This window comes from Sarcophilus harrisii, chromosome 3, assembly GCF_902635505.1.
Source record: "Sarcophilus harrisii chromosome 3, mSarHar1.11, whole genome shotgun sequence".
NCBI classification, from domain to species: Eukaryota; Metazoa; Chordata; class Mammalia; order Dasyuromorphia; family Dasyuridae; genus Sarcophilus; species Sarcophilus harrisii.
Genome location: NC_045428.1, coordinates 14,422,420 through 14,489,416, shown reverse-complemented (window position 1 = coordinate 14,489,416; position 66,997 = coordinate 14,422,420). Strand labels below are relative to the sequence as shown.

Here is a 66,997-nt window from a genome sequence, read left to right as displayed (position 1 = left end):
TGAAGTACTCAAGAATGGTGTTACCTTCAACACTAACAAGGAAGGCAGGAGGGGAAGGAGAATTTAGAAGGGAAGATAACAAATGTGAGAAGAAAAAAAGACTGAGGCTGTGATAGGATCTAGTGAAGGTTTGTTTTGGGAGGTGGGTGGTTAAGAATGGTATCATGGAAATTTTTCATTTTCTTTGTTTAATTTTTAAACTTTTATGACATTGAAGGAAGTATGGGAATATATATCGATCTTCTCTTTAGTTTGTATGGCCTTATTTAGGAATGTACAAGATTGTAATACATAAAATAATTATTTTTCTGTCATTTGACATAATTTGGCTATAAGATACTTTATCAGAATCTTCATGATTGTTCAGATTTTCTTTGAGACTTCAAACTTATACTGAATGGATGTCCATCAGTTGGAGAATGGCTGAATAAATTGTGGTATATGAAAATTATGGAATATTACTGTTCTGTAAGAAATGACCAACAGGATGATTTCAGAAAGGCCTGGAGAGACTTACACGAACTGATGCTAAGTGAAATGAGCAGGACCAGGAGATCATTATATACTTCAACAACAATACTAGATGATGACCAGTCCTGATAGATCAGGCCATCCTCAGCAACGAGATCAACCAAATCATTTCTAATGGAGCAGTAATGAACTGAACTAGCTATACCCAGAAAAAGAACTCTGGGAGATGACTAAAAACCATTACATTGAATTCCCAGTCCCTATATTTATGCACACCTGCATCTTTGATTTCCTTCACAAGCTAATTGTACAATAATTCAGAGTCTGATTCTTTTTGTACAGCAAAATAATGTTTTGGTCATGTATACTTATTGTGTATCTAAGTTATATTTTAATATATTTAACATCTACTGGTCATCCTGCCATTTAGGGGGGGGGTAAGAGGCGAAAAATTGGAACAAGAGGTTTGGCAATTGTTAATGCTGTAAAGTTACCCGTGTATATATCCTGTAAATTAAAGGCTATTAAATAAAAATAAAATAAAAAAAAAAAAGACCTCTGAAAAAAAGAAGAAAAAAAGAAAAAAAAAAAAAGAGACTTCAAACTTATTATTAGATTTGTTATTAAGCATAATAATAAAATCTAGGTTTTACTTCTATAATTTCTTCATTGTGATCACTATATATTTGACAACAGTCATCTACCACATGGAAATAAAACATTTTTCTCTTAACAATGGGGAGACTTGGGCATGTTTGAAAGGAGTATGAAATGAACTGTAGCAAGGAAGAGGCTGAAGATTAAAGAAAGAAAAGGTTATAACTAAGGAGGCAATCTATTAGAGAAGACATGATAAGATGGGGTCAGAGGCACATGTAGAGGAGTTCTTCTTGGCTAGGAGAGGGCTACCTCATCAGAGACGGGAAGAAAGGGGGAGAGAGTGACAAGATATTATAGATAGAAATAATAGTACACCATGTACCTTTTGGGTCCTTGGATTATCTAGTCAAGCCTATAGATCTATTCCCAGAAAGATTTTAAATGCATAAAATGAAATACTAGGATTACAAAAGAAACCAAATAGTTGCCAAACTACTTTTTAAAAAGTTACCAAACTACTTAAAAAAAAGTTTATAGATTCTAGATTAAGAACCCCTATTAAAGTTCTTTTTGTGGTGGCTAAGAACTGAAATCAAAGAGATGCTCATTAATTGGGGAATGACTAAAGTTGTGTCATAAGATTATAATGAAATATTGTGCTATAAGAAATGACAAGCAGGATGATTTCAGAAAAACCTGGAAAGACTTACATGAACTGATGCATAATGACATGAACAGAACTAGGAGAATGTTGTACACAGAAACAGCAACATTGTTTAATGAAGAATTGTGAAGTGACTTAGCTATTTTCAAGCAATACAATGATCCAAGATGATCCCAAAGGACTAAAGATAAAACATGCTACCTGGCTTCGAAGAAAGAACTGATATCGTTTTAATGTATACTGAATTCTGCTATTTTTCACCATGTTTTTTCATTTTATTCAAATTTTCTTGTGCGAAATGACTAATTTGGCAATGTTTTTATATAATTGCACATATATATATAACCTATATCTAACTATTTGCTGTCTCAGGGAGAAGGGAAGGCAAGGGAGGGAGGAAAGCGTAGGATTTGGAACTCAAATAAATAAATTTAAATAAAAATCCTTAAAAGGAAAAAAAAAATACCTGCAAAAACCAGAACCCAGCAGCAGAACTGACAGAACTTGTTACCTGTCACTCAGCACCCTGTTTGCCTTTGAGGTCCCTTGTTTCTATCTTTATCATCTTGTCACGTGAGGACTTGTCATAGTTTCCTAATCATATCATTCTGCCTCCTTTATCAGTCTAACAATCATTTCACAGTCTTTTCCAACTCCTACATTCATAAGAGGGAATCGGAATATACCCATTAATCATAACTTGCTACCTTTGTACTTCTGCCTCTAGCTCACTTCTGTACTAAGAACTTTTTATTCCCTGTCCAACTCACCACTGCTCTGGCCTCCTTTGTTCTATGTCCAGTTGACTAGACAGTTCACCTTTTTATTCTTTGCCCTTGAAACTACTATTCCCTTGTCCTCATCGCCTAATAACTAAGGGCCAGCTAGGCTCATTCCACATTTATCTAATCCATTTATCTAACTCTCATTGCTGTATAGCAGATCTCAAACTTTTTCACAATTGATGCTCCCCACAAGAGCTATTCAAAATTTCTTCTCCAGCCCCCATATCCCTTTTACTCTCCTCCACAAAGGAACTCTTCCCTTTAATGGAGAAAAGGAGGGGGGAGAACAATCAAAGTGAGGTTCCTCTCCTCCTTTATTCCAAACCTCAAAACTCCTCTACATCAATCTCTAGCCTTTGCTTCCTTGGTCCAATCTCTAAAAATGCCTCCTTGCCAAAGCTAAATTTTTTACTTCCTCTTCACCTCAATAACACCCACTTGGAGCCCCTGATGTCCTAAAGAGATACTGCACACTACATCTATGTCTGGCTGTAGCCATATTACATTTCATTGCAAAGCCAACTCCTCCTGGCCCTTTCTAATTATGGAACTATAATACAATCAATTATCATTTATTCTGGACAGGGTAAATCAATCTACTTCCCTTGTGGTTCCTTAACAGTAATTTTTCAAATCAAAATCTTGCCCCCACTGCCCAGGAGATATCATTTTCCATGAAAAAATAAATTCCTTGATTGCTGGGATTATATTTACTTTTGTTATTTGTCTCTTTAGCTGAGTGCTTGACATGGGCTAGCAGTTTGAGAAATGTTTTTATAATGGAAGTCTGCAGCATATGCTGGCACAACCAGTTTGCCAAGATGGGATCATCCATAGGGAAGATGCTAGGGAAGTGCCTGGAGGATTAGAGCGTGAACTTTCTGCTCTGGTCTAGCACATGTTTGGGAAAAACCTTTTTCCACTGACTGAAGAAGGGGAACTGTCAACATCTTTAAGGCAGCCAGACTACAAGCTCCAGCTGGAACTTTTTGAGTCTGAGGGGGAAAGTGAATCCATGACTTATACCAAGTGGAAAGGAGGAAGGGCAGCTAGGTGGCACAGAAGCACATTGCCTAGAGACAAAAAGACCCAAGTTCAAATCCGATCTCAGATACTTGCTTAGCTGTGTGACCCTGGGCAAATCATTTAATCCTGCTTGCCTCAGTTTCCTCATCTGTAAAATTAATCAAGGAAGGAAATAACAACCACTCTCATCTCTTTGCTAAGGAAACATCAAATGGAATCATAAAGAATTGGACATGAGTGAAAAGAATGAACAGCAATAACAAGAGACAATCAATAAGCCAGGTAAAATGAAATCAGTATTGAGAAAACTCAGGCAAAGAATAATCAACAATAGTATTTATGATAAAATTATTGAAATTAGAATTATTATAATAAATGCTTTAATAATTTGTTCAATAAATCATAAGGAAAAATACTATCAGACAATTATGAATGATACACTATTCAAACTTTCATGTAATTCTAATTTCTTCCACTAGGGGTGGCTAATCATCTTTATGGAGTTTTTCTTAATAAAATGCAATGGTAATGGAAAATAAAAGTTTCTATAGGAAGCAATATGATGCTAAAAATAGTGATACTTGAATTTTCAGTCATTATTACTAACAATTTTGTTACTGGTGTACTTTATAGTGATAAGTACAGCATCAGAAAAAATGTGGACAAAGATAATATATACTATTTATAAAGATATTCTAATTGAGTTTTCACAAATTGAATCTTTTCAAATTCAATAAGGAATGACTATAGGAATAGGAATCATAAATCATGTTGTTAAGCAACATTTTTCCCTCAATAGTGTTTTATTTTTCCAAATAGATGTAAAAATGAGTTTTACCATTCACTTTTGTAAGATTTTTGTATTCCAAAATGTTTCTCCTTTCCTCCCTTAGCACCACCTTCCCCAAGAAGCAAGCAATTTGATATAGGTTACGCATATACAATACTTTTAAAAATATTTTTCATGTCTTTCAAGAAAAAATAGACGAAAAGGATTTTTAAAAAAACTCTACAAGAAAGAAAAAAACAAAACAAAAAAGGTGAAAATACTGTTTTGATCCACATTTAATTTAGTAAATGCCTCCAGGTCTTCTCCACTCCCTGCCTCCATCATCTATGGACTCTTTTCAGAGTTACCAACGTGCTCATTCATTGCCAGCTCTGACAGCCTTTTCTCCATGTCTATTGGAATTGTCTTGGATCACTGCATTGCTGAGAAGAGCTACGTCAATCATAGTTGGTAATTACATAATCTTGCTATTACTGTGGATAATGTTCTCCTGGTTTTGCTCACTTCACTCAGCATCAGTTCATATAAATCTTTGCAGTCTTTCTGACATCGGCCTGCTCATCATTTCTTATAAAACAGTATTATACCATTATAATCATATACAATAACTTATTCAATCATTCCCCAATTGGTGGGTATCCACTCAAATTTCTAATTCTTTGCCCTGAGAAACAAATTACTACAAATATTTTTGTATATATAGGTCTTTTTCCTTTTTAAAAAACCTCTGCTGGGATGCATGCCTAGTGGTGGTATTGTTAGGGCATAGTTTCAAATTGTTCTCCAGAATGGTTAGATCACTTCACAACTCCACCAACAATTTAAGCAATATTTTATAATGCAAAACTACCAGTATGTAATGTCCAATATTACAAGTTACAATTTCTGAATATCAGGTTTACTTAGTGCATATTGTACCTGTATATCATAGCTATCAAGACAATGATGCCATTTGCTTCTACATGAAGATATTTCACAGATGATTTCTGGGGTCTACTCTCTAGTATCTCTTTCCCCACTGCTTTGGCAAGTGATGATAGATGTGACATCCAAGTGGTACGTCCAGTTTTCCAAATAAGATTGAAAAACAGAAATGGGAACCTTATCACTCAACTTTTGAAAAGTCAATAGCATCTAGTGAAATGTAAAATATGCCTACCTAACCTAAAAAGCTTACATATAAATGTAATGCAACTTGAATTTTAGAAATTAAACACACAAAAATAATGCTCAATGCACAGAGGGCCTGGAAATCGGGGATGTTACAGAATACATTTAATTTGGTCACCAACTTTGGCAGGATACAACTTAGTTGCTTCAACACAGAGTTGAATAATGAGGAAAGGCCAAGGAAAACTACACAATGTTACTCTCAATGATATATGTCCAAATATTGGTTCACAATGAAGAGCTGAAGCTAGTAAGTCAATTTTTCATGAATTATGCATAAAATCTATATGTATGCTTGCATAATAAAAAAATCTATATAAGATATGGGGTAATAGGTGACTGAATTAATAAGAGGTTTTAGATACTGGGTATTTAATGTTATATTGAAATAGTAATATACACAGGTGGAAGAGGACTTGCCAATCCCCCGCCAGCCTTGGACATCACACAGGGTGCAGCTCTGGTAAACTGAGGGTAGCCTTGTAAGGGTAAACAAGATGGCATTGGGAGGAAGGGGTCCCACCCGAAGAAGCAACATGGCATTTCCCAGGAGAGGTGTGCCGGACCTTGGAGGGGAGTACTTTGACCATATCCTTATTAGGAAAGGAATGCTCACATTATAGCTACGTGTATAGCTTCCTATAGAAAATTATGTATTTACTATAGGTTAGGATGTGCATACATATGATATAGGAACTAGAAGCAGACACTGAGGAGATAAAAGGACTTGCAGTCTTTGTAATAAATAAATCAGTCTCACACCACCCTGGCTCTCACCCTTCATTACTCACAGTCTTCACTATTCAAGTGGACAGGCAGTGTTGGTCACATAAGGCCTATTCCACTCGGGATTTGGGGCCGAGACCCCCAACATACAAGATGCAATAATCAATAACAGCACCCCCCAACTTATAGATTAGATTTCATTGGACTACAATTAGTTGGATAGGAGGCCAAGAACTTTGAATGAATCAATAGTATCACTGTATGTACAAAATTGGTAACATAAGGAACAAAATAACTGATAATATTCAATAAATCTATGTTCTCAATGAATATTAATGGATCTAAAGATATCTGAGAGAATTATCCAAAACTCTTACTTTAGATTTTCAAAAAATTTACAGATGCATTTCATATCAAGGAAATAACTCCTATCAACACTGTCATGTCTATCTCCAAGTTGTTATGTTGCTCAGGATGAATTGATTTTGATGGAATTTGGTTTTGGCAATACATTAATCAAATTCATTGAGCAGATTCAGTTTTTGTCCATATGTTAAAAAAGAAGAGACGACAAGAAGGAAATATAACAACTCATGGAACTAATGAATGTGATGGAAATGAAGTGTGCCTCTTTATAAGATGCAGTTTGTTTTTCTATTCTTGTACCAATAATGATAACACCTTGAAATTACATGGTACATTTATTCTTAGGGCCTCAAGCTGTTTCCTATATATTACAGCATTTATCTTTACACCATGTCTGTGACATAGGTATTATGATAATAGCTATCATAAAATTCATACAAGTGTGGGTATCAAAATATAGTCACCAATGATGTATTTTAACTGTAAGCCTCTGTCAAACATTTCTCATGAATCTTTGCATGATCTTCTGGCAGATTCCCCCCACTTGACTTAGCATATAGCAAAAGGGACAAAGAGAAGATAAAAGGTGATACTCCTCTGCCTAGAACAGATGAACTCAAAAGTTTCAAATCTCATTAAGAAAAAAAGACGAAAGCAAAATTAAATTTACTAGTATGTAGTTCTCCAATTCATCATTTTCTTCTGTTATCCAAGTTTTGTTACTCGAAAAACAGTTCCGGTTCCTGAGCATTTAGATGATCCTATAGCACAATGGCTGACAAAAATATTTTGTCGTTTAGTTGTTTCAGTCATGTCCAACTCTTTGTAACCTTATTTAGAGTTTTCTTTGAAAAGACACTGGGGTCGTTTTTCATTTCCTCTTCCAGCTCATTTTACAGATAAGGAAACTGAGGCAAACAGGATTAAGTGACTTGTCCAAACACAGCTAATGTCTATGGCAGTTTTCCTAACTCCAGGCCTGGCACACTATCCCCTATGCCACCTAGCTGCCCTAATTTTTATCATCTGGCTTTCAAACTGTTTTAGAAAATGGAGCTAATCAGTCAATACAGCTGAAAAACATCACTGGTAAATAGAAGAGCAGGATCCTTTTACTTTTTCAAAAATTTTATTTTAAAAAAATGTTTTAAAACTTTAAGTTTCAAGATGTCTCCAGGCTACTATTTGACATATAAATATATGTACATATAAAACTACATGTATGCTTGTATTTATCAGCTCCTTTTGTGAATGTGGATAGCATCTTCTTTCAGAAGTTCTTTGAAGTTGACTTGATTTACTTATAATAGAATAGTTTAGTCGTTTACTGTTAATTCTTTGAACAATATTGCTCTCACTGTATACAATGTTCTTTTTGTTCTGCTCATTTTAATCTTCACTATTTCATGCAAGTCTTTCATTGTTTTTCTTTTTTTTAATTTTGTTTATTTTTTAACACACATTGTTTTATGAATTATATTGGGAGAGAAAAATCAGAGCAAAAGAGAAAAACGATGGGAGAAATAAAAAAAAAAAAAAAACAGAAAAAAAGAAGTGAACATAGCATGTGTTGATTTATATTCGGTCTCCTTAGTTCTTTCTCTGGTTACAGATGGTATTTTCTGTCCAAAGTCTATTGGGATTGCTTTGGATCACTGAACTACTAAGAAGAACCAAGACTTTCATAGTTGATCATCATGCATCTTGCTGTTATTGTGTACAATGTATTACAATGCTTGTTTCACTCAATATCATTTCATGTAAATCTTACCAGGCCTTTCTATAATTAGCTTGTTCATCATTTTTTATAGAACAATAATATTTCATTACCTTCATGTACCACAACTTGTTTAGCCACTCCCCAACTGATGGGCATCTGCTCCTTTTCCAATCCTTTGCTACTATAAAAAGAGCTGCTACAAACATTTTTGCACTGTGGGTCCTTTTCCTTGGGATACAGATCCAGTGATGACACTGCTGTGTCAAAGGATATGCAGTTTGATAGTCCTTTGGGCACAGTTCCAGATTGCTCTCCAGAATGGTTGGATCATTTCATAATTCCACCAACAATTTCCTTGTTTTTCTAAAATCAACTTGCTCATTATTTCTTATGGCACAATTGTATTCCACCACAATCATACAGCACAATTTATTCTGCTATGCCCAATTGTTGAGTATCCAACAATTCTTTATTCCAATTCTTTATCATCACAAAGAACACTGCTGTAAATAGTTTATAACATATAGGTTCTTTTCCTTTTCCCCTGATCACCTCAGGAAACAGACTTAATCATGATATTGTTGGGTCAAAGGGTATACAGTTTTATAACTCTTTGGGCATAATTCCACCTTGCTCTCCAGAAGAGCTGGGTCAGTTCAATCTCTATCAACAATATATTTGTGTCCCAATTTTTTCAATGTTGCCTTCAATATTTGTCATTTTTCCCTCTTATCATTTCAGCCAGATAATCTGACAGGTATAAAATGATATCTTAAAGTTGTGTTAATTTTCATTTCTCTAATCAGTAATAATTTAGAGCATTTTTTCTTATGACCATATATAGCTTTGATTTGTGACTCCCCAAACTACCTCTTCATATCTGTTACCAAAAGACTCCATGAAAGTCAGTAGGGTTAGGGAATAAGTTCAGGACAAACTGCCGCTGCCCACTGCTTGTCCGTTGCGAGCTGGTCCAGGAGTAGTGTCACAACCAATGCTCTTTTAGAAAGAGAGAAGAATCCTTTATTCAACCATTCTCTTGAGAAGGGGGTATATGCACAGGAGGGAAAACACCTTAAATACTGAAGTATGAGCAAACTTCAATTCCTTACTCCATCCTTCAAGATTCAGATTGTTCAGATTTACAGCCATAGTTAGTTACAATTGGTTGGATTTGCAGTCAGAGTTACAATGGGTCAGATTTACAATCCTCTTTATTCATCCATTTCATATGTCAAAAGGCTTGTGCCCTGTCCATTTTGGGCCACTTTAGGCCTGTGCCCCTTTGTCAGCAACTTTGTTGTTTAATCTGTTCCTTGACTCAGGGCAATTGGTTGGAGATATCTTAACAAGTTATTTCATCCCTCCCTTCGTCATATTTTGACAATATCTGTAGAAATCAAATTCTCATACTCCAAACATATCCTTTGACCGCTTATAAGGGAAATGATATGGGAGCCACCTGCCAGTGGCTGCTGGAGGTCTAACTCAGACCTGTAGAATGGATCTCTTCTTGTGAGAGGATGACGATGATACAAAGAGACTGCGAGGCTGTTGTTCTCTGATTTCTCTCCTTTTCCCTCTGCCTCCAATTTATTTCATTCCCAGTCCACAGGCAACACCTGTGTCAGTAACGGCTGCTTTGCAACTCCTTCAGATGTTATAATCCACAGCTGTGGAGGCTCTTGGAAAACTTCCTGCCCCTTCACTTAGACATGGTCCTTAACAGGGAATGACTGATATTCTTAGGAATTTGACAAGGTTCTCTATATTATTTGAGAAGCAATTAAAATGTCTATAAATTATTTTTTACCAATTTTCTATTTCCCTTCTAATCTTGGCTACATTGGTTTTATTTGTACAAATTTTTCAAATTTAATATAATAAAAATTAGCCAGTTTACATCTCACACTGTTATCTCTTGTTTATTCATAAACTCTTCTCATATTCATAATTTTGATAGGTAATATATTACATGTTATTCTAACTTACTTATGATATTGTTGAGGTTACAGGGTAAGACTTCAAAAGTATGTTGAGGTTAGGAACCAATGTTGAGTTGTCCCAAAAGAATTTATTTGCAGGCAAAGACCTCCAAATCAAGGACAAAACTTTTATTACCTGCTAAGAGTGGGCTAAACTTCAAAAGAAGTTAGCAAGGAAAAGTTTTGTTGTGTTTTGTTTTTTTAGCAGTTAACAAGGGGAAAGACAAATTCTCTAGTGGAACTCACAGTTAACTAAGAGAATATACTAATAAAGGGAAGAGATCATGATTACCTCACGACAAACTCACCCCCCAAAAGGGATTTAGCACCCTAACAAGAGTTAGCAAAGATCTACAGTATGAGCAGATCTTTTATATGGGAAATATAACCTCAAAGGTTTAATACCCTAACATGGCTTTCTGATTGGATACAATAAAGTGGGATTTCAAGAGATCTCCACCTGGAGTGGAACTATAATCAAAAACCTAATTGATATTTCTTTTATATATGGGTCATATTTCCATTTTTAAAATTATTTCCTTTTGGGATGAGGCAATTAGGGTTAAGTGACTTGCCCAGGGTCACACAGCTAGAACATATTAAGTATTTTGAGGCTGGATTTCCCCCTGATTTCAGGGCTGGCATTCTATCCACCGTGCCATCTAGTTTCCCCCATCATATATTCATTTTGATCTGATCTTAGTAAATTGTATAAGATATTGGTCTATATACAAATTTTGCCAGATTACTTTCCAGTTGTCCCAACAACTTTTTTTTAACCAAATAGTATATTCTTATCTCCAAAGCTTAAATCTTTAATTTTTCAAGCATAAGGTTACTGTATATTGTTCTGTTTCACTCCTTCACTTTTCTATTTCTTAGTTAGTACCAGATAGGCTATATTGTTTGAAAGCCAAATATACACTTGCCAGAAAGACCATTTTATGGAGGGTAAGCACTCATAAAGTAGTCAGGAAAAGCAATACAAAGATGCTCTTAAGGTCTCCCTTAATTTTAGCACTGACAGTATGACATGGGAGACAGGACTACACAGCCCTGCGTGCCCTCTTCAGAAAAGGTGCTGAGCTCTATGAGCAAAGCAGAATTTGAATTAACTTAGAAAAGGCGCTGTTAGAGAATCCACTTCATATGTCCATAAGAACTATTTGTGTCCGACTTGTAGCAAAGCATTCAGACACACTCATACACACTAACTTGACTCTAACACAATAATGTCATTTTGGTCTTCTTTGAGAACAAAGGACAAAAACCACTAAGATAGTTTTGCAGTTTAAGATGTTGTACTACTAGACCTTCTTCCTTTACATTTTTTTCATTGATTCTTTTGATATTTTTGATCTTTTGTTCTTTCAAATATTTTTCTAGATCAATAATTGTTTTTTTAATATTTTAATTGGGATGACATTGAATACATAATTTAGATAGAATTATCATTTTCATTACATTGGCTCTGCCCATTCATGAACAATTTTTTCCAATCATATGAATCTTATTTGTATTGTGTTTCCTAGTAGTTCCTAAGTTTGTTCTAGCAGGTATACTCCCAGTGTTTCATGTTGTCTGTAGTTATTTTAAAAGAAATCTCTCATCTATTCTTGCAGAATTTTGTTGGCAATGCATAAAAATGCATAAGATTTATGTAGGCTTATTTTGTATCCTATTTCGCTAAAATTATTTGTTTCAACTACTTTTCAGGTGAATCTCTAGGATTTTCCAACTATATCAAATCATCTATAAAAAAATGATAGTTTTATTACCTCATTGCTCATTCTGATTTTTCTTCTTGCTTTGCTAGCATTTCTAATACAATATTGAATAATATTGGTAACAACGAACATCCTTGTTTTACTCCTGATCCTATTAGGAAGACTGCTAACTTACCCCATTATAAATAATGCTTGCTGATGGTTTTCGGTAGGTGCTTATCGTTTTGAGGAAAAATCCATTTATATCTATGTTTTCAAGTGTTTAATAGGAATGAATGTTGTATTTTGTCAAAAGCTTTTTTCTATATCTATTGATATATTATTTTTTGCTACTTTTGTTATTGATATAATCCATCATATTAATAGTTTTTCTTACCTTAAACATCCCTGCATCTCTGATATCTCACTTGGTCACAATGTATAATCTATGTGGCCTCCTTCTTTCCCTCCACCCCCCCCCTTCTTCTTCCCTTTCTTCCTCCTTTTCTCCACATGAGAAATCATGCACTGACATGTACGTGTTGTGCCTAAAGGAATATAAATTTCTTGAAATACAGATCTGGGAAACCAGACTGTGTTAAAGCCAATTTGGATAAAAAACAAAACAAAACAAAAAAAAAAAAAAAAAAAAAAACAAAACTATCTGACTCTGCCTTAAACCCAGATCACTCTGGCTCTCACTGACTGGTCAACAGTACATCCCAGACCAAGGCTCTATTAGTCATAGTTTGGGTTCTGATGGCTCAGAGTAAGGCTAAGTAACAACTTTTTTCTGGTTAGCCAGAAATCTTCCCCCTCCCAAATTGATTTTTTTTTTTTGAATAGGAAAAAAGAGGTCAATCTTTTGCTGCATTTCTTAAATGTACTGAATGAATGAGTGTTACCTCAGACAAACTGAGACGCAGAAAGAACTTATAAGGTATATCAATTTCTCAAAATAGGGTGCTTGGAAACAGACATTGATAAATTCTAATGGAACTTCTTGATGTCTTAAACCCAATCATTCTGACTCTCACTGATTAGTCAATAATGGAGCTTCAATTGGTGTTTGTTTGGGTTCTGTTGACCCCCAGTGAATGGAATAGGAATATTTTCTGTTCTAGTAAAACTGATTTTCCTTTAAAAAGAAGTCACTTTTTGACTCATTTCTTAGCTAGCATTGGTTCTTCATTCTCAAAGAGGACCAAAATGACACCATTATGTTAAAGTGAATTTACAGTGTGTTTGACTGTGACTGATCGATCATATACTAATATGAGCTCGGGAATGCTCTGCCACACAAATCAGGCACAAATAATCCATATGAACATTTGGGGTAGATTCTCTAACTTTGAGTTTCTTCTGAGCTACTTCAGTTCTGTTTTGATATATTACTGTAGTATTCCAGGTAATAATTTAGGATTTTTACATCATATTCATTAGTGAAATTGGTATGTAATTTTCTTTCTGTTTTAGTTCTTTCTGGTTTAGCTATCAGCACCATGTTTGTTTCATAAAAAGTTTGTTGGCTTCCTTTCTTATCTATTATTTAATTATTTAATTAGCTGATAGTTTAAATGTTTGATAAGATTCATTTGTAAATTCATCTGGTCCTGATGCTTTTTATTTAGGGTTAGCTCATTTATGATATGTTAAAAAAAATTTTCTAAAATAAGATTTAAATATTCTATTTCCTCTTCAGTTTATGTTCTTGTAAGTATTCTTCCATTTCACTCAAATTATTCAACTTATTGGCATATAATTGGGCAAAATAATTCCTAATAATGGCTATGATTTCTTCTTCATTAGTTATCATTTACCCTTTTCATTTTTGATACTAGTGATAGTGTTTTCTCTTTTAAAATCATATTAATCAATGGTTTATCTATTTTTCTTAAAACGAACTAGTTTTATTTATTAATTTTATGCTTTTCTGACATTCAATTTTATTAATCTCACCTTTAATTCTCTGGATTTCCAATTTTGTATTTAATTGAGGATTTTTAATTTTTTTCCTACTTTTTAAAATTTCACACCCAATTTGTTGATGCGTTCTTTCTCTAATTTATAGATGTTAAGCATTTAGAGATACAAATTTTTCTCTGATTATTCCTTTTGCTGAATCTCATTCATTTTGGAATGTTGTCTAATTATTCTTTTAAATAAATTATTTGTTTCTATGATTTGTTCTTTAACTCACTTATTATTTAAGATATATCTGTGTTTCTATGGTCCTTTATTAAATGTAATTTTGTTGCATTATGATCATCACCCTTTTTCTACTCTCAACTGTATCACTCTTCCATTTATGCCTTACGTGTATGAAATTATTGCTCCATTTCACCTTTTCTTGCCCACTTTTATTTTTTAAAGATTATCTATCATAATTGAGTCAAGTCTAAGCCTTTAATCTTCGTTGGCTCTTTCAAGCTATCCTAGTTAGAACATTCTTAAGTGTTACACATAACATCTTCCTATATGAGATCAACAGTTTGATTTTATTAAATCCCTTGTAATTGGTCTTTCATATTTGCCTTCCTAAATTTCTCTTGACTCTTGTAGATCACTTTTTCTATTCTGTTCTGATCTTTTCCTCAAGAATACCTGAAAATTCTTTTAATTAATTAAATATCTCCCCCTCACCCCTTTGAGGATTGCACTCAGCTTTACTGCCTAAGTTATTCTTGGTTTCAAATGCAATTCCTTTGCTCTCCAGAAATCATGTTCCATGCTGTTTGGTCTTTTATTGTACACACTTTTGTTATTCTGATTATAGCTCCATAATATTTTAATAGTTTCTTTCTAGCTGCTTGTAATATTTTCTCCTTGCCCTGGAGCTATAACAAATTAGCTATAATGTTCCTATAAGTTTTCAATTTGGGATCTCTTTCAGGTGGTGATTGGTAGATTTTTTAAAATTCCTTTACTTTTACCATTATCAAGTATTATCCCTTGAGCCACTGGTAAATATACTTATGGTCAATTGGTCAATTAATAATCATGCATTAAGCCCTTATTATTTGCTAAGCAGTAAGGATATAAAGAAAGGCAAAAGATCATCCTGCTTTGAAAGAGCTCACAATCTACTAGTCAATTAGTAGTAACAAATTAAATTCTCAGGAACCTTATTCCAATTCTTACTCTCCCAGAGCAGGTTCAGGCCCAGAACTGGGCAATTCCTCCCCATCAGGGCAATCCCCTGAGGAGTTAGGGGAATTCTCTAATGCCATCATCAAAATATCCATAAATGTGTTTTTGCCACTAAGATTATCAGTTGAAAATATTTAGCCAGCCAACCTAAAGCAGTTTTTAGAAAGGGTGTTTAGGAAGTGCAGTCAATACGGCTCAGTAGCTGGAAGTACAACCTAATTTTCTCACTACATCTCCTTCACAAAAATCTAAAAGATGCACTGGACTGAATTCTAATTTGAAAATTCAAGAATAATAATCAAAGCAAGTCATATTTCCAGCCCAGATTTTCTTGGGAAGACAGAAAGTTCTTCAGATTCTGTAGACTGGGCTAGCCATGTGTGTTTAGCATTTTAGCAACCAGAGACTGAAAGATGGTTGAATCTGAACACCTGAAGCACCTGACCTTTGGGGTAGGAAGGGATCCTCAAACCAGCTATGCTGGTATGAATGAGAGCTAACCGGCAGTTCCAGGTCAAGACTTGGAATGGCCTGAGGAGGGAACCTGCTGCTACCGTACAGTGAAGTCCTAGCCATATCCTGAGAGAAGAACAAGCTACCAAAGGAGTAGTACAGCCCTGATCCCCCACAGAGGGCAGGGTCTCAGTGTAGCCTTCCAGTCCCTTCTCACCTGGTGTCCTGCCTTGGCTATTCCTCAGTCTACTGGAATTTCCAAGCAAGGGCAGACGCCAGAGCTCAGACCAGAGGGTTCAGAGGGCAAGGCCCTGATCGCATTATAATGGGATCATTAATGCTTACAGCCTGAACTACCCCCAGATCCTGAAGTAATTCGACACAATCCCCCCAAGGAGCAGAAGGGTATAAGAAGCAAATGTTCAAGCCAGCTTTTTGTCCCAACTGTGCCCAGTGTCTGGCCCAAACATCAATTGCAAAGTCAGAAAGTAGGATGGAAGAAAAAGCAAACCACAACAAACAGGAATCTCACCCCAAGAAACTAAACCAATGACAAGGATAAGAGAATGACTCTAAAACAACAAACCAAGCCCAAAATAAAAACCTGGCATGGGAACGGAGTCAACTAGAATTCATAGAAGAGATCATGATGTAAGAGTTTTAAGAAAAAAAATTAAAAACAGAGAGAACACTTCCCTGGGGATATAACGGCAAAAAAAGTCCCTGTCCTCAAGAAGTATACATTCTTTTTTTAAAGCTTATTTTCAAAATATATGCAAAGATAATTTCCAACATTTACCTTTGCAAAACCTTGTTTCAAATTTTTTCTCCCTCCCTTCCCCACCCTCACTGTAGACGGCAAATAAACCAATATATGTTAAACATATGCAATTCTTCTATATATATTTCCACAATTAACATGCAAGCAGCATACATTCTAAAAGAGAAGTCTCCATGCAATAATGAAATTTTCAGAAAATGAAGGGAATTTTCAATTAGCAGTGAGGTGCTAGGAATATAATGGCAGCACATACTTAACTTTTGCTTTTCTGCCAGTAAACTCCAGAATGGATTATAAGGGAAGTGTAATGAGAAGGGAATAAGCATTTATTAAAGGCCTACTATGTGCTGGTATTGTGCTAAGCACATTGAACAACTTAATCTCATTTGATCCTCACAAGAACCCTGGGACACAGCCACTGTTGTTATCACCCCCATTTTGCAATTGAGGTAACAGATGCAGAAGTCACTTATCTAAGATCACAAAGTTAGCAAGCTAGTGTTTGAGGACAGACTTGAACTCAGGGCTTCCACTGTACTATCCCCCCCCCCCCCAACTTCAACTCTTCCACTTGCTATTTAAAATCTCCACCACAGGTGTCCTGCCCAGCCAGCTGGCTCTCTCGGCTCCTCACAAAGTCATTCTCCCACCTGGTCCCATGCCTGAGATGTCTTTTCTCTCTCCTCAGAGTCCCCCATTTCCTCTAAACCTGACATCAAACACCTCACCTATGGTATTCCTCCGGACATCCCAAAGTTACCCTTGTTGACTTCATGCTTTGCTACATATACTTAGATATAAATGTATTAAGTTACTTCCTCAGCCTTTGTATTCTCAGCAACAAACACAATCCCTGAAACCCAGTGGAGCTTAATGTTTGCTGATCTTGGACAAACGACATCTTCTGCCTGTGTTTCCTCAACTGCAAAATGGGGGTGATATTAACAGTGGCTGTATTCCAGGGTTCTTGGGAGGACCAAATGAGACTGATCTGTTCTAGTGTGCTTAGCACAGTGCCCAGCACATGTAGGCACTTAATAAATGCTTACTCCTCATTCCATTTCTCTTCTAGACCATTCTGGCGTTTACTAGGCAGGAAAGCAAAAGTTAAGCTGGACCTGCCATTATACTCCTGGCACCCTCCATGCTGATGGGACCTTCTCCCACCCCAAGGAAGGTCACTCAATCCTTGCTTCTGGACCAACCTCTCTCCAGAACGTGCTGCCTCTCCAGGACTCTAGGGCTTCGGTGCACTCTAGCCATGTGGCCACTGTCCAGCCACCCCCCCAGACATCTCCCACTCCTTGTACCTCTTGCCTAAGTAACAATCATCCAATCAGTCTCATTACTGATGAAGAGTATGACAATCTACTGTCCTCAGGCTCCATACTGCTCGGGGCTACCATGGCTTTTGTTATAACAGCTTTTTTCTAAAGAGGAGGATCACTGTCATACTACAGCAGTGCTTACTACCATTTGGGTCTGGTTCAGAGCCAAGGTTTCTTTGATCCAGGTGTCCAAGTTTCCCTGACTGCTTCACCAGCATCCTTCTTGGCTATTTTAGTTGATGTCTACCAGACTTGGTGGTCAAGATACCCAGTGAGTCCTTAGTGGTGTTTTGGGATAGAGAAAAGGGGGTACAAAGATCAGAGATGCTGAGTATTACTGTATTCTCACTCTGTTGGACAAAATAAACCTCCCTTACTCAATGACTCAAGAATGCCTCATTTCATCTCAAGTTAATTCTGAACCAGATTTAGAGCAGTTTACAACATTAGGGAGTAATAAGATTTCCTAGACTATTGAAGAAAGATTCAGGCAAAGGTGTTATTTTACTGCCCACTTAAACTCTAGGCTGTATCTCTCTGGATAGATACTTTTGGGTAAATATTGTCAGGAAAGCAACTTCTTTTCCCAATAATTCTAAAAAGAAACTACATCATTAGATACAATTAATTACTTTGCACTACAATTGTGTTGCCATTCAATCTGCGAATGGAATACCTTATACATGGCAAGCCAAAGTAATAGTATATTTTTATTATTGAAATGATACTAGAGCCCTATTCTGTTATCTTATTATAACATGGAAATGACCCTGGGTTTCAAAGACAGACACAGTGATGAGATCATATGTCTTTCTCACCTTGAGATCAGTCTAGCTTAATTTGGAGAACTGATCACCACAGGTTTAGTCATTGAAGTGATTATCTTTTTTGGCCATAACATGGCATTCATCTCCAAGGCTAAAATGGTTGGAATCTGCACCAGATTAAAGTGTATCCAAGCCAATGAAATTTCTAATCCCAAAACTATTGAAGCACCTAATATTTAGTCTACTTTTTCCTTATATAATTTATTAAAAACCACTGCATATGTCATCTTTCTATATATAATGTTAAGCAATATATAGCTTTATCTTCTTTAAGATGCCTTTCCTCTCATGGCTACTTACTTCACAAGTAAACACCTTAGAATGATTCTATATAAAAGAAAATGCTATTTTTAAAAAAATGTAACTTTTCTAATTTCTGTATTTTTCCTACAAGGTGCCAAAGAATATAGAAGTTAATACATCTGTTTACCCAATCAGAAGCAAACTGGCCTGAAGCATTATATGCGGCATCAGAAAATTCTAATATTAAGCCTTTTTTTGTGCAACAATGGGCAAATCATTGAACCCAAATGAGAATGTTTTCAACTGCCAAGTGAAGATAATTCTCAGTCACAGGTTTCTTATTTAGTGCAAATAAAAACATTGTGTTCATGTTTTGCTAACTTCAATGCACTATATGTCAGCTATCACAATTCATTATAAACTGCCTATAAAATTCTGGAGAAATGACTATTGCTTTGTTAAATGAAGTAGACCATTAACTAAACTGCTCATTAAACTCTCAATGTAGAGAATGAAATATACTCATAGAGTTGAAGAAGCTTATAAATTTGTATTTGAAAAATGACTTGCAAAGAGGCATTCTCCAACAGATTAATGGTCAAAGGATTTGAATAGTTTTCAGAGGAAGAAATCTAAACTATCAATATATCAGAAAAGTTCTAAATCTCAATTAAAGAAACCTCTCAGATTAGTAGAAAATGACCCCAAAAAATACAATATGTCAATTGCTGGGAAGAGCTACTGGAAAATAGGGAACATAATGTACTGTTTGTAAAATTGTGAATTAGTCCAATTATTCTAGAAAGCAATTTGAAACCATGTCCCCAAATCACTGAACTGTGTATATCTGATACCACTAGACCTCAGTGATAGATGATCAAAGAGGGAAAGGACCCATTTGTAAAAAAAAAAAACTATTTACAGCTGGGTGGGTTTTTTTTGGTAGCAAAGAACTGGAAACTATAGACAGAGAACATGGGGAAATCTGTTTTTAAAATGCAGAGGAAAACAGAAAGGTCAAAAATAATCACCAACAGGTCAGTTTTGAAAGCCACATATTAAACTTCTTATATCTTGTGAAGCCCAAAAGATTTAGCTACTAAAGCTTAAAACTGCACTAAGACTTTTGAATACCCTGCACTTAAAAGAAAAGCAAGCTATATATAAAAGAGATCTTCAATTTCATGTACAATCTTCTTTTTCTGGCCCACCATATATATGTCAGTTTCTGTTTTGGCTAACATTTCTCAAGGTCAGAATACAATTATAAAATTATTTTTAAAAGACTTGTGTTTAAAGATATCCAAAGGCATGAGGAGAATGTCATTTTGGACATTTTTCTGAGTAGAACAATGCTTGGATTAATGACAAATTAGTAAAATTTGTTAGCACGCACTTGTGCCTATAATGCAGAGGGAAATAATAAATTATTTGTCCTTCAAAAAAGGTGATCACTGTCTTTTATATTCTCCCTCAACTTAAAGTAGTCACATGACTCTTTCATAACATTAGAACATAATAGGCAGTAAGGAAAAAATCCATACATTTGCTGTATAAGATATAGAATAAGCATAATAAAGCTTGAAAAATAAATGTATATTCCCAGATACCATGGTTCCTACAGACTACTTGAAATTATTAATAAAAATTCTTGGAAAAAGACCCTTCTGATGTGACCACGTAGATTAAATGGGACACAGTTTCACAGATCAATAAATAACAAAAAATAATCTTTAAGGGTTTATGGGGATTTGTAGTGTTAAGTCAATAACCATTTATTAAGCCTATATTCTGTGCCAGGCAATGAACTAAGCACAAGGAAAACAACAGGCAAAAAGAAAAAATAGTCCTCATTCTCAAGGAGCTTCTTAAATTGTGGACTGAGACCCTACATGGGGTTTTGTAATTGAATGTGGGGGTCATGAAATTATGACTTATTTTCAGTAACTCTTTGATTTGTATACCTATCATGTATACTTATATATCCAAAGTCACATAAAAAGTTCCCAGGTTGAAAAGGGGTCATGAGTAGAAAATATTCAAGAAGTCCTGGTCTAACCAAGGGCACATGAAAACAGCCACACACAAATAAGATATCTAAGGGAAAAAATGGAGATAATCTCAGAGGGAAAACCCTGAGTCTGAAAATTAAGGAGGATGAAAAAAATTTCTTGTAAGTCTGATGGATGTGGTTCTTTTCAACAGCAAGGTGATTCAGACCTGTTCCAAGGGTCCTGTGATGGATCTGCACCAGAGAGAGAGGACTGTGGGAACTGATTGTGGATCCCAATGTAATTTGTTCACTTTTTTTTTGTTTGCTTGCATTTTGTTTTCTTTCTCATTTTTTTCCTTTTTTGATCTGATTTTTCTTGTGCAGCATAATAATTGTGGAGATATGTATAGAAGAAATGTACGTTTAACATATTGGATTACTTATCTAAAGAAGAGGGAAGGAAGAAGGGAAGGAGAAAAAACTGGAACACAAAGTTTTGCAAAAGTGAATGTTGAAAACTATGCATGTATTTTAAAAATAAAGCTTTAATAATACAAAAAAGGGGAGGGAAGCAAATTCATCAATACCCATGCCTAAATAACCATAAAATATCTTAAATTTGAATAGATTGGAAATACTTTAACAGTCTAATCATATTTGTTCCATGGATATGATCTTGGAATGAGAAGAAAATATTGGTAGATATGTAAAAAATATGTGAAAATGCAGAGATTTTTGTTGCATGTATTTGCCATGTAATAAATCTGTCATATTAGTTTAAGCAAAAAGAAAAAAAAAGAGAAATTTCTTGCAAAAGATGGGATTTTCGTTGTTAGGATGGGGGATGTTTTCATGGTTTAGTAAGACTTGTGGGTTTTTGTTTTTTTTTTTGGCACAGATACTTTAGTGGTTTTCCATTTTTACCAATGACAGAACAGAGGGAAACTGGGTATTGAGGCCAGCTTTGACCTCATGTCTTCCTGACTCCAAATGTGGCACTTTTCCCTGTGCCACCCATCGAAGACTTAAAGAAAGCCAAGGAAGCAAGGTAAGGGAGAGAGTTCAGGCACGGGGCGAAGGAGCTCCAACTTGGGAGATGCAGCGTTTTATGCAAGGAGCAGCAAGGAAGCCAGAATCACTTAACAGAAGAAAAGAGGGAGGGAAAGGTGTGAAGAGACCTGGAAGAAGCAGACAAGAAGAGGCTTACACATGACAGAGAACCCCTAAAGGTTACTGAGTGGGGGGAGGATGGGAGAGTACAGCGAGGTCTGAGGCAGCAAGAATAGTCGGAGGCCGTGATGATTGTCCAGATAAGCCCTCTCCCCCCACGAACGTCGGGATCAGAGGAGATAAGTAAACTTAGCAGGACTCGACAAGCGAGGGCTGACTCGGAGCTGCGCAGGGGTTGCAAGTCGGGGCAACTGGGAGGTAAAGATAATGAGCGCGTCCCGAGGCCTGGGACTGTATCGCGCCCACGGGACATCCAGGTCCAGATGTCCCAGGGGAGAGACGGAACTCGAGACGGGGCTGGGCAATTCCACGAGATTCGGGTAGCTTTGGGGGAAAGGGGCGTGGAGAGAGCAGGGTCGGGGTTCCGGGGTGCTCCGGGCTCGGGACTTTGCTAGGTGACCCCAGGCGGGCACGAACCTCTGTGCCTCAGTTGCCCCACCTTTACAACGAGGATAACAGTAACAGCCCCCTCTCGGGGCTGGGGGAGGGGAACCAGAAGGGTGTGACGTACAACGGACGTTCATCCAGGTGCGAGTCCAGCCCCTCCCCCACCACAGTCCGGTACTTGTAGCGAGCGGGGGTGGGGAGGGTCGGGACACGCACACGGCCCGAGAAAACCACCTAAGAGGCTTTTCTCCTTCCTCATCTACGACACGGGGACACATTAACACTTAGGCTACCTACCTACCTGGGGAGGTGAGCGCCCAGACACCTGGGAAGCCCTACGCCAGCTCACCCTCCCGCCCCGAGCGCCGAGGAGACTGACAGCGCCCCGCGCGCCCCGCGCACCCCGCGCAGGAAGTGACGCAAGCCGAAGTTCGGCCAATGGTGGCTCACCACGCTCTCCACCGCCCTCGGAGACGCCCGGAGCCCCAGCACTCGGCCCCACCCCCAGACTTAGTGCCCCCTTCGAAGTGCTCCCGGCTATCTCCGGAGGCCGAAACAGTCGTTCCGGGCCTGGTTTCCCTCACGCGCGAGGCCAGGACGCCTTCCTGATTGGCCCGCCCGGGATCGGGGCGGGGCTGAAGCAGGACGGCTTTGAGAATAGGACCACTTCCTGACGCGTGAGGGCGGAAGTCATCCCGTGCCTTAGGAACCCTAGCAGGCGAGACCGGGGGAGCGGGAGCGCGTCGGCCGCCGCGGCCGGCGAAGCAGTTGAGGATCTGGGTCGGTTTCCCGGTCCGGGTCCGCAGCCACCTCTGTAGGCTCCCGACCCGGCCCGGTCGCAGCGAGCTCGCCTCCGACCCGCGCAGCACCACGGCCCCCTCGTCCAGCCCGGGGCCCGGCGCGGCCGCCCTGCCCGGGACGCCGGCCCGGGCCCTGCTTAGGCGCCCCCTCGCCGCGAGCCTGGCCCCTCGGGGCCCGCGCCGCCTCCCGCCCTGAACCGCCGAGCCGGCCCAGCCATGTCCCCCACCGTGTCCCACAAGGACAGCAGCCGGCAGCGGCGGCCCGGGCCCGTCAACCACTGCCTGGACGTGAAGAGCGGGCCGCTGCCCCCGGGCGTCTGGGAGGAAGAGCCGAGCGCCGACGGCGTGGGCGGCGAGGGGGACACGGAGGCCCTGCTGCGGGCGGCTGGCGGGCGCGCGCCGCGGGCCCCGCGGGGGTGCCGCGCCGAGCTTGGCAGCATCCTGCTGCTGCTGCTGCTGTACGTGCTGCAGGGCATCCCGCTGGGGCTGGCGGGCAGCGTCCCGCTGCTGCTGCAGAGCCACAACGCCAGCTACACGGACCAGGCCTTCTTCAGCTTCGTCTTCTGGCCCTTCAGCCTCAAGCTGCTGTGGGCGCCGCTCGTGGACGCCGTCTACGTCCGCGGCTTCGGGCGCCGCAAGTCGTGGCTTGTGCCCACGCAGTACGTCCTGGGGCTCTTCATGCTCTACCTGAGCACGCAGGTGGAGCGGCTGCTGGCCGGCGCCGACGGCCGCGGGCCCGACGTGCGGGCGCTCACGCTCGCCTTCTTCCTCTTCGAGTTCCTGGCCGCCACGCAGGACATCGCCGTGGACGGCTGGGCGCTGACCATGCTGTCCCGCGAGAACGTGGGCTACGCGTCCACCTGCAACTCGGTGGGCCAGACGGCCGGCTACTTCTTGGGCAACGTGCTCTTCCTGGCTCTGGAGTCGGCCGACTTCTGCAACAAGTACCTGCGTGCGGAGCCGCAGCCGCGGGGCCTCGTCACGCTGGGAGGTAGGCGGGCGGGGAGCCCGGGGCTCGAGGACTCCGGGGAGGGGCCGGTCTGTCTGAGAGAAGCCCAGCCCGCTCCTCTCGGCCTTGGAGGGGCCTGGGGGCAGGGACGGCTCCCACGGGACCTTTCCCGTTCTGAGCAAAATCGCCCCACGCCGAGAAGTTGGAGTGTGTCTCTCGGGGTACCTTCTAGGCCAAGGCAGCCTCTCCTTGTTAGTTAGCGGGCATCGACGGTCCTCTGGTAGATAAGGAGATAGAGGTGGTGTTAAAGAAGAGGAAAGTTCTGGCGTCCGGGACCAGGCTCCAGGCCTTGCACTTTGTAATGGCCCGTGGAGGGAGAGGTGGGAGAGGGGATGGCCAACAGGGGGAGAGGAAGAAGGGAGAGCTCCGAGAGAGGGGAAATGGAGAGATCCCCGTGGCAGGATCAGAACCGAGACTCCCAAGGCACTTTCTAATAGTCCAAGTCTGCTGGAATTGGCCTAAATCATCTCATTGTTAGAAAGAGCCAAGTCCATCAGAATTGATCCTCACGTAACTTTGTTGCTGCCTACGGTGATCACCTGGTTCTGCTCACTTCACTTAGCATCAATTCATGCAAGTCTCTCCAGGCTTCTCTGAAGTCGGGGTGCAGATCGTTCCGTATAAAACAATATCCCATCACATTCATGTGCCATAACTTATTCAGCCATTCTCCAACTGATGGCATCCGCTCAGTTTCCAGTTCCTTGCCACTACAAAGAGGGCTGCCACAAACATTTTTTACTCGACTCCACAAGATTTTTTTTTAATTGTTTTTAATCGGCAAATTGTTTCTCTTTCCCTCCAACTCCCTGCTCCCAAATGAGAAAGAGAAATTCAAAACTGCTATTACGAACATACAACTTAAGAGAAACAAATTTCTAATTTGACTGTGTCCAAAAAATCTTCTTCTGTCCTTTGAGTCTTTCACTTCTCCATTAGATAGTCTGTTTCATCATTAGTCATAGTTGGTTTTTATGCTAATTAGTATTCCTAATTATTTTGAACTTGCTTGTTTTTACCATATTATCATTGGATAATACTGGTTCTAGATATTTCACTCTGAATCATTTCTTACGAGTTTAAAGGTTTCTTTGCCATTTTATATAGCACAGTATTATTCCATCACATTCATTTACCATCTCTCTTGTTCAGCCTTTCTCCCAATTTATGCACCTTACATTCCCTTTAGAAAAAAAAAAAACAAAGCTGTAAGTATTTTTGTATATCTTTAAAGTTTGTTTTCCTTAGGACTAGTCCATCCCTGAATATCCTTTAATTTTTGGTTCCTTTGATTCCCCTTCTTCCCCTTTCTATCCTATTCAGTCCCTGTTAAATTAAATGTATTTCTGTACCCAGCTCTGTGTTTTTCCTTCATTTCAACAGTATGTTTGATGAGGTTCAGGTGTTAGCCATTCTCCTTGATTACATGAGAATTTTCCATAACATTTATCTGCCTTACCCTTTGTTTTATATTCTTCTTCCCTTCTTTTTTCCCTCTTTTGTTCTTAATATCATCAAGACATACAAAAGCACTGCTAGGCCTTGTGCATTTAGACTCCTCTCCAATTCCTGATGATGAAGGGTTCAGAGGATACTCATTGATGATCATCTTTCCTATCTGAATGAAACCACTTTGACCAGATTTTGTTCCTTATGAATATTTGTATTTACTTTTTTATGTTTCTATGTTGTTGTTTTAACTTGAAATTTATCTGCAGCTCTGCTCATTTTATCAGGAAGGCTTGAAAATCCTCTATTTTGTTAAAAGGTCAGTTTTTCCTCACTAGCATAGTATCCAGTTTCCTGGGTAGGTTATTCTTGGTTGTAAACCTGTATCTGTTGCCTTCTAGAATATCATTTGCAGTGCTAGATGATATGATTTTGAATTGTTCCTGAAGGTTTAAATTTTTTCTTTCTGGCTGTTTGCAGCATTTTTTTTTTTTTTTTTTTTTTTTTTTTTTTTTTTTTTTTTTTTTTTTTTTTTTTTTTTTTGGAAACTATGGATTTTGGCTATGATGTTCCTGGGAGTTTTCATTTGGGGAATTGATTGGAGAAGTCTAATTCTCCTTTTGCCCCTGGACTGTTTTATTTTTCAACATTTCTTGAACTATGAATAGGCTCCTTTTAGTTATAGTGTTCACATAGTTCACTGATTTTCCACTTTTTGTTTTGGTTCTTTTTCCCCAAGTCATTTGTTTTTGCTACGAAATATCTTGTGATTCTGTTTTTTCCCCTGACTTTTGATTTTTTTTTAAATTTGATTTGTTTTAATTTTTTTTTTTTTCATGGATTCATTAGCTTCTTTTTGGTCCGTTTTAATTTTTCAAATAGTTGTCATTTGGACAAAGTTGTACCAAACTATTAATTCCTTTTCAAATTATTTCTTTTTATTCTCCTTTTCTAGGTTTTTCTAGAGTTGTCAATTTCTTTATGAAATCATTTTAACTCCTAAAAATAATGCCTCTTGCTTCATATCTTCTAGGAAATTATTAGCTGAATTTGTTCTCAAGGTTGGAATTTGGTTTGGTTTAGTTTTTCAAGCCTCTGCTTGGAGGTGTTTTGGTCCTCCTGGTTTTATGTTGAGCATCCTTGTCACCATAGTAGTTTGGGGATGTTGTGGTTTTTATTTGTATGCTCCTTTTTCTAGCCTAATTCCTAACTTCACATTTGATATTGGAATTAGGCTTTGTACTTCTGGAGAGCTTGTCTGGGATGGTCCCATTGCTACTCATTTGGGATATTGCATGTTATGTTATTTCAGGAGCTTAGAGACAGGTTGAGGATCTGCAAGTGTTTAGTGTTCCCAGAGGACCTGATCCAGGACAAAGTCTGATTCCTGTTCTCCCTTCCCCATCTGAACTCTACAGGTTTCTGACCTGGACTCTTGTGTGAGCAGCCATGAGTGTGTGTGTGTGTACGCCGCACATACTTGCATACATGATGGTATAGCACTTAATATGTGCCAGGAACACTTTGCTAAGTGCGGTTATTATCTCATTTGATTGTCATAACGGCTTTTTCAGGTAGGCTCCCGACCCAGGTCCAGCAGCCAGTTCAGAGAAGACAGAACTGTGGACTGTTTGGTCAGGTCCCGGTCCTGTTTGTTGTTCATCTGCAGACTAGACTGGGATAGAAGCTGGAACCAAACCGCACTCTATTCCTCTCTCCATACACAGCCCAGGGCTTTGGCAGCTACCCTGGAAGGCCATCTCCAGGCACTGATTACATGCGTAATCCCCCCATCCCCCAAAATAGGAAATACATTCTGCACCCGGGATTGTCCACTGACTCGTCTGATTGTCTCACTGTCCTGACTTGGGCTGGACAAAAGACTCATTGTGACTTTTTCTGGATTTTCTATCAGGATTCAGTCTTCTGCATTTTCTAGCTCTGTTTGAAAGAGTTGGAGGGGGAGCCCAACACAGTTCTCCGTACTCTGCCATCTTAGTTCCACCACAACCCTCCAACATCTTCCTTTGTCTGACCTACTAGCTTCATGTATCCTCCCCCGTTTGAACTATGAGCACTAGCCAGTGTTTTGAAATCATTATTCTCCTTGTTACTAACAACCTTCATTTGTTTAAGGAACAAAGGAATAATATAATCTCTTCTTTAAACAGGAGTTAGGAGCATGCTCAAATTTGTTTAACTTGAATTTAGACTCCTTTTTCTTTGTATTTTGTTACGGAGTCAGAGAAATCTTTGGCTCACCAGTTGCTTCAGCAAATAAAAAGGTAAAATGTTTGCCCCCTAAAATCAACTCTTATCTGCCTGTGAAGATTCACTTGAGTCTTTTATATGTAGGAAACATTCATTACAATTTAAACTTCTGTTGGTGTGACCAAATTATTGTAATTTTTTGAGTGTTTTGAACTGTCAGAGTCTGGGGTCACTGGCCCTCTGCTGCTGGAGATCATTTACCCGCGGGAGTATAAGACATGTTCCTTCCCCGGACTGGTCCCCCTTCAAAGAGCCTCAAGGAACCTCCAGAGAGGAAAGGGACTTGCGGGCCTTCATCTCCTTTGAGGTAGAGACCCCAGAGCTCAATCTGGGTTACCAGTCATTTCGCTCTCCACTGAAGGAGAATAGAACTGGTCAGCACTGCTCTGCCCATGGGCATCCCGGGATGCTCTGGGCAGGCTCCCTAACCTCCAGGCTTACCAGGAGTGCCTAGAGAAATCTGCATACAGATTTGCTTCCTCCTTTTCAGCTTTTCTTTGACATCCAAGTATCTATCTCCCTCTCCCCCCTAATCCCCCACCATATGTGCCTGCTTTTGAAATTGCCAGTTTTAATGAAATGTAGATTAAATGATTAAATCAGGAAAATTTTACAGGCAAGAAACGGACCATTTGAAAAACTTTTTGTTTAAAACTTGGAAGTTATTTTTCATTGTAAAAAAGTATAAATGGTAACCTTAAGCCTGCTCAGCATATTTAATCCATAAGATACTCATGCTGTAGTACTTTGTTCTCATGAGACTATTTGAGAGAGAAAATAAGACAGACGCCTGTGATCTAGAACTTCCCTCCCAAACCACCCGCACTCTATTAGAGGTTGTTCCAGAGGAAAGGAGAGGAGCTGTCCTGAACATGCTCCAAGCCTTGGAGGGTGGAGAAACAGCCGGGTTGGACAACAGCAAGTGGGGGGGATCAGTGACTTGGGTCTGGCCCTCTCCTCGCACCAAGTAGGACACTGAGGCTAGGGTCCCCCAGGGGCAGAGCTTGGGTTCAAACCGGGTACTCTGCTCACCTCTGAATTCCCAAGATCCCTCCCACTGTGTAGGGAGCTTAAAGGGATGGACAGCAGGAAGGGGATAGCTGAACTCCACCCCTAGAGTGGGTGACGGAGCTTTCCCTGGAGAGAGGGTACTTTGTGACAAAAACCCTTGTACCTCATCTGTTGTGTTGTGGACACATGGACACCCATTGAGCCAGAGTGCTTATTGTTGTTGTTCCCAAGTAGGGAGGGCAATTAAATGGGTGAAGGGAGGATTTAAGAAACACAGCAAAATAAAAGGAGAAATGTAGGTCCTCATTATTTACTCATATAATCTCTTAAGTGCTGTGCTAGGGAAGAGTTTCATAAGCCTTGCTAAGGTAGCAAAAAAGTGATCCTTGTCTCTCTCCCCTGTCCTGCCTTGTGTGCTACACCTTGCATACCTTAGGCTTGTACCTTCTCTTGAAGGCTTTCTCTTTTGACTATTCACCAAGTTAGTTTTTCTTCTTTCAGGATGAATTTTACTTGAAAAAAGCTAAAAGTAGCATAGAGCCAAGTCTCTTAATATTACAAGGAATTAAAGTGGCTGATACTGATTATTATATTAATGACTGATTTTGTAGTTTATATGTTCCTTTAAATCCTATTTTTATCTCTAATTATTGTTTCTTTGCCCACTTAGTTCCCAAATATACCTCTCCTCCTGGGGAACAATCTCCTTGTAGCAGTGGTTAAGAAAGAGAAAGGGAAAGTCCAATCAATCCAAGCCAAGGGCAGAGCTGTATATCCCTGAGCAGCGTTGCTGCCACTCACATTGCTTGTCTTGGGTGTTATCCTCTGAGTTCAGCCTCCTTCCCTCTTCTCTTCTGGAGCACTTTGGGCCCGAACATCCTCATGCAGGAGTATATAGATCTTCCCTGAGCGATGATTCTAAAACACCAAAAAAAAAAAAAAAAAAAAAAAAAAAGCCAAGTCTGGCCTTCAGGCAGCACAGGCTATGACTCTGGAGTCCCTTTGTGTATGTCAGTGGCTGCTTTCCTGGGACTCTGCTTCTCTCAGATAATAGAAAGCCTTTCCAGTGTTAATTTCTTTCTCCGTGTTCACTGATTCATTGGGTTTGGCCCTGATGGATGACATCACTTTCTAGATTTTGCTTCTTTCATTGCCCCAGTCTCTCTGCCTCAGAAGTGACTGTCTCAGCCAAATATCTGCCCCTCTATATAATTTTTATAGGTTATTGCTAATGATCCACTTTTTTAGACATTTTTATAACTTATTCTTAGACCACAATAGTTGAAGAGTTTAAAGATATACATAAATTTCCAAATAATAAATTAGAAAGTTCTAAAATTATTTGTCATATTGATGTTGCTATAATTCAGTGAAGGACCACAAAGAACAATATATGATAAATTATGTACCTTCTTTCCTTCAGTTTCTCAGACAAAAAGATAAAAGCATCCTACACACTGATCTAATCTATTCATTTTGAGGAGAATTGTAAAACGTTTATTTTTTTTATTTTAGATTTTCTATTTTTCTGGGGCACCGTATTTTTGATAACAACAACATTAGTTGCCCTTTTAAAAAAAGAAAATACAGAAGTAATACCATCAAAAGAAGAAACAAAAGGGATCACAGACACATATAAGCTACTCTTTACAATTATAAAGATGCCAGCAGTTATGACCTTCTGCCTCATGATTTTAACAGCAAAGGTGAGTACATCTCTAAAACAGATGTTCATATTATTAATTCTATTATTGCTACTGTCTTAACATTTATTTTTATTTCAAATATGAATTCAGTATATGTGCATTCAGTTTAAATATTTTAATATAACTTTAATTTGTTTTTAAAGAAGGGACTTTACAAGGATTGACTATATGCATTGGCAGCCTCTACTCCCTTTTAATCTTAATGGTAAATATAAAATTTCCAAATTTTTCAAGTCTTTGAAAAGGAAAAACAATAACTTGGCAGACCCTAAATGTAAAATTAACCTTAAATCAAAATAGTTGAGGCATCGTGATAAATTTTCAGATTCATGAAATTAAGTAGTATTTTCAGCATTGTCTTTTAGTAAGAAATATGAATCAATGCATTTGTTCTAATTGATAGGCAGTCTTTAATTCTATTGTTTATACATTTGAGCTTTCTCATTTTCTCTGTACTCAGCTTTTCTCCCATTCTAATGACCTCTTTAATTTTTATTTTTCTCTTACTTTGTAACATTTGTTCATGTTTATGATAAAAAGGTCATAAATTGAGATTCAGAATAACCTTTGAGGTTACAATGTCCAGGGGAAGTGAGGAACTCTTCCAGGCCATAAAGGGAGAGATGAGCAGAGCTGGGACCTCCTAGACTCTGGCTCAAACTATTTTTATTTTGTTAACTGCACTTCTCCCTCCTTTTTTAATAGCATTCACTTTTCTTTCTCCTTTACTTGGGTTAGGATTTAACCACAAGAATATTGGGTTAGTAAATGCCTGTCCTAGAAAGTGACAGAAAATGTGCTTTGAATATGTGACACAACGTAGGCCCCAAATAAGCACCATATGAGTACTGTTAATATTTAAAAAAAAAAAAAAGAAAAGAAAAGAAAGAAAGAAAAATTAAAGTAATTATATTTAATTATATTGATACAAATTTAGAATGATATACTCTAGTAAAAATGAAAATGTCTATTAATGTAGCTAGTATAAACATAATATGGTTAGGAAGCATACACTATTTTCTCAGAGTGTGTCAAATATCGGAGAGTTTGGAATCTTGAAAAAAATCCCACATTTTTAAATTAGAACTTAAAACTAATATGTAAGCAGTTTTTTCAATAATCTGGATTCACATGGAAAATTTATCATGAATTAACTTTCTATACTCTATAACTTTGGAGACAGTGTTAAATATATATATATAAGTAATTTTTGTAAAGGAATAATGGTAACTGGAATTCTGAACACCAGGGATTATTTGCCTTTTTTTTTTAAAAAAAAAAAAAAAACAATAAAAGTTTTACTTTACCTCTTATCATTAAAAAGAAGAATACAGTATACTTCTCTATAATTTCAGAGTGATAATGATGTAGAGAAATTGGGTTTGGAGTTACAGGTCTGGATTTCAGATCCTGGCTAGCTGACAATGAACCTCTCTGCACTTTTGGTTTCCTATCTATGGTATGAAAAGTCTCTACCACATGAATTCTAAAGTCCTGTCTTGAGTTCCAAATCTCTGATCATATCTCTCCATATTTTTCCTCATTCTGAAAAATATTGAAAGATTTCTGGAGTTTTCTAATTATTTAGAGATTAGTTTTAAAGGAGAATTATAATTGTTCAGGCATGGGGGGTATAGATTATGAATATTAAAACCAACAAGTATATTTTGGCACTTTTGTTATAGAAATTCAAAGGAATAAATTTGAATTGTAACTAATGAAGTACAGTAGAAGGCTGCATTTTGCTTGTTTCATTAGAAATACTGCAGGACCCATGTAGCAAGTCCCCTTTCTTTGACTTGAGTTTTTTGTTCTTTGTTTTGTTTTTTTTGTTTTTTTTTTTAAATTTATAAGATGGAGGCTTCATCTTACTTGGTCTTGAGATAGACATAGATTTATAGTGAAATAACTAATTTAGTTTCAAATGAGAGGAAGGATGGCATCATCGGATGAACATCAGACTTTAAGCAAAAACACTCACATTCTAATCCTGGCTCTGACACTACAACTTCGATCCTTTGGACAATTACTTCATCTGCTTGGGCCCCAGTTTCCTTGTCTTTAAAACAAGGTAGTTGTATTCGTGATTTTTAAAATCCTTTCAGTTTTAAAAACCCTTAATTGTCTGGTTCTGTTTTGTGAAAGACCTCACAAGTCAAAATTTGAACCCTTCCTGTTTTTATGTTACAGATTGGCTTTTCAGCAGCAGATGCAGTAACAGGCCTGAAACTGGTGGAAGAGGGTGTGCCCAAAGAGCACTTGGCCCTGTTGGCGGTGCCTATGGTTCCTTTGCAGATCATATTGCCTCTGATTATCAGCAAGTATACTGCAGGCCCACAACCCCTAAATGTGTTTTATAAAGCCATGCCTTACAGGTAAGCATGAAAGAAAATGAAAGAGATGCTCCAATAACTGTTTGAAAATCAAATTCAGTTTTGTTTCTTTAAATGAATTATCTTAACAGCCTCAAGACATTTTGAATAGAGAATCCTGTGCACCTAAATTGAAAGTAGCTTCTAATTCTTTATTTCTATTCAGATTATTACTTGGCTTGGAATATGCTTTGATGGTTTGGTGGACTCCCAAAGTAGCGCATCAAGGAGGATTTCCAATCTATTACTATATCATCGTACTGTTGAGTTACGCCTTACATCAGGTAAAAAACACAGTGATTGTCTGCTGAGGAGGTATCCTCATGACATATGCTACCTCTTCCATTTTTAGAGAAGATGCAGTTTCCCACATTTGTCTTACTTTTAGTTACAATTTCAAAAAGCAACAGGTATTTTAGAGGACGGGATTAGTCATTAGGAATTTATTTGAATAACTAGAACTCGGTTGTGAACAGACCAGAAAAGCCTTACAGTTTTTCATATAATTGTACACTATGCAATAGGAATACTTTCCAGTATCTCATCAGTGGGTGCTGCTGAGAAAGACCTGCTTTTTCTGGACCCTGATCAGACTTTCACTCTTTGTATAGGATGTATGGCAAAGGTGACATTTCACCTGAGAGCCTTTCACCATAATACTTGGGTTGGCCTGGGGAGAAAGACCATATAACACAATAACAAGTAATAAAAGTCCAATCTAGATAATCTTCAAAAAGAGAATGTATTTAAATAAGAAAATTATTAGATACAGATAGCTCAATGGATCTAGCCAATAAAGCAAAAGGTTTATAGTGAAGATGGGAACATTTCTTCATTAGAAAACCAAAAAAGTTACCCCAGGGTTTCCTTCAAGTCTTAGCCTCCATTTTATGTTCCATATGTATGTCTTTAGGACTGTATGCCAGAAGCCCTCAGAGGGTTACAGGAAGTCATGGAGCTGACTCTACCTACTTTATAAATACTGGTGAATCTAGTATATTTAAAGACAGTACTTTTTTAACATTGTTCTATGTCAGAAGATAATTCTAAAACTAAGTCCTTATACTCAAAATCTCTCCATCTATCGACTCCTTTTTAGGTTTTAGGTATTTCTTCCTCAAGCTCATTTATTCTTGTTTATTGGAAAATTCATTAGGGATAGCTAAATTCCTGACTCCTCCACTGCTTTCAGGGATCTTGGTTGCCGACTTGACTTTAGCTCAATTTTCTTTTAAAAAATTTTTCCCCCAATTACATGTAAAGATAGTTTTCAGTATTCACTTTTATAAGATTCTGGGTTCCAAACCTTTTTTCTTCCTTGCCCCCTCTCTAAGCAATCTGATATAGGTTATACAGGTATAATCATTAAATATAATTCCACATTAGTACTGTTGTGAAAGAAGAGTCAGAACATAAAAAAATATGAGAAAGGAGGGGGGGAGAAAAGATGAAAATAAACTGCTTCAATCTTTAGTCAAACTCTATAGTTCTTTATCTGGATGTGAATAGTATTTTTCACTTTTGAGTCTTGGAATTACTCTAGATCATTGTATTGTTTAGCAGAACTTTCTGCCAAATTGTGGGGGGAAAGAGGGTGGAAAGTGCGGCAGAGAGGAGAGAATTAGACAAACTTTGCAAACTGTACCTTGGGCTGGGAATACCTTTTTTCTGTTAGGAATGCATTTTTAGAATCTCATTGTTTGGCAATTCGTTTGAATTTGGAAGAATAATTGATCATCATTGTAGTATCACACTGCTTGGTCTGAGTAAGTTGGATTCTTTTTAGGGTAGTGGCTGAAACAAGGGGAGAGCAAAAATCCCCCACCCTGGGGTCCCATCTCTAGCACTTAATAGTCTGCCTTAGCCAAGCTATTTTCCTTCTCAGTTTTCTTCTCTGTCAGTTAAGGGGTTTGGGAGCTAGAGAGAGCCTTCCTGGTTCCTGTCCTTAGTTCTAGAAAGCTGTTGATCTAGGTCAAACACTTTGGGGGGTCTTTATCTGTTTAACAGTTTGCCCAGTTATATCCTTCATGCCCTAAAAATGCCATGGCATCTGGGTGAGCCAATATTTACATGTCTGTGTTGAGTATTTCATAGGTTACAGTTTCCAACTACCTTGAGCTTCTTAAGGGCAGGATGTTTTTCATGATTTGTAGATTACGTAAAAGTCCCAACCCAGGACAGAGTATTTCATAGATCCTCAATTAATAGTGGTTGACTTAGTGGTTACTATAGCATCATTAGCTATGTGCTAATTTACAGAACAATTTTATCACTAAAAACGTTTCCTTTTAAATTTCACTGTTTGATTAATGGGTTATGTTAGCTTTCTTTCCATGTTTTTTCTAAGTTAATGTCAAAGTTTCTATTTCTTACTAATTACATAAGCATACCATTTGTTATTTAAAGTATATTAATCACTGTACAAAAAAAAATTTGGCTTTAGGATTCATTAACTTTTTTCTTTACTAGCACAGGTCATTTGAAAACGTTCTTGACCACAAATTTTACTCTACGACTGAAAAGACAAATTTGAATTTTGTAACATTTAGTATCTTTAAGGGCAGCTAGGTGGCACAGTGGGATAGAGCACTAGCCCTTAAGTCATGAGGACCTGAATTCAAATTTAGTTTCAGGCACTTAACATGTGTGACCCTGGGCAAGTCACTTAACCCCAATTACCTCAGGGGGGAAAATTTTAGTATCTTTAGAATTTGTAATCTAATTTTAGAAAAAGTAAACTATATATTATATCCTAAAACCATGTTTTTAAATAATTAGAAATTCTTGTTACTACATCCCTAATACAAAATTGCTCCATTCCCACTTGAGTACTCAGGTGGCATCTCACTATTTTTCAAGATAGTTAATTCCATATTGGCCTGTCACTTATTGTTAATAATTTATTTTTATATTGAACAAACTTAATTACCTGTGACTTCCACTCATTGGTGCTTGTTTTTCCCATCTGGAATGAGAGGAAAATTCTCATTTATTTTATGCATGATGACTCTTGAAGTCATAATATGTTCTATCACTTCTTCTCCCACCCTTCAAAAAAAGATCCTCATTAATAATCTGGGTCCTTACTTTGAATTGTTTTATTTCTTTCTCTGCAGATCACATTGTACAGCATGTACGTTTCTATAATGGCTTTTAATGCCAAAGTTAGCGATCCACTTATTGGAGGCACGTATATGACTCTTTTAAATACTGTGTCCAACCTGGGGGGGAACTGGCCCTCAACAGTCGCCCTTTGGTTGGTGGATCCTCTCACGGTGAAGGAGTGCTCCGGAGTGTCAGACCAAAATTGTTGGACTCCCGAAGCAGTTGAAGTAAGTAGAGTGATTAGCTTGGTGCTGCCTAGAATTAAGTTACCATTCTTTTTTTTCTGATAGCAGTGCCTTGTCTTTTGCTTTCTCATCATCTCTGCTACATTACCCTCACTATTGTGTACTCCATAGGTGCCTAGTTATAGGTATAATGCATTATACACAGTTTCTATCATGGTAGATTAAGTTAAACAAGAAACATTTATTAATCACCTTCTGGTCTACATCTGTGACAGGCTTGGTGATATAAATGAAAATGTTTGCTGCCAAAGAACTTACAAGTTCTAGTGGGACAGAATGGCTAATTACAGGTTCTGAAATATTGTCTGACTTCTAGAATAATAAGAGAAGCTAAAAGCATCTTATCTTTCTCTGATGCTTTAATTTTTTAGAAAGTTTTTACTTCTAAACGACACATTTTGCAAGGGAGAAAGTTGTAGAAATGTTTGTTTTAAAATTCTTCGTGAAGATGGTTTATAATTAAAATTGAATTATTTTAGAAGTAGACAAATTATACTGAATTTAAACTTTGAAATATATTTTAATTTTTTTACATACTTGAAAACAATTCTCATGAATGTTTTTTGTTCTTACAGCTTTGCAAAAATCTTGGTGGATCTTGTGTTACCACACTGGATGGTTATTACGTGGAGTCTATCATCTGTGTTATTATTGGATTTGCTTGGTGGTTCTTTTTTGGTCCAAAATTTAAAAACCTCCAAGATGAAGCACCATCATCTTGGAAATGCAGGAGGAGCAACTGATACAATTCACTACAGAACGTGCTAGGAAGGGGGAAATAGTTTAATTTTAATGCAGATGTTATGATAATCAATACACAGGAGTATAAATACACTTTCTGATTTAAAAAAAATTAATAATATAAAAATGCCAAATGGTTGAAAAACTGAGACCTCTATGTATATGTGATCTTTTTTTCCTTACTTTTCAATGTAAAAAGCATACTTTAGGTCAGAAAATTGGTTCTAAAAATAGCCTCTCCTTTTTTTGAATCATATTTTTAGTTTACTGACCAAATCAGACTACAGTGCAGTGGCTCTGGAATAATAGCTCATTATGTCTCCCAAGTATTATTCTTAACCTGTTTGGTTGAGATAAAACTCTCAACGTTTTGGTTTGGGGCAGAGGCGTTAAGTGGAACAAAGTACAATGTGCACGTCTAGGACCTCCTAATATAAACAGCAGGAAATTTCATTTTGGCTTTCAGGTGCAGTGATTTTACTTAGACTACTGAGATGCCATTTTAACTGTCACTTTTCTGACCATAACTATGTTTTAAAGGGTGGATCTTTGTGTTTAAAAATAACACTTTTAAATGTATTTTCAGGCTTTTGTAAGCATTTCAAGATTTATAAAATGAAACAAATATTTTTTATAAAACGAAAGTTAAGTTTTTTTAATTTATTGATTTCATTTGGGGGAAAGGAAGCATTCTGAAGCCTTGTTAACTTTTCTTATACTAAATCTGAGGGGATGTGGGACTTTGTTACCAGTGTCTTACAACAAGGAGACTTGTAGAGAAGGTTACCAGCATCTCCCAACTAAGACTTGTGGAGAAAGATCACATTTAGTTTCTTGTATATTTAATGGTATAATTTCAGAAATAAAAAGAAAGCACAATATTATTCAAGTAGTTTTCCTTTGTTCTTAAGAAAAAAATAATAAAACTCAGTAACTAACATTTCTTTCCTTTTCTCCCCCTAGCCCTTTAGTTTTTAGTAAAATCAGAACATTATTTTTTTAAAACATCTTATCATTTTCAAAGAAAAAGTCAAAGATAATAGTGTCTTTGACGAAAGGAAATCATAATGCTAATGGAAAGACCAATTAAGAAAGCACTTTATAATTAGTGAGGAAAGACCTCACAGTTCACTTATGCCAAACAACCTGTTTGTCACATTATTTCCACTTATTGTCACAGAAGCTTCTGTTGGCAAACTGATATTTTCTGAGCAACACTTACTGTATTATATAAGTTGAGTGATTTCGGTTTTGAGTGCCTTTGCAGTTTTCAACACATGTATATAATGTATATCCACTGACAAGGCACTTTGTATACCTTTGTTTTAAGTCATCATGTCTCTTGAGAGATAATATTAATACCTTTAAAAGGTAAAGATAGAAAAGAGAATATCTTCTGATACTGATTTCTAATCCTTTGAAATTGTTTCATAAGGTGATCTTTCTCTTTTCCCTTGTCATAGTTGGTTTTCTTTAGTGAGTTGATTTTGGCTGAAAAATGCTTACTAATTTATGACCTTGTTGATTTTATAACATAAACTATTGTGAGTGGGGTTTTATGATTATCCAAATAAGAGCTGAATGACATTTTTTTTTTAAGGCAGTCAGTACATGAAGGATATGTGAAAGATACCTTATAAGTCTCTAGATTGCCAGTATTTTGGTCCACTGCTGGTGTTCAGGTTGGATGACACATTCTGAAGAATCACTGGGGAGAAACACTCATCCTAGAGAGAAGATGGCAGAATTGAATCCAGCATGCCAGGTAGCTGGCATGAAAGCAGATTGTGTTATTGCTAGGCTGTCCAGCATCCTGTATTTAATTTTAAAAAATAATTTACTTGAATAAAGGACAAGTAGCTCTTACTGTGAAATGTATTTTTATCTTTAATATTTTGAATTTGAAAGCTTAAAGTTTAGCTTATTGACTTGATTATATTGTTCTCCTAATCCATTGGATGGCCATTGCCAAGCATATGAATTAAATGAGTTGCAACTTTACGCGTATGGACACATTTGGGTGTTCAAAAAACTTTTTTTTTTTAAGCTAAGACTTGACAATAAAAAAATCATTTATTGTGACTGAAAGAATTTACAGTAATCAGTCATTTAAAATATCGTAGCCACATAATAACTAATGTTATACATTAGATATTTGGTATATAAATGATTATGACATGCCAAGGTGATTTGGTAATAAAATTTCACATTTGAAATAGCCATGGTGTTTGCATACACTATAATCACCAGTAGCATTATCCTCAAATGAATTTGCTGACATGAAAGGAGCTAGGGTAATCCTAAATATCAAAGAAAAACAGCACCTTCTGGCTTTTGATTCTCTTGACCCATTTGGTAAAACAAACTTCAAAGGGGAAGGGGTTTTTGCATAATTTGTTTTAAACTGTGAGCATTTGGCAACCTCATTGGTTAAGCAGGCTGCTGAAGGTTCATCCTAGCAAGGAAATTATATGCAGCTCTACAGTTAACTTTTAAATCAAGATGTCATGTGATCTAAAGCACAGGAAGTTCTAGGATTGTGGTCACTTCTCTGGGGAGGACAGTTGGACATGGGCTTGTCCATGAATGGCCCCAATAACGTGTCTATGTATACGTGCATGATGTGCAACTGATCAACATAGGCTGTAAGCAAAAACCACCAAATGCCTGGTTGGGACACTATAGGGTCAGTGAGAAAAATGTTCAGGAAATGAATTTGTTCATACCTTAAAAAGTAGTTTAGTTTGCTTTGAAATTAAACCCAGCAGGATAAATGTGATATATTAGACCTTTAGCTTAAATATATATCACAAAAACTTGAAATAGTTCCATTTTTTACAATTAGAAATCTTTTAAAAATAAAGTTTGAAGGAATGCTTTAAAAAAAAAAAAAAAAAAAAACAAAACCTGAAATCAGATTTAAAGAAAATCTAATTAAAGCCTAAGGAGGATGGGAGAACAGTTATGCTGGCAAAAACAGGTCCCAAGCAACTCACCTGGAACTCATACAAAGGACATCTCTTCTTAGCAGGAGCTGAGCCACCAAGGAAATTGGACCTTGGTTTGTGAAGTGTTAAGTCTTCAGCGTAGTCATAATTTAACTTGCCAGATTTTCATCTTGCTAACCTAGCTTAAAGAATTTGTTTTCTTTCCATACTAACTATTCATCTAAAACAGAATGTTGTAAAGTGTAATAAGGCAGCCAGGCAGCATAGTGGATAGAATGCTGGGCCCTTCCTACTTCAGAGACCTACGATAAATATGTACATATAGGGCACCCTTCTGTTTCTGAGCTCCTAGAGTATGGACCAGCAATGGAAGCTCTAGGTCAAAATAGTAAAGGCTTTTTTTTTTTTTTTTTTTTTAAGCCAAATTGCTTTCCAGAATGACTATAGTTACACCTCTTTACAATTCCTCTAATAGTTTTAGTGTGTCCAATATTAACTCTGCTCACCAATTTTGGATGTGTAAAACAATTGCTTTGATTTCCATTTCTCTTATTGATTTGAAATAGTGGTTAATTGTAATTTTTTTGAGAATTTTGTTTTAATTTGTTCCAAAACTTTTACTACTAATTAGTGGAATTGCTCCTGTTTCTTTTTGTCTTTGATATTTGAGCCTTTATGATAGGTTATGATTTGAGAGAGGCTAGTTTTAAAATGGCAGGCATGGGCCCTGGGTTTTCTCTCCCGGGCTTATAGTCTGAGTTTTGCAGTTCCACATATCCCCATCAACTCTCATGGATCTGTTTTGAGAGTGCTAATAAGTCTAATGCTTTCCCCCCATTTTGGACCTACTTTGCTAGTAAGATAAAAAAAGTCATGATTTCTTGGGCACAGACTTGTCACATTTGGCAGCCAAAAAGTTTGTGCTCCTTAAATTTGTTAGCTGAAAAGAAATATTCACTTACTCTTAAATAAAAAATTTGTGTCGCTATTTTATAGTTTTACGTATCCAAAATTTCTCTTTTTTTCTTGAGGGGGTGGGGCTCATTTTTCACCCAAGATTCTACATATTGTTTGGTCACATGTACAACAAATTACTATTAGAATTTTAATTATTTTACCTGGTAACATGAAAAAGTACATTTAGGGAAAATGTATAGAATGTATGATTCTTGGTATATTTTAGTGTAATTCAACTTAGCATATAACCTTTATAAGAACATTACATGAGGAATTAATGGATAAGTAATAAGACTAGTGAGATACTAGTTTAATTTGTAGGGAAATATAAATTAGCTTATCATAAATTGTGTTTATAATTTATTATCCTAATAGAGAATCATATAAATTTATTTAAAAATATGAACAGTGAATTCTGTAATTTTCACTTAAAAGACTCAAAATAACAGTAGAGTATTAAAAATCAAGGTGATCATTATAAAATTATGAAAATGTATTGTAACACATAAAATTTATGAAACTGGATTATGACATTAAAAATAACTTGGTTTAATCATGTTGCTGCTTTTATAAATTAATGATTGAAAATTAGTATGAGTGAAATTATATCAGGCTTGATCATCTCCACTATTAAATACTGTAAGAATTACTGTAAAACAGGAGGACCGTGTGTTAGAAGATACTGATCTGATTTTTGCTGTTTATTTTTTGTATTCGTGGTTTTTGGCAAAAACATATACTTAAAAAGTGAATGTCCTTATTACGTTGAGAAAAAAAAAAAACAGGTTAACTAATATTTTGGTGCCATGTTAATGTACAGGAATCTTCACTTTAAAAAGTACATTAAGTGTAAAAATATATATACATATATAAATACCAAAATACTTTAAAATTAGACTTTTTAGAATAGATTTTTGTTGATTGTCTAGATTTCTGCCTGTGTTCCTCCCTTCCTTTCCACAAGAGCCATTTTTTAAAGGGAATAATTGTTTTAAGGGGAAAAAAAATTGTAAAACTGATAAACATTATTTAAATCATCTGACATGAAATGTTTCACAGCTGTGGAACTGTGTGCTTTCCATCTCTTTGGGCCAAGCTTGTTCCTTATAATTTTGCATCCTTCAGTTCATTTGTGTTGTTACAAGTTGTTATTCTTTCCATTTAACATGGGTGTGTTGTTTTCTTGGCTCTGCTTGCTCAACTTGGCATCAGTTCACGTAAGTCTGTCCACATTACCCTGTATTCATCGTGCTTGTTATTTCTTGCAGCACAATAATATCAAATTACATTGATGTACTACATTTTGGCTAGCTATTCCTCAATCAGTGGACAATTATGTTTTCCAGCTTTTTGCTATCATAAAAAGTGTTGCATTTTATATTTTTATACACTTTAGTGGCTATAGAGCCTTTTAAAGACTTAATTTTTTAAATGCTCAAAGGAGCATATTTTGAAAATTTGGGGGGGGGGTAGGAGATGATTGATTTAAAGAAAAATAAAGCTTTTAAGTATCCCAGGTTGGTTGTGGGGAGGCAGAAATTTTTAGTAATAAAGAGATAAGGCAGTAGTTGATGTTTTATCTGATAGTGGTTTCTGTGGGGGACATTGCACAAATTACCTGTATTAGAATTCAAATATTTTGGTAACATGTTTTGGGTTGTTTTCCTGTTTCTTTTGCTGAAATAGCACTTTTCATATGTTTCTATTAAAATAAAGAATTTATTCAATATATGTAGTAGTTATTAGAATATAATACATTGGGAGAGTAGGACTATATACCATTTTCTCTATTGTACTTTTTATGGTCATTATTAACTCAGTAAAGAAATGATGAATGTTTCCTATACTGCACTATGTTACTGGGGGTTGAGATTACAAATACAAGCAAGACTGTCCCTGCCTCCAAGGGGCTTACATTCAAAAGGGGAAGATAACACTTAAATGGAAGCTGGAAGGGAAGGTAGAGGGTGTGCTGAGTACCAAGTAGAGCAGAGGCTCCCTTCCTCCGTGACATCTGGGCCACCAAGTTCAAATCTAAAGATTTCCTGGGCCCTTAAAATCATATAATTTGTTCAGCCATTCCCCTTTTATGTAAAAGCCAATCCCTTAGATTCTACTTCTCCCCACATCCCTTTGCTTGTCAAACTTCTTCAGTATTTGGGAATTGTTTTCTTAATAGCTAATCACTAATATTTATCTTTGTCCTTAACCTTCCTTTCCCAATCCCTGATGATTTCCTGGTGAAATCTGATTTTGACAGTGGTGTGATGGAGCCAACTCAAATTGGCTCAGAATGGATTGTTAAATTTTTACACTCAATTGACAGATGCTACAAATCAGAGTTTGATTTTGTTATTTAAACTTAGAAAAGTAAAAAATTACAGATGCAATTTAGTGTGTCATACATAATGCATACTTTTTCCCCAGAGAATCAAATTAACACTACACCTCTGTCTCCACCAAACTCTTGGTGCTTATATGTATTCAACCCTCTTTTGTCTACTTTACATAAGAGTGGGTTCTACTGCTACTCAAACTTCCCTTCCATGTAATGAGAAATAGCAAAGCCAACCCCTTTCTTCTTTTCCCCCCTTTTCCATCTTCAGCTTCTAAGAACAGAACTTTCCTTTTTTTCTTTTAGAAAAGTGTTTAAGAGAGCTAAATAAGGACACCTATTTCTAAAAGTTAGCACGTTAAAAAAAAATTCAATAGTATTTTCCCAAATATATGTAAATATAGTTTAAAACATTCATTTTTGTAAGATTTTTTGTTTCAAGTTTTTCTCCTTCCCTTCCCCTTTCCAAGAGAGCAAGTAATTTGATATAGGTTAAATACGTACAATTCCTTTAAACACATTGTCACGATCTGACCAAAAGGAGAAAAACCATGAGAAGGAAAAGAAAAAGATGAAAATACTGTGTTGTGATCCATATTCAGTCCCCATAGGCCTCTTTCTGGGGCAGATGACACTCTCTCCACCAGATTTGGCCTATTTGGCCCAAATCACCTATTGGTGAAGAGAGAGCCAAGTCCATTAGAGGCGATCAGCACATAATCTTGCTGTATATAGTGTTCTCTTGGTTCTACTCCAGCATCAGTTCATGTCAGTCTTTCCAGGCTTTTCTGAAACCAGCTTGCTCATCATTTCTTATAGAACAATAAATATTCCATTATATTCATATGCCGTAAGTTATTCAGCCATTTCCCAATTGGTGGGCATCTACTCAATTTCCAATTCATTGCCACTCCAAAAAGAGCCCACGATTTCATATTACTTTCAATTACTTAAATTCTAAATTTTCTTGGGTTTGGTGTTTTTAATTCAAAGTTTCCACTCAATTATAGTCTTTCTTCCCAAAAATGCTCAAAAATTAACCATTCCTTTAAAAATCCATTTCTCTTCCCCTTGGATGGTACTCTTCTTTGCATGGTAAATTATTCCTAATTTCTTTACCTTTCAGAATATCCAGATCGGAATCAAGATCTTTTCTTGTCCTCATTCTTTGGAACTAGGACTATATCAATCATTCTGGATGTTCATAGAATTTTTTGTGGGGGTGTTAAGTTTTGGGCTATGAAAATCCTAGAACTTTTCCTTTTTGAAGTTTCTTTCAGGAAGCTATAGATGAATTCTGTCTTCACTTTGCCTTCTAATTTTAATATATCTGAATAGTTTTTGTCTACAATTTCTCAAAATATAGGCTCCTCGCCCCCATATATAAACTGGTAGCAGAGAAGGGATGAACTAGATTAAAGAGAGACTTAGTTTTCTGGTCCACAGAAGACTAGAAGAAAAAAGAACTTGCAGGCTTTCTAGTTTTGTGATGTGTCTTGGTACATGCTTATTCTAAATTTACCCTCTTTGCAAAAGTGCTAAGTGTTTTTGTGGTAGAGTATACATATACATACATACAGCTTTTAGGAAAGGGCAAGTTCAGTAGTTAGTCTTTTTATCCTAATAAATGCCTTTGCTAAGAGTCAAGCATATCGACTAATTGTAATAAGGCAGTACAACAAGAGGGGTTTGTGAATTAAAGTTTTAGAATAGTGACCCCAGTGCACAAAAAGGAAAATTCAGGAGACACAGACTATCAAGAGAGTTTTGAAACTAATGTATTGAGGTTAAAGAAAAATGTACACACTAGACATCTGTGCTTTCATGTACCATAATCAATTTTTTTTCTTTATGAATGTGCTTGTATCTGTTGATATTGTTCAACAAAAAAAAAAATTTTTTTAAAGGATGGCTCCACAAGCTAGTTCTGAAACCTGAGGTGGCCAGCCATTCTTTGGGGACCCAACCTTAAAATCAAGTACAATGTAGTGGATTAGCCCCTACATTTAATTAGTTCTCATTAATGGTAGCTGTTAGCACAGTAGGTGGGAGTGCCAGGCCTGGAATTAGGAAGACCTGAATTCAAATCCAGCTTCAGATATTTAACTGTATGAGCCTGGACAAATCACTTCACCCTATCTGCCTCAGTTTCCTCAATTGTAAAATGAACTGGAGAAGGAAATGGCAAAGCACTCCAATATTTTTGTCCTCCAAAACTCAAATTAAGTCACGATGAGTTGGACATGATTGATTGAAAGTATTCAATAACAATAACAAAATTGGTCACAAAGGGATGAGTTGTGGCCACAAGTCATCAAGTACTATCTACTTATTATGTTCTAGATTATATATTCATGAAAAGAACAGCACTGGAGATGAGTATGAGTATGAGTATTCTATTTTTAGACTTGTGAATTATGGAAATATAGTGCGCAGATAAATATGAAACAGACTGGATAATCTAAACTTACTTTTAAATTGAAAAAATCCAAATACATCATTTTAATAGCTATCCTATTTGAAGAGCTAATAGATATTTTAGAGTTTCAGATATTAGTCATGAGTCATAAGATTTTATACCAATTAATTCCAGGAGTAGATAAATTCCTTGATGTCAGATTGTTAATTTGATAGATCAATGCCCTGAAGGAAAAGGAAATTGTGCAAATAAATTTTAAAAGGAGCTGAGCGCCATTACCATAAGCCTCTGGGAAAACAAATCCTAGCATCTCACTATTTGAAACGATCAAACCTTTACTGTACAAAGTGGCATAATGGAGAAAGATGTTGGCACTTTAGGCAATATCACCATAGCTCACAGTTCTACAGCATTTGCAAACTGCTGAACATCCCCAGTTCATCTGATCCTCCCCCCAGCCCTGGGAAAAGGCTGTCATTCATACCACCACTTACAGATAAGGAAATTGAGGTTCAGAAAGGTGAAGGGGATTTTCCTAGGATGCCCAAAATATCCACTGGAGGATTAGAACCTCAGAATTGCAGACTCCCTAGTCCAGTGCTCTGTCCCCACCACAAGAGTTTGTAAACACTAGGACATGATACAGTCTAACAATCAAAATGGTAACATCATAAATGAAGACAAAATGCTGCAGCTAAATAGAAAATTCACTCATTCGATCATCTCAGAGGGAATTGAACTACTGCAGTTTCACAGGCCAGCTAGTTGGCAATCTGGCCTTGCAGTGCTCATTGTGAACTTAAGTACACAAACCATCCTTAAAGATTACTTCAGCCTATCTACTTATATAGCTCTGATGAAGGGTAAAAGAAATTCTGTGAATATATTTGTTCTCCAAGTTGGTAACTCTTTTTTAAAATTTGACTTGATTTTATATATTAGTTTATAGTCTTACTATCTATGGAGGAGGATGGCCAAAACTGGGATGATATGATTCAGGATCAAGAAATGAAAGCTAAAACCTGTTGACTGACTCCAAAGTCTTAACATCTGAACATCATAAATGCTTGCTTCAAGAAGAATCAAACAACATTTTAAAAAATGGAAGACACAATCTTGACAGATTACTGATATGGGAATCTTTTCTAACTCATGTGTGATCAGATAGCAACCTGATTCAAGCAGTTGAAATCATACTAAATGAGGGTAAAGCTAAGAAGACAAATGCTATTACATAAATTCCCCAACTTGTTTAAATGAGATGTTTTGTGTGTGTGTGTGGGGGGGGGGGTTGGAGAGGAGAATAGAAAAAGATATAGAATTTCCTCTTAAAGAATTTTAACTGATGTACAACAGTGAGATAGAGGAGCCTAGAAACCATCCTTTGTTATAATGATGGATCTCATCATCTTGGGCAAAGGAACTTGGGGGGGGGGGGGGGGAGACTGCTTAAGACTATACATCATTGGCAAAACATTCTGGAAGGATAGAAGATTATGAGCACTATTATATCAAAATTTAACAGCAATTGAAGGACATAAATTTGTACAGAATTAGCCATGGTCTCATTAGCCCAACTACCTCAAAAATATTTCTGGATGAAATTAAAATTTTCTGGATGGTACATTTTATGCTGGGGGTAGGAATGTAGTAGGAATCTTGGGAATAATGGACAATTCTCTAGTAATTCTAGAATTTGTTAACATGAGGAAAGCCGGACATAGTCTAACATGAATCCTAGCTTTTGGGAAAAGCAGTTCAAAGGATTCAGAGGAAAGATTGTTAAAATCCCATGGACTAAAAAATTCTTTGGGGAAGTCCAATCCAAGATGGGTGGAAAATGTTCAAGAATGAAATTTTGACTATTATAGAAGAAAATTTTGAAGAGATTAATATATGGATACATAGGATACTCACTAACTAAATTAGGTTCTTAAAAAAAAAATCTACAATGGCAACAAGATAATACAATGATCAATTCTGATGGATGTGGCTCTTTTCAACAATGAGACGATTCAGACCAGTTCCAATAGTCTTGTGATGGAGAGAACCATCTACACCCAGAGAGAAGAGTATGGAACTGTAGATCACAAAATGACATCTTCACTTTTTTGTTGTTTGCTGCTCTGTTTTCTTCCTCATCTTGATGAGATGAGATGACGATAATTGTGTTAAGTGGGGGAATATGTATAGCAGAATGACATGTTTAACCTGTACAGAATCACTGTCTAAGGGAAAGGGGGAGTGAGGAAGAAAAATTTGGAACACAGGTTTGTTTTTTTTTTTATACAAGAGTAAATGTTGAAAACTATCACTGTTTGTGTTTCGAAAATAAAAGCACCATTAAAAAAAGATAAGTACAAAAGGTGGATAATAAGATAAGCCCATGTTGTGGCCACACCCGAGTCATTCATAAACAAGCATTTATTAAGCTCCTACTGTGTGTCTGGTACTGACCTAAGTGTGTAAAAGTGACCGGAGCAGCAACTCGGAAGGAGCCGAACTTTGGTTCTACACAAGACAGTCACCCTTATACACTTTCACTGGCCATCCAAGAGGGTACAAGATCCACAAATAATAAGTTAAGAGTTCCTTGTCTTAAGTCAAACAATCTACAAGGGAGAGTACGGCTCTTGGGGTACAATTAGCCGGCCCCAAGAACACTGCAGTTAAAGCCCCGCCACCTCTTCCTTTCCTGGGCCATCACGAACACCCCGGAACCGTCCCTGGAACTCGCCTCCGGGACGGACGCAATCAGTCTCGGCGCCATAGGACAGAAAGGAAGCGGTCCCCGGCAGCTCATCGGTGGAGACCAAAGGGGGTGACTGGGACTCTGCTGCAGCCGCTACACCAGCGTCCCTCCCAAGCCGGGGCCCTCCCCTCCTCTTCCTCCTTCGGACCCTCGAGGTGGCCGGGAGCTCTCTTACAGGCACCAGGCCTCCTCTGGGGCCGCGGGCTCCATCGCGTCCTCCCCACCTGCACCAAGCGGCCTACCCTGGGGCCGCGAGGGCGCGTCCAGCCCCGCCGCCACTGGCCAGGGGTCACTCGGGGACCTGAGAGGCAGCACGGACCCAGAGAAGGGCGAGGGGAAGAGGAGGAAGGCCGGCTCCCGGGGGCTACGGCAGCGCGGAGGAGCAGCATCGGTGCCGATGCCTGCCAGGTCGCCGGCTCTCTCCAGTGCCTCCAAGGCAACGCCCGGCCGGGTCCTTCACGGGCACCGGGATGGGCTTCCCGTCATTCTTCTGAGAAGAAAGGCAAGCGTGGGGCCCGGATCCTAGAACCGGGGACCAAGGGCCGCCCGTGTGGGCCGGGGGGCTCGGGGACGTCGCCCTTTCGGCGCGTGGCCCGGCCGCCTTCGAGGCCACTTGCGTAGCGAAGTACGTAACAAGGCCCGCGCGCGCGGCCGGGGAATGAGGGCAGAGGGGCCGGGCCGCCAGCCGGCGGTTGGCCGCGCCAGGTGCTTGCTGGGCCACAGGCTGCCGGCGCCTCCTCTCACTGCCCGCCGTTTGCTCGGCCTCGAGAAAGCAATAGGGGAGGCGGAATCACGGACGGGTCCGGCTAGGCTGACTGTGAGTACGGGAGCCTCGGGAAGCGGCGGCCTCGGGAAGCAGCGGCGCAGGCGCAGGCGCAGGCGCAGGCCGGCCTCCCTCGGCAGGCCGCTCCCGAATCCGCCGCTCAGATCCGTCTCGGTAGGCTAACTAACTAGTAGCGGCGCAGGCGCAGACCGGCCTCGGTTGACAGGCGGCGGCGCAGGCGCAGGCGCAGACCGTCCCCGCTCGGCGAGCCCCGGCCGAGCACCTGTGCCTCCACTCTTGCGATGGAGGAGGAGGAGGAGGAGGAGAGCGAGTATTGGCTGCCGCCGGACGCCCTGGAGCAGCCCCCGGAGCCGTCGCTCGACTATTTGCCGATGAGCAACATGTTGTCCCGGACGGTGCCCTCCCAGCGCCCGATCCCACCCCGCTCCCAGTTACAGTCAGAGAACCAGCCCTCGTCCCGGGCCGGGCCGTCTCCCGAGAACTCGCCCACCCCCCCGACGGAAGCGCTGGAGGGCCCGGGCTCCTCCCGCATCGAGATGGAGAGCCTGTCCCCGGAGCCCGCCGAGGCCGGCGTGGTGACCGACTTCAACGTGGTGGCCACCTTGTCGCAGTGGGCCGACGACAACCTCTGCCTCATCCGGGTACCCGCGGCCCCGCGGGGAGGGGGAAGGGAGCGTCAGTCTCCCCTTGTGTAACGGGATCGTTTCTCCCAGGCATGGTGGGGGAGGGGAGCGCGGGCCCTGACGGGGCGGAGTCGGGGAGCCTCGGTCTGGGAGAGGCCCCTCCCCCGCCCTCCCCCATCCTCCCCCGCCCTCCCTCATCCTCCCCCGCTCCCCCGCCCTCCCCCATCGCTACCTAGGCAGGTGCGGGGTCCGGGCTCTCGGGCGAAGGCGGGCCCAGGGCGTGGGAGCTTCCAGCCCCTGGGTCCGGGTCCCGCCCCGGCTGTAAGGAACCGGAGGGGCGGGGCTTGGGGCCCACCCTTCGTTTTAAAAAGCGAAACAAGTGTTAAATCCAAATGATGCCGTTGGGAAACACTTACACTTTCAGTCTCCTTTTTGACCGAAGGGCTGTGGCCGGGAGGAAACTAACCCGGACTCCTCTCCAAGGGGGGGAGGAGTAACCCACGGAGGGGGGATGGGAGGGCTCGGACCCCCCCCCGCTGGGAAGTCTGGGCTCGGAGCGGATGATCCGGATGCCCTTTAAACATCCAAGCCTGGCTCTAAGCTGCATTAGCGGGGCACCGCATAGCTTCAAATGCAAGTCACCCCAATATCTTCCCAAGATACGGAGAGAAGGGGGCGCGCGCCCGCAGGGACGCCCAGGGGCGATCCCGGGGCACCCACCTGGGTGGGTCCAGGAAGAGGCTCCTGGGAGGGAGGGACTAAAGTCTAAAGGGGACTTCCAAGTAAAGTCAGTGAATCCAGCGGGGAAGAATGACTGGCTTGCCCTGTGTGCTTTTTATAGAACGTCAGTACCGGAATGGCAGTAGTGGGGCTCATGTTATTCGCAAGAAGTATTAAATTGGTAAGTGAGCTTCCGAAAATCCTTTAGCCCAAGCAGCACGTAGTCAGTTTTAGAAATTCTCAGTTAACTCAGTTTTATTATTTTTTATAAAGCTTTTTATTCTCCAAACATGTATGAATGATTTTTCAACATTAACCCTTTAGTTCCAATTTCCCCCCTCCCCTAGATGGCAAGTAACCCAGTATATGTTAAACATGTTAAATATATATGTTAAATTCAATATATGCGGATTTCTACAGTTATCTTGTTGCACAAGGAAAAATAATGGGAAAGAAAATAAAATGCAAGCAAAAAAACAACAAAAAGAATGAAAATGCTATGTTGTGAACCACACTCGGTCCCGCAGTCCTCTCTCTGGGTGTAGAGGGCTCTCAGCATCACAGGATCATTGGAATTGTTAACTCAGTTTTAATTCCAGCAGCATGCCATTACTTCTATTGCAAGCATTTAAGAATATTTAATATTGAAAATTATATTTACAAGAGTATCACATTTTATAATGACTCGTTTATACTTGGAAGGAATCTTAGAAGTTTGGCCTAATAGAATGTTGCTATTAGAAAATTTGCATTTCAGATTCCCCGCGATATCTCGGAAGGGTCTTTGATAATGATTTTGCCAGCACTGTGGAGATTTCTGGCTCATTAGCAGAAATTCACTTAAACAAATGTATCAATTCTTTTTAAAAAGATGATTAATTTTACTGTGGCGAATTACCTTGTTGCTACCATGAAGGATTATTAATGATTTATTGGTTCCCTATCAAATTTTTTTAATGTTTCTGGAGTTGAAAGTTATTTTCAGGGGCAGTTAGTTGATGTAGTGAATAGAGCACCAGTCCTGAATTCAGGAGGACTGAGTTTAAATTTGGCCCCAGACACTTAACACTTCCTACCTATGTCACCCTGGGCAAGTCACTTAACCTCAGTTACTTGGGGGAGAAATATTTTCATTCATTTCATCCTCTTACTTCCCACTATTAAAAATCTCCAGGAAAAAGAAATTCAAAAATTGTTTTCTTCCTGTGAGTCACAGTTTTGTGTTTGTGCTTTGGAGTAGTGTAGAGGGCTGAAACACTGAATCACACAAGAGAGCACTTAAGGCTACCTATTCGATGTGAGACAATGACTCTATTAGCATATATTTGGATGGTGGCTCTCCTCACCATTGGTGTTTGCTGAATGTTTAGTAGTGAGATAATTAGGCAAGGATTGGAGGTCGGAGGGAGAGAAGTGAGAAGCACTTGGTGGCAGGACGAGGAGGAGAGAGACTGGAGACTTGGGACTCCAGGATCCAGGAGACAGCTTTGGTAAGCCTCATGGTACCTTGTCTTCCTCCTTCACTTCTCCCTCTAAAGACCAAAGACTTCAATTCATCCTGACTCTGGCTGACCCTGAGGACCCTCCAGGGAGTTAGCTGGTATTTTACAGAATTAGTTCTCACCTCAGTGTTTATGTTCCCTTTTCCTGGGAATTATAAAGCGAAAAAGCTTTTCTTCCTTAAAAGTACAAGCAGGTGGGCATACTTAAGAAAAATTTTAACTCAGATTTTTTGATCTCACAGGACATTTTTTTTCTTTTAACTGGGTTACTTCTGTGGTTTTCACTTTTGCTTTATGAATTGCTCAAAATTAATCTTTAAGCATGTATTTGTTTAACATATCTTGAAATTCTTTGGACCTCACAATTATTTTCAGTATGTTTCCCTAAAAAACTATTTCTGCATTCATTACGCAGTCTGTGTAAAACTACTTTATGCCCTGAAGCTTTCAGGTTTACCAAATTAAACAAACAAACAAAAAAAGCTGTCCTAATAGAGGGATCAGGTAGCAGATTTTGCTGCCATTTTATTAAAACAAAGATCCCTTATGTCCTCTAGCCCTCTTTGTTCATTGTCTTTATCCAAGAGTGCTCTTGGATGTGTGGTACTGTTCTGGTCATGGCTGATTGGCTCCATTTGTGTTCCTGACTCTCCACCCTTTCTTATTCCTTTTTGTGTTGTTCCTTCCTTATTTCCCCTCTCATTACCCTCTACTGTCATTTTCATCTGTGACTTGGTGCCTTTCCTTTAGTAGAAACATTGTTTGGGGTATTTTGAAGTTACAAATTACACATTGGATGGAAATGATAATGAGGATTATGTTTTGAATTATTTTTCTAGAAGTATAAGATTCAATAAATTTTTGTTTTAATGGCAGAAATACTAAAACAAATTTTTTGTGTTATATCTTTTTTCCTACATATCAACAGACAACTAAATTTATAAATGCTTCAGATATTCCAGTAGAATTTATAAAAAATAACGTTAGATTACGAGGACGACTACGCCGGATAACTAAAATGGGGCTGGAATTGGAACATATCCCCATTACTATCCCTCTAATTTCACCATGGAGAAGTAAGTAAAGGGGGAGAAATAATGAATAAATGTAAATAAATAACAATTGGGAGGCCCTAGTATTCTGTGTTTTTGGTAAAGTAAGAAAAAATAGACATGATTTTACTTAAGAACATTAGGAAATGTTTAAATCAAAGTTATTTCTCTTCTACCCATTGGATCAATCACAGAGGAGAAAGAAAACATTTATTGAGCATGTACATTTATCGAGCATTGCTGCAGCAGCTTCTGGTTGATCTTCCAACCTCTTATCTCTCTCCACCCCATTCCATCCTCTCTCAGCAGTTTGAGTAATCTGACTAAATCTCAAGTCTGAACAAGTTTCTCCTCCACACCTCTACTCAGTGTATTCCAATAACCCTGTCACCTCCAGGACCAAATATCAAAGACTCTATATCTTGGGTCCCTCCTCCCTCTGCAGTCCCCTCACACCATATATTTCCTGATTCAGTGGCCCTGGCCTCTTGGGTATCCCATGTCTTCCACACTGCCATCTTCCTGCCTCCTCTGGCCATTCCCCTGGTCCTCCCCTAGGTCTAAAATGCTCTAGCTTCCTGGATTTCCTGGCTTTCTCCTAGTCTCAGCAAAAGTCTTACCTTAGGGATTCAGGGAAGGCTTCACGAAGGATGTGCCATATGAGCTTGACTTTTTTTTTTTTTTTAATAGCCTTTTATTTACAGGATATATGCATGGGTAACTTTACAGCATTAACAATTGCCAAACCTCTTGTTCCAATTTTTCACCTCTTACCCCCCCATCCCCTCCCCTAGATGGCAGGATGACCAGTAGATGTTAAATATATTAAAATATAAATTAGATACACAATAAGTATACATGACCAAAACGTTATTTTGCTGTACAAAAAGAATCAGACTCTGAAATATTGTACAATTAGCTTGTGAAGGAAATCAAAAATGCAGGTGTGCATAAATATAGGGATTGGGAATTCAGTGTAATGGTTTTTAGTCATCTCCCAGAGTTCTTTCTCTGGGCATAGCTGGTTCAGTTCATTACTGCTCCATTGGAAATGATTTGGTTGATCTCGTTGCTGAGGATGGCCTGGTCCATCAGAACTGGTCATCATATAGTATTGTTGTTGAAGTATATAATGATCTCCTGGTCCTGCTCATTTCACTCAGCATCAGTTCGTGTAAGTCTCTCCAGGCCTTTCTGAAATTATCCTGTTGGTCATTTATGAGCTTGACTTTGAAGGAATGGGGGAAAGATTTGAGTTGATGAAAATCAAGGATGAGAGAAGGAGGCCTTTCTGGTCTTAAAAGTCAGCATCATGAGGGCAAGAAGCACACGGGAAGAAGAGCTGGAACCTACAGGGATATGAAGCTAAGAAAGTGGGGGGCTCTGGCTGTGGAGGGGAAAAATAGCATATAAACACACACACACACTGTAATTTGATGTTGAATTTTGTCCTTTGATAGTCACTTAAAAGAATTGACTGCACAGATATCTAATTCTGAAACGATTCTAACATTGGGAACCAGTTATTTCTTGTTGAGAAATTTTTTTTAGTGATATGCTTAGACCTCCTGGTATTTGAATGGTTAAAATCACCTGGATTATTGTTCAAGAAGTTGCTCATCTAAACCAAGAGCTTCTCAGAGCAAGTAAAGACATAGGGAGGTTTTAATATTTCTTTTGGTTCTTGGTCTGAATCTTATTCCTTTTTGTATAAAGTCCTTCTAGAATTTATATTATATCATTTGTTTTTTTTGTTTTTTTTTAGCTAACTCATGAATTTAAGGACACCAAGAAAACACTTATCATTAGTGAAAACTTTTTGCAAAGTCTATAATTACTAAAAATGAAAGATTTAAGAATTTTTGTTAACATTTGTGTAATCTATTGACAAAATATCTGGTATCTGTTGAGAGAGAGATTGCCTAACTCTGGATTTGTATACCACATATCGTTGACATATTTCTTTGTCATTTTAACCGTTACCACGCTTTCTTGTTTCCAAAGGAAAATTTAAGGTGAAGAAGTAAATAAATGTTCCTTGTAACTTTTCAAAACAGACTTGGAAATTATTATTTGCATTATGTTAAAATCTGGTTTAAAAAATGGCCCTCTTCTCCTATCTAGGGCAGCCATATGGAGTTTTGCTTGTAAAGATAGCTGGAGTAGACCTCACCGAGGATGGTCACCTATGGTTGAAAAAGGAGATAAAACCTTTCGAAACATTGTGGTTCCAGCTGCTGGCAAGGGACAATTCATCACTTCTTTGCTACCTGTTAATGAATAGGGTAAGTCCTGGGAGAAAAACCAATCAGGCTCTTAACATTTTTCAGGCGTACCCCAAATTTTGGGTACTTAGTAATTTGGAGGATGATCATGTACTTTGAAATAAATTAAAGATGATATTCTGAGATGGGAAAACTGGTTAACTAAAACCAAAAGGTAGCTCTGCACTTTTAAAAATTCCACTAAAGAATGTCATTTAATAGCTTTAAGATCTAGAGGTTAAGTCCTTATGAAGATCCTCCTTTGAGCCATATCCTTTGAAAGCCAGTCACTTCTTTATCATCTCTCTCTCCTCATCTTTTATCATCCCTCCCCTCGGTGCCCCCTTCCCCCTCGGTCTCCTCCTCTCTCTTTCAGGCTAGCCTCCACTCCTGCTGAGTTCCCATGCCTTTGGCTGTGCTCACCAGAAGTTCCTGACTTCTCTGACAAATTGAAAAACAGACTTGAGAAAATAGAAGTTCCTAAAGGCTGACATTATTCTCCCCCCATCTATTTATTTATTTTTTGTTGTTGAGGCGAATGGGGTGAAGTGACTTGCCCGAGATCACACAGCTAGGAAGTGTTAAGTGTCTGAAGCCAGATCTGATCTCAGATCCCCCTGATTCCAGGGCCGGTGCTCTGTCCATTGGGTAAGCCTGCTACTCCAGAGATATTTACGGCTTTTAAAAGATGGAATTTTAGAGATGACGTGACTGGCTTTCCTGTCCTCGTCACAGAATGCACTAAAGGATACTCTGTTTAAAGGAAAGAGATCCTGAAGGTCAGGTGTGCATCTGGCGGGCTTTCTCGCGGCCCTGTCAGGCTCTGCTTTCTGTGGATGCCCCCACCCCAGTGAAGATCATGGCCCAGCCAGGTTTGGTTCTGCTGTCATATTTTATAAGTTCCAGTGGAGCAGAGCTGTCGTTTCATAGTAAGCATGGCAGAAAAGTACACAGCAGTGGCTAGTCGGCCTTTGGCTTTCCTGTTGTACGGGGCAGACCCCCAGCTGAGAGCTGGCAGCAGTTAGAGGGCTCATCTAGGAGGAACGGACTTACTTAGTTCCCACATGTACCCGCCACTTTAGGGAGCATTTTACAAACTGTCTCAGTTGATCCTCAAAACGAGCCCAGGAGGGAAAGCAATTATGATCCCCATTTTACCATTGAGGAAACTGAGGCAGACGGAGGTGAAAGGGCTGCCCCAGTCCCACAGCCAAGAAGTATCTGGGGCAGGATTTGAATTCAGGCTTTCCCAATTCCAGGCCCAGGGCTCGGTTCTCCGGCTAATCTGTCTGTGCCTGTGACGTTCTCTCGTTGTCTCTCTCCTCCCCAAGAGAAGGTCGGCATAAAGAGAAGCTCTCTGTCACCCACAGCAGCCCCTTTCCCTTTGGGGTAGGGAGTTTTTCTTTGCCTGGCCTGTCTGTGGACCCCAGGGGGCCTGCAGACACTTACAAGGTGTCTGTGAACGTCTTCTCTTGGGCCTGCCTTTGAGCCGGTCATAGCCACCATGGGGGTTAAGGACAAAGAAAGAAGTCCTTCAGTACCTCAGTCAAAGATGGTGGCCAAGAACACCTTGGAATGGTATGCTCCGCTCCTTCCTGCTTTCCTCACTTTGCCTCAGTTCATTCAGGCCTTCTGCATTCTTCCCAGGCATTGCTGCTTGGACTATTTGAATGCGCTTTTCATTTACGTGCCATAGTTTGTTTGCCATCCCCTGTCAGTTCAGTTTTCCTTCTCTGGCCACTTGTTTGTCCTTGCTCTGGTGCCCGACTGCTTTTCTCTCTTTTCAAATGTCTTTAAAGAATCTCAGCTGCCCGCTTTTTGGCTCCATGACCTCGTAAACAAGCCTCACCTTTTTTTGCTTTCTAGAGGAGAGAGCTTCCCCTTCCCTGCAGAGGGGACTTTCTAGAGAACTGGAAGCTGAGGTCCTTCTTGATTTCCTTCTGAGCCCTTTGAAATCAACTTTCCCAAAATTGAAGGCACCCATCAAATAATCCCCAGCTCTCCTCTTCTCTACCACAAATTCTGCAAAGAAGCGGGATCTTGTCAAGCACCCCGTCATCTCTCCCCAGAAGCTCCTGGTCACAACTCTGGCCAATAGAACGCTCTCCTTTGGTACCTCATCTGTTTTGGAAGGATGGCTTATATTTGTAATGTTCTGGTTAGCTTTCTGGAGGTCTTTGGACCAGCCTTCGTTTCAGCTGAGTAATCATCACGAGAATATCTAGGGATAAAGTCCAAATTCTTTACTGTCTCCTTCACAGTCTGTCTCCTTGACTGGGGCCCTGCTAGCTTTCTGGAGGCCCTTCAGATGGGCCTTGGTCTCAGTAGAGGAAGCAGGAGAGCCACTATGAGGCTGATGAAGATGGAATGTGTGTCTCGAGTCGGAGAGCATGAGCTGCAGCCTCCAGTCCTCTGTCTTCTCAAGTCTGACTCTGGCTGAGTTTGTCCCAGTTTATATACTCTATTACAATTACATCATTACAGTATACCGAGTATAAACCAATCATTGTATCACTAGGGCAATCATGTGGAACTTGAGAACTCAGTGCTGAACTAGATAACCATTGTCTTAACAATTAATTCCACTGAGTTTTAACGCCTGTTATAGGACTAACTCAACCATACTGAGCCTTAAGTATACTTCTCCAAGAGTTCTACCCTTTACATATATTGATGCAGCACTTTCCAGTGTATAAAGTGTACTTTCCCCACCACAAATTTGAGTTGTACATAATTCCAAATAGTATGATCTCCTTTTTGGAGAAGAGAATAAGGAAGATATGATTTGCCCATAGTCATTCAAGTAGCAAGCTGAAGAGCTGAGACTTGAACTGAAGTCTTGTAATTTCAGTCATACTTCAATATCTTGAAGAGACACTTCAAGAAGGCTTAGAGACTTTGGCTTGAGATCCTATTTTCAACACTTACTAGACTCTTAAACTTGGATAAGTCCTTTAGACCCCATTCTCTTACCTATAAAAAGAAAACATTCATACAGAGAGAGTTGCTGGGAAGTGTAGGGAGAAGGGACAACCACTGAGCTCCAGGGCTCGGCTTGGCTCCTTCTTTGCCTCTTCCTGCAGGCCTGAGGCTGTTGAGGGACCCCTCTGTGGATTATGAATGTTTATGCTTGCAGCTGGGGATGGAGCATGGGGGGAAGGTCTTTGAAGAAATGATGATAAAATAGAGTGTACTCTCTGTTTCATTTTTAAGGGTCTGTATTTCAATGTGAGTTTGAACGAAGAGATTTTGAGAAGAGGGCTCGGCAGAACTGTTCTTATCAAACAGCTAGATCATAACTCTAGGATATATTGGACAGTTCACAAAAGACTACTGAGAGCAGAGCTAAAAGCCATAAGAAGAGGAGAAGGAATTTGGAAAGAAGACACTGAGAAACAGAATTATATAGCCAAATTTAAAGGTTCATGGAGAGAAATATGGAGCAGAGACAATCCTTTCCATAGAAGAATATTATGGGAGTTAAACAAGCAAAAATCCCAATTTCAAGTATTAAAGAGCCAATATAAAAAATATAAAGAGAGACTAACTAATTCCAATTTTATGTTAAAGGTCAGAGAGTTTCTGAATCATGCGAAACATGGTAAAAAATGGTGAAATATTGGAAGATTTCTAGAGATCACATGACTGGAAAATAACCTGAGAACCTGTGAAGTTATATATGTTTCTTTGAGAAATATTGATGAGAAGGCCCCAAACGATCAGAGTTTTAGACTTTACAAGAAGTCTAATGGGATTTGAATGTTCAAAAAAAGAGATAACTTTTGTATATTTTAGATTGGAATTTAAACAGATTGTGGTGAGTATGCTTTTTATGTGCTTTCATGGAAATAAAAAATATTGTGTAATTACCAAGTTTCAGGTTGTACAAGAATCATGGTGTCATTTTGAAAAGACTTCCCTAAAATTGTTTTCAGTGGCATTATATAATTGCATTTGAGACATACTTTTATTTATTTAAAAATGGAATCAGCTTTGACAAATCTGGAGTCATTGGGAAAAAATGCCTATCCTCATGCACCCCAGACCTGCCTCTTACTTTCTCCATGTAGCCCGTAAGGGAGAGAGACTTGGGTTCAAATGTTACTTAAGGAGCCATGGCCAACCTGTGTTTTTTGAAGATCACTTCTTAAAAGGAGTAGCCTTTTCTTTTTCTTTCTCTCTTTTTTTTTTAGGAGTAGCCTTTTCAATTACAGGTCATTGACATTCAAAAAAAAAAAAAAAAAGCCATTTCATGATCTTCCTAGAAGGAATGAACGGTTGTCTCATGCACTAACAACATAAATTTTATTTATTCATTTAATCCTTGTTTAACAAGAAGCAAAATAAAAATCAACAACTCCACATTATATAATTAACATTTAACTACACATTATATAATTAACATTTTATTGTGAACAAAAGAGTTTCCTGAAATAAACTACTAGATTATCTTTAAGAATTTGGGGATTAATAGAAAATGTTCATGACTGGACATTTATAAATATAAACTATAACTGACTTTCTCTTTTTCTTGTGGCATAAATACAAATAGACTGGAGGTAATATAATTGATAAACTGAGCAGAGAACCTCTGGAATTCTTAATAGTCCAAATTCCCTTCATTACTGGTTTTCTTTTTGTCTTCTTGGCATCCTTTCATTTCTTCTCTACTTTATCACTCTGAAAATTTCACTTTTTAGTGGCTCCATCATCTGCTTTCACTTCTTTACAACTTCTTTTCATGTTTCATTCCTTTGATTGAGTCTTTTAGTCACCTTTTCCATCACATCTCTCTTATGACTTTTCATTTGCCTAATTTGTAACTTTGGGTTCCTAAATTGACATATATTTTATATGTTATAGGCTTAAGATTTAGGAAAGCCCAGTTGAATTTATTCCCTCTACCACAAGTTCTACTCCATCTACATCTCAGGTTAACAGCAGCTTGATTTGATTGATAGATTGAGTGCAAAAAGACTGAAAAAAGTCAACAAACAAAATGAAATATATGTATTAAACACCTTCCATATACAAGGGATACACAGTATCCCATTCATCACCTCATCATATTTTGAAAGGTAAGATATATATTGTACATTTTGTATCAAGTATTAAAAGTCTGAATATCAGAGTTCAAATTAAACTTAACAAGACTAGTTTGAAGTTATATTCAGATTAACTCTAAAACTTTCTTCTTTCTACTTTTCTCTAATATTCTACTGTCTCCCTTTTTTGTCGAGTTCTAGTAAAGGAAAAAATTCTCATAGTTTTAGTGAAAAATCAGACAAGTCTAAGTATTTCTAGTAAAGATCTCATTTCCAAGATGTTACTGGTGTAAATTCATAAGAATAAGAATCATTCCCCAACTGATATATGAGTCAAAGATATGAATAGGCAGCTTTCCAAGGGAGAAATTAAAATTTCCAACACTAGAAAAAATGTTTCATCTCACTAATAGAAACAAATATGTTTCTCTATCTATCAGGTTCTACCTCACATTTATTAGATTGTCAAGGGTGACAAAAAAAGGAAATGATAAATCTTAAAAGAGAGTCTGTTAGAAAAGAAGCATATTAATATCTTATTATGGGTTGGGCTATGAACTGTGGAAAGCAATTTGAAACAGCCCCTAAAATTTACCAAGCTCTCCATATTATTTGAGTCAGTGCATCTGTTACTAGATGTATCCACAAAGAACAGAAAATAGATACGTATCTACAAAAATTGTAGTTTTTTTTAATAGTAATAGCTTTTGATTTTTCAAATATGCAAAGATACTTTGCCACATTCACCCTGGTAAAACCTTCTGTTCATAATCTTTCTCCCCATCTCTCTCTTCCCCTAGACAGTAAATAATCCAGTATAGGTTAAACATGTGCAATTCTTCTAAACATATTTCCACATTTATCATGCTGCATGAGAAAAACCATATCAAAAAGGAAATAAAATGAAAAAAGAAAAAAGCAAACAACAAAAGATGAAAATGCTATGTTGTGATCCACACCCAGTCCCTATACTTCTCTCTCTAGGTGCAGATGGCTCTCTCCATCACAAGACTATTAGAATTTCCCTAAATCACCTCAGTGTTGAAAAGAGTCATGCCCAATGTAGTTGATCATCACTTAAGTTTGTCACCATGATCTCCTAGTCCTGCTCGTTTCACTCAGCAGCAGTTCCTGTAAGTCTCTCCAGGCCTCTCTGAAATCATACTGCTGATCGTTTCTTACAGAACAATAATATTCCATAACATTCATGTATTATGGCATTCACCCATTCTCCAACTGATGGACATCCACTCAGTTTCCAGTTCTCGCCACTATGAAAAGGGCTATGCAATTCTTTGTCATGACAAGAATTGGAAGCTAAGGGGTACTCATTAAAAAATGAACAAATGGTATGTGAATGTCCTTGAATACTTTTGTGCTTAGAAACAAAGGCATGGTTTCAGAGAAAACTGGGAAGATTTGTATGAATTGATTCTCAATGATCAGGAGAAAAATTTATATAGCAACAATATGAAGATAAACAACAATAAAAGACTGAAGAACTCATTCTGATGACTAACCATGACTTCAGAAGGATGAATAAAGCACTTATTACCACCCCGACGACAAAAAGGTTATGATAACGGGTGCTGAGAGATTTTTGGACATGGCCAGTGTGGAAAGTGTTTTGCTTATGCATATTAAGTTACAAGGGGTTTGTGGATGTGTCTGTTTCAATTGGGGAAGAGTGGAAGAAAATTTTGTTGAAAAAAATAAAAAATTGGAAAGATGCACCATGGAAGTATTAAATGGTGCCAAATTCACAGTTATTTTAGATCTATTTATAGATAACAGCTGTAAGAATTCAAATTTAAAATGAGAGAGCATCATAGGTAAAACTGCATGCTTGAGTAATCTGCAATTCTAGAGAGAGAATGCTAACAGTGTTTTGTTTTTCTGAGGCAATTGGGGTTAAGTTCACACCAATAAGGCCCTCTTCAATTCGCTATTTCCCTTTCCAATCTTAGCTTATATTACTCTTGCAATTTTGTAATTATCTTTTCCATCTAGTCAAACTGGGGCACTGCATTTCCTGACTTTGTGCTCTCCCTTCTTTTCAAAATTGAATAATTACTCCTCCACATCATTTAAAACTTAGCTTGGCTGTCTCCTCCTCCCTAATACTCAAGAAGGTAACAGCCTTCTCTTGTACACTTCCTTTAACCTCTCATGATCAGTTTAATGAAGTTATAGAATGTTGTGTAACTGTAGAGAGTTCCATGAAGACAAGGACCACATTTTATCTAAATTTTGTATTTGACTTAGCCATCAAACACAGCAGACCCTTGACACATAGTTGATGTGCAAAGTAATGAGATTGGCGTTTATTCTCCCATGGAAGGAACACTGGGTTTTCTGGGGGGGGGGGGGGGGGGGGGGGGGGGGGGGGGGGGGGGGGGGTGGAAGGGTTGGTTTTTTTTTTAAGAGAAAAACCATCTTAAAATTTTTTGCTTCCATTTTCTCTTGCCTCTTAATAAGAAACTCCTAAGCAATTTGTAATATTCCCAAATCTCTTTAGAAATAAGCTTTTCATAAATGTGGATTTTCTTTATATTTTCTGCCCTATTTTCTCTTCTGGCTCTCCAGGAGACTTTCTTTTCTGCATCTTGCAATACTGTTACACAGCTTAGATAGGTCACTTTGCGGTTGTATTTCTAGAGCCTAATACTCTGGCAACTAGAATAAATATTAAGCAGGCGTAACATGGCTTTGTAGGCCCCTAAAACTGGTCAGCAAGGTCTTGAACGTGATTCAATGCATGCTCCACGTTGTAGAAGAATTCACAGATGGATGAGATCTTCCAGATGTTTCTGTTACATCAAGCCACAAAACAATATATAGCTTCCTTGAAAAAGGCCTGTAAGCCCTCAAAAGAGTTTGGCCTATCTTTCCACACAAGAAAAGTCAAGTGGATGGAGGCTTTCTGTATTCTCCAGATTAGGGTAGCTCTGGGATCGCGGAGGCAGTGTCAGAAGAGCACCAGCTTGCGTCATACCACAAAAGCTCAGAGGATTGGCCCTCCCTAAATGTGGAAGCCAGCCCCTTGGTGATTATCTTTAAAAATTTTACCATGACAAGAAAGAAAATAAAACTTAACCATGGCACCACATTTTGTATATGATTTTTTTTTTGTACCTAAAGACATATCTATAAAATAGAGGAAAAGTATATCAATGAATTGGGTTTTAAAAAGTAGGAAAAGAACAGATTTAAAATTTCTAATGCTGAATGGGAAATGCAGAAAATTAAAGGTAAGATTAATAAAAATTGAATGTATAAAAACCAGAAAATTAATAAATAAAACTAGGAGTTTTATGAAAAAAATAAAATAAACCATTGACTCATATGATTTAAGAAAGCTACTAGTATCAAAAATGTAAAGGGTGAATGTATAACTCATGAAGGTGAAATCAAAGCAATTATTGGGAATAATAGGTTTATTGGATATTCTATTTCCTCTTCAATTTATATTCTTAAAAGCACTCTTTTTCACTTAGTTTGTTCAATTTATTGGCATATAATTGGGCAAAATAATTCCCAATAATTTCTTTGATTTCACCTGGATTTACAAATGGATTTTACCAAACATTTAAAGATCAACTATAATTATTGAAATATTTTAAAAGCCCTACCAAACCCCTTTTATGAAACAAACATGGTACTGATAGATAAACCAGGAAGAGCTAAAACAAATTATAAACCAATTTCACTAAGGAATATGAACACAAAAATCCTAAATAAAATACTAGCTGAGGTACTAAAACTATATCAAAACAGCTCAGAAGAAACACGAAGTTAGAGGATTTACCCCAAATATTCATATGGAGCTATGGCAGAGCATGCTCATATCTGAGCAGTCCCAGTAGGGCCAACTGTGCCTGAACATGGCAGCATCTTCACCAACCAACCTTGGAGAGTTTCATCTGAGTGTTGAGCTCCGAGGGGAGCAGCCAGCTTGAAGAGCCGAAGTCCAGGTAAAGGCCAGACAAGTGTCAGCAAAAGCCTTTGCCCAATTCTGCCCCTGCTCAACCCTTCCTTTTCCCTCCTAACCCGACGGTCTGGTCTCCCTGCAGCTTGCATTCACATCCTTGGGAACCAAGGGAATCCCTCTCCCAGCACTTGAAGGCAGCTTGGACTTTCACCCCAAGTCTTGTCTTCTCCAGGCTGCCTTAGCCTACGGACAGGGGCTGATGCGGTGGCCGGGCGACCCTTTTCCCTGACTTGGGACATAGAAAAGTACCTGGGTCACCATCTGCCATGCACCCTGGGCTCTGATCCTTGCTCATGGAAGGACTCAGGAGGGATGGGCCAGTAGGGCCTGGGCCAACAGCATGACTGTGGTCCTTAGACGGGGACCAGCACCCCAGAAGAATCAGACCTGCCTGGTTGGTGTCTTAGGTTCTGGAAGAGGACCAAAGTGACTTCACTCTCAGAGCCAAATGGTGAGTCCCATCACGGGCACACAGTCCGTAAGCCGAGTCTGACCCAGATAACGAAGGCTTTTCTAGAGCTTTGGGCAGCCCATCCACCCACCAGTCTGAGGAGAGGATCCAGACACCAGGGTCTGCACCTGCCTGACCTTCCTCCCCATCAGAAGAGTTCCTTTAAGGAAAGGCAGTTGGGCCTCTGTCAATAAAAATGATGACAGTGACAGCCAGGATTTATATAGAGATTTAGGGCTTGCAGACATTTACATATATGAATTTCCCTCCCCGCCCCAAACTCTGGATACTGCTATTTTCAAAGGAGAAAAAACAGTGAAGAGAGGTTAAGTGGTTTGGCCAGCTGTTGGTCAGATAGGTAGGTAGGTGAATTGGTTGTCAAGAGCCAGATAGATAAAGGGCATTTGAGACACGTCACTTTTTGCACAGTTGGCTGTAATGCAGCGATGCATTTGGTTACCAGGGCCTCACTGCCACCTCTCACCAGCACTCTTTGTTTCTCCCTGAGGTGGAAAGCAGTGCTTTGGTGGACGTGACTCAGTTTCCTCATCTGTAAAATGATCTGGAGGAGGTGATGGCGAACCCCCCCAGTATCTCTGCCAAGAAAACTCCCAGGGGTTCAAGAAGAGTCTGTTAACTAAAGCCCATTACATCTTCATTCGATAATCCCGGGGCTGACCCTTGCTATGTCATCCTGATTCCAGTCTGGTGGCTCCACGTTTTACCCGCCCTGATCTTATTTCCACCCAACCGTGGCTTAAATTCCTGGGAAGACTTCTGGATTTGTCTGCTGACGTCTGACTTCTGGTTCTCAGCTGCCCAGGGCTGGCTTCCTTGTATCTGGGAATACTTGGGGGTCTTGTCTTGTCTTGATTAATGAGCTTCACCTAGTAGGCAGACCAGCCTCCTGGAGAGAGACAAAGGCCTTTGAGGATGGGGTCAGGGTCATTTTTATCTTTGTGTTACCAACTTAGCGCCTTGAACATATCATGTTCCATTGAAATGAAGTATAAACATCATTTTAGCTGTGGGATTATTGAAGTTCAGAGAGCACGATTGTTTGGGCCCTGAATGTCTATCACCATCTGAAATGAATTCCTGTGTTTCTAAGATGATCTGTGAAGATTTTAAAAAGGTAAGTCATGATCTCCAGGAGTTGAGCTAGGATCAAGAAGACTAAGTCGTGACAAACCTCATTTCTATTTTTTTTTAATTTCTTTACCTAAATTTATTAGAGAATTTATAAGATTGTGAGACTTAGTCTGAATTTGGGTTTTTTGTTTGTTTGTTTTTGTTTTTTTGCTGAGGCAATTGGGGTTGAGTGACTTGCCCAGGTTATATAGCTAGGAAATGTTAAGTGTCTGAGACCAGTCAGATCCTCCTGACTTCAGGGATGATACTCTATCCACTGCACCACCTAGCTGCCCCTAGTCATGAATTTGTACCAGCTAAGGGAGTATCCTCACCTGGAGCTCCCCACATGCCTGAAATCCCAGAGAGACCAGAAAATAGAGAAAGTGAACTGGAGAGTTCAGGGGAGTGTGGTTGGTAGAGTGTGCATCTTAATTATTAGCGAGGCATTGTTCAGAATCTCTTAACATTGCCCTTGTTTCATTCATCTTGACTCAGATGCCAATTATTTGAAAAACATTGTGTTAGACAGTAATGACAAAGAAGATTAATTTACAACAACTGCAATAATGTTAACATTTACACAGCAGTATAACATTTGTAAGGGACTTTTCAAATATTATCTCAAAGGATAATTCCCAAAGATTATTCTTCACAAGGATTATCTAGTTCTTCCCCTCATGTAATTCGTAATCTAGTACGGAGAGAGTGACAAGAACATGATTATGTGATAACTATATGAGAACTACCTCATAACAATTATGTAGAGGAGCATCCAAGAGTTCAAAAAACGCCTGAGATGGCATTTGAAAGCCAAGTTCTCATTTTTTTTTTTAATTTACAAGATATATGCATGGGTAATTTTTCAGCATTGACAATTGCAAATCCTTTTGTTCCAACTTTTCCCCTCCTT

General features: G+C 38.7%; 2 protein-coding genes across 2 annotated transcripts; both read left to right on the top strand.

Moving 5' to 3' along the window:
- Nucleotides 1–23,260: 23,260 nt before the first annotated feature.
- On the top strand, nt 23,261–41,819 carry SLC33A1 (solute carrier family 33 member 1). Its single transcript, XM_003766220.4, has 6 exons — nt 23,261–24,192; nt 30,457–30,647; nt 32,838–33,022; nt 33,186–33,303; nt 36,136–36,351; nt 36,945–41,819. The coding sequence occupies exons 1-6, from the start codon at nt 23,418–23,420 to the stop codon at nt 37,110–37,112; spliced, it is 1,653 nt and encodes a 550-aa protein (XP_003766268.3). The 5' UTR covers nt 23,261–23,417; the 3' UTR covers nt 37,113–41,819.
- A 7,342-nt stretch (nt 41,820–49,161) lies between these two features.
- Nucleotides 49,162–59,342, top strand: C3H3orf33 (chromosome 3 C3orf33 homolog). Its single transcript, XM_031957555.1, has 5 exons — nt 49,162–49,946; nt 50,770–50,829; nt 53,079–53,226; nt 55,327–55,487; nt 58,680–59,342. The coding sequence occupies exons 1-5, from the start codon at nt 49,587–49,589 to the stop codon at nt 59,079–59,081; spliced, it is 1,131 nt and encodes a 376-aa protein (XP_031813415.1). The 5' UTR covers nt 49,162–49,586; the 3' UTR covers nt 59,082–59,342.
- Nucleotides 59,343–66,997: the final 7,655 nt, after the last annotated feature.

Bases quoted from the DNA above. Each gene is read 5' to 3' on its own strand.
- C3H3orf33 (XM_031957555.1), top strand. From the start codon at position 49,587: ATGGAGGAGGAGGAGGAGGAGGAGAGCGAGTATTGGCTGCCGCCGGAC. The intron at 49,947-50,769 runs GTACCCGCGGCC...TGCTTTTTATAG, and splicing joins ACAACCTCTGCCTCATCCGG to AACGTCAGTACCGGAATGGC. The intron at 53,227-55,326 runs GTAAGTAAAGGG...TCTCCTATCTAG, and splicing joins TCTAATTTCACCATGGAGAA to GGCAGCCATATGGAGTTTTG.
- SLC33A1 (XM_003766220.4), top strand. From the start codon at position 23,418: ATGTCCCCCACCGTGTCCCACAAGGACAGCAGCCGGCAGCGGCGGCCC. The intron at 30,648-32,837 runs GTGAGTACATCT...TTTATGTTACAG, and splicing joins TCATGATTTTAACAGCAAAG to ATTGGCTTTTCAGCAGCAGA. The intron at 33,023-33,185 runs GTAAGCATGAAA...ATTTCTATTCAG, and splicing joins TATAAAGCCATGCCTTACAG to ATTATTACTTGGCTTGGAAT.